Raw genomic sequence first — 72,089 nt, 5'->3', positions numbered from 1 at the left:
CCTCATAATAGTGACTTTTCCATTGGGATTTTTGGAAATATGTAATAGTCTGGACAACAAGGGGCTCTTTGTAACCAATCAGTGTGCCTAACATGCTCCAAATTCCACAATATCTTCATTTTTTCTTGGTTTATTTAGCTGAAATTAATATTGAAACAAGATAATAGTTCTTTGTACCCATGGACTCAACCAATTGCAAATTGAAAACATTTGTGAAAAATATTATCTGTACTTACTATGTACTTTTTTTCCTTGTTATTTTTTCCTGAACAGTACATTATAACAAATATTTGTAGACCATTTGTAGTGATTCAAAGCACACAGGAAAATGAATGTAGGTTTAACGCAACTACTAAGCTATTTTATGTATCATACTTGAGTATCTGCAAATTTTGGTATCTGTGGGGCTCTTGTCCCTTACAGCTACCGAGGGACAACTTCAAAATTGTATTTACATTGTGTTCTTATCTCTATCAGAGGAATCTAAGCCCGTGAGTTTCAGTTTCACACTAACGGAATCACTTATGTTCCTCTTCTATCAGTCCATTAGGTACGAGAGTGAGGAGCTGTGAGGGCCCAGCCAACACGTCCCCAAGGATGCTGGGCTCCAGGCTCTATCAGTGAGGGCTCTGCAGTGGAGAGTGTCAGTGCTATTGGGAATCTAGATGAATCTAGAACCTTATGCCCTATAGGAAAGTTTATTCATGTTCATAGAACTGGCTCCTGTTAGTTCTTATGGTAATAGGGGGGAAATGTGACTTTTTTTCTTTTGGTTTTTCGAGACAGGGTTTCTCTGTATAGTTTTGGTGCCTGTCCTGGATCTCGCTCAGTAGACCAGGCTGGCCTCGAACTCACAGAGATCCGCCTGGCTCTGCCTCCCGAGTACTGGGATTAAAGGCGTGTACCACCATTGCCCAGCAAATGTGGCTTTTTTTCCACCAAAAAAAAATAAACATTCATAATAAATACAATACTTTTTGTTTGTTCGTTTGTTTTTTGAGACAGGGTTTCTCTGTGTAGTCCTTGCTGTACTGGAACTCACTCTGTAGGCTGCGCTTCCCTCTCAAGTGCTGGGATTAAAGGTGTGCACCACCATGCCTGGCAAATACGATACTTTTAAAATTAGACTTTCTTGTGAAAAATCAACTTTTGAAAGCTGTAGTATTACATGACACTAATGTATACACCTTTAAGATGAACGCCCTGATTTGCACATTCAATGACTCCAGCTGATTTTCCCAGAATACATCACAGAATCAAATATTCTCACCAGGCTGAGAATAGGAACACACTGTTAGTTAAGAAGTGCTGGGTGAGAAGTAGACCTGCCAAGGCAAATGACTAAAAATGGGCTCGTATAGAACAAAAGCAGAGATTTCCCCACCCCCACAAGGTACGGCATCTTACAACAGCAGCAAGATGCTTCTGTGGTTTACAAGAAGCCTGGAGACTGAAAGCAGACATTCTCCCCTCAGCTCTTGTACAGGGCTGCTGTGGGGTCAGATAGGATAGAGAGAGCTCCCTTGCACATGGATTTTGGTGGAAAAGAAGCAAACCAGTCTTTTTTATTGTCATGCTTTTCCTGTTTCTAACAAAGCTAAATAAAAGCATTTTGCTAAAAGAAGAAATATTGCGTGGCTAGTCTCGTCTCTGGTGAAGATGGAAAACGAGAAACAGGACTTAGCCTCATTAGATGGAGCTTAGTGTGGATGCTTAGTGTGCTTTCGTGTCCCTTAGGAACTTAGAGATGATGATATGTGGTATACATTTGAGGGTGGGGTGATGTTGTGAGTAGAGAGATGTCATCAGGAATGAAAAATATTAATTATGTGATAACAAGCTGCTCAGTTATTAAGGAGTGCTAAAATTAGAGTAAGAATGACCGGAGGGGAAGAGGAATGGATAGTTCGAGGGGGTTCGTTGAGTGGCGCCAACCTGACAAAGGCGGTGCAGGGCTTTGGTGCAGTCTGGGTGACCAGCTTGGGCAGCAAATCTGGATCCCGGGGCCACCTTGCAGAATAGCACAGCTTTCTCCCCATGTACACCAACCCCAATATACACAACCCTCAGCCTCATGGCCAAGACTCAAAGTTCCAAACAGGTGAGATGTGGGTCTCTGTATCTTCAGCAAACGTGCCCATTGTCAGTGTCCTGTTCCCACTCCATCGGCTTTTCAGAATAGGTTGGAAGCTTTCTGGTCAGTGTCTGAGTACCAGACTCCTACCCATTGTGCTGAGGTTCAAAGTCAACTCTTCCAGCCTGTGGTGGGAGGCGTCTACCTGGTGAGGAAAGGGTGGATGGTCTTATTTTAGAGCAAGGCCATTTTTATTTTTACCCTGGACAAGTTGACCCATTAGAACATTCAAGTCTGATGACTCCCTAAAAGTATTTGAAGGGGGCACTGCTTATCAAACTCCCTGTGGATTGAAGTGTTAGGAACTTGCCTGCATGCTCAGTCTGATAGTCTATCAATGTTATATCACTTGTTTCCTCTGAAATAAGTTCCACTGGGGATGGCGGCTTCCATCTGTTATTTCCTGCTAGGTGGGGTTTTTGAAAGTTTCTGGTGTTGTTATAACAAAAAGCTTTGCTCACTCGTTTACTTTTCATTTGGTTGGTGATAAAAACATGGTAGAAATGATATTTGGTTGCTGTGTGGATGCTGGGCAGGGAAATGGAGAGCAGAGAGGAGATGTGGATGGGGCATGGGTTGAGGACCGGGACCCCTGATGTCTTCCACTGAGAAGCGTGTTACTGCCGGATACAGCAGGCTAGGTTCATGTTCTTTGATGTCTTTGTTCATCCTTTTTAAAAGTTGCATATAGGCAAGGAAACAGCTGTGTTTCTAGAGATTTCTACTTTACCTTTGTTAGTATTAGTGACCTTCATTTTGCAGGATTACACAAAGGTCATTAAAAACACAAGAAAAACTATTTTCCTAGGGGACGGTGGAGATGGCTTAGTGGGTAAAATGTTTGTACAAGCATGAAGATTTGAATTTGGATCCCCAGGACCCATGTAAAAGCCGAGTGCAATAGCAATGCAACCACAGTGTGAAGGGAGCAGAGGCAGGAGGATCCCTGGAACTCTCTGGTCTTCCAGTCTTGCCTCATGGTCAGCTGCAGGTCCGGTGAGAGGTCCTGTCTCAGAACACAAGGCATCTTTCTCTAGAAGATCCAGCTCTTTTCTGGCCTTTGTGGGCACCCACCCACACATGACATGTACGCACACAGACACAATGCAAATACAGACAGACAAAAGCACACGTAAATATAAACAAATCTTAAAAACACTAAGGCAGAGAACAATACAGAATGACACTCAGTGTTGACCTCTGACCTCCACATGCACCTTCAGGCTTAGCACACACATGTGCATCTCTTCCTCTTACATACAAATCTTTTTCTAAACTTCTGTTGCTTTTTACTGCTTTATTAAGTCATTTTCTTTTTCTGGAAGGTTCTGTTAAATTTAAAAAACAACTTAAACAAACAAAAAACTCACCTTATCGGGGAAGAACTGTTATCATCACCAGACATTACTAGTTATAATATGAACACTGGCTGATAAGGATATGAGAAAGATTCTTAAAACTTTTAAATTACACATAATTTGACTCTGTCAAAGTCACCTTTGCAGTGTACAGGTTTTCAGTTATTGACAAGCACACACAGTCATGCCGGCACCATGACAACCAAGACACAAAGTGTTCCCATCACACCAAAAACTTCATCCTTATTGCATCAGGCTAATATCAAATATTAGACATATCACTGTTGGTGAAACCTTCTCCAAGCCCCAGAAACCACTGATCTGTACTCTGTCCCACAGGTTTGCCTTTTCTAGACAGTGTTGTGCAATGAATTGCATAATACATGACTCTCCTCATTGTTTATATCACTTAGCACAGTAATTCAAGATCCACTCATGCTGGTTTGTGTATCGACAGTTAATTTTTTTTTTTTTTTTTTTTTTGAGCTGAGGATCAAACCCAGGGCCTTGTGCTTGCTAGGCAAGCGCTCTACCACTGAATCCCCAACCCAATCTTTTTTCTTGTAGAGTCATATGTCACTGATGGATAAAGCAGTCTACTTCTTCAGCCCCAAGTTCAGCAGCAGCAATGTACTCAGTGGTTTCCTCCCAACTCAACTGCAGAATGAAACCTGAATGCTGCAGTAACTGCCCTTGCATAAAGCCTACAGAAACAGTGAAGGCTGGATGAGGTCATGAGGGAGGGGCCCTAATAGGTGCCTGTAGGAAAGAAGGAAGACACTTTAGAATTTCTTTCCCTAAATACATGTCGTAAGGGTGCTTTGGAATAATCCTTTTGTATACTGTTAAGATATGTTGCTCACCAGGCAGTGGTGGTACATGCACTCAGGAGGCAGAGGCAGGCAGATCTCTGTGAGTTCAAGGCCAGCCTGGTCTACAGAGCAAGATCCAGGTCAGGCACCAAAACTACACAGAGAAACCCTGTCTTTAAAAACAAAACAAAACAAAACAAAACAAACAAACAAAAAAAGAGCTGGCTGGCCAATAGCTAGGCAGGGAGATGTTAGGCGGGACAGCCAGATGCAGAGGAAGCAGGAGATGAACATGCTGTGCTGTAAAAAGGTATCACTGTGTGGTAGAGTAAAGATAAGAAATGTGGATTAATTTAAGTTGAAAGAGCTAGTTAGTAACAAGCCTAAGCTACCAGCCACATTCATAATTAATAATAAGTCTCTGTGTGATTATTTGGGAGTGGGCCAAAAGAAAACAAATTTCTGTTGTTTAAATCCCCCACTTTGAGACATTTTGTTATAGCAACCTCAAGCAGCCCAGTGGTCAGAAGGAAAAAAAAAAAATCTAACCAGGACTCTACTCATGATTAGTTAATAAAAAAGAATGGCCTGTCCCTTAAACAGTGGCCATTGTGGATTCTCAGCTCCCAGTGAGCTATGTGAAAACATATCTATAGGCCTAGAACACCAGGATTCACCTCATTTTGGGAAAAACTGAAAAGAAAGAAAGAAAAATTAGAGCAAGATGAGACAGCTAAGTTATGACTATGACTAACAATGTCATTACAGACAAGGCAATGTTACTGAGTGGGCTTATTTTTTACATGGAGTTCTGTCTACATTTATTAGGATAAATGCCCACTTCCTTCCTTCCATTAAGGAAAATAATTCGGTTCTCCTAAGGGGGATTTTGAAGTTATTCTCCTTAGATATGTGATGTCTAAGAAAGGGACTATTAGCCGGGCGGTGGTGGCGCACGCCTTTGATCCCAGCACTCGGGAGGCAGAGGCAGGAGGATCTTTGTGAGTTCCAGGCCAGCCTGGTCTACCAAGCGAGATCCAAGAAAAAGCGCAAAGCTACACAAACAAACCCTGTCCCGAAAAACAAAACAAAACAAAACAAAACAAAACAAAACAAAAAGAAGGGGCTATCTCCTTTGGTACTTGCTATAAGGTGAGAACTTTCTGTTTTTATCAGTCAGGATAACTCTGATGTACATATTTCTAGGGTCTCGTTTCAAAACATAGTTGATGAGCTGCTGAGATGAGGCAGGGGGTGAATGGACCTGTCATTGCCAAGCCTGAAGACCTGAATATGGTCGCAGGACACCACATGGTGGAAAGAGAGAACTGACTCCTGCAAGTTGTTCTCTGACCTCCACATGTGTGCTATGGCACAAGCATGTCTACATACACACACACGTGAAATTGATTAATTAAAATGTAATTTAAAAAAATATTGTTCCCCAAAAACCAAAAACAGCAGAGCAGTGGTGGCCCATGCTTTTAATTTCAGCACTTGGGAGGCAGAATCAGGCGGATCTCTAAGTTCAAGGCCAGCCTGAGTGAGTTCCAGGACAGAGAAACTCTGTCTCAAAATACCAAAAACAAACAAACAAACAAGCAACAACAAAAATTGACCATTACTTAGAAATGGTCAATTTCTTTACCACATGGAGCAAAACGTCACATTCAAAATACATTATGGGGCTAGAGAGAAAGCTTATTCGGTAAAGTGTTTGCACACGCGAGCAGGAACACCTGAGTCAAATCCCGTGTTATAAAACAAACAACAGCCAAACAAACAAAGCATGGTAGTACGTGCTTGGAGTCCCAGCACTGGGAAGGTGGGGCAAGGTGGCTCCCGGGGCTCCCTGACTGTCCAGCATACACAAAGCCATACGCGCCAGGCAAGGAGGGACCTTGTCTTAAAAAGCCAGATGGAGACTTGGAGAGATGGCTCAGTGATTAACCACGCGTGTTGCTCTTCCAGAGGACCTGAGATTGGTTCCTAGCACCCAGGTCAGACAGTGACAACCACCCATAACTCCAGTTTCAGGGACTCTGCACCCTCTTTTGGCTTCTTGCAAGTACCTACACACACATGAAATGTAGTCACTCACACAGGCACAGGCATATGCATAAAAACAAAAAATCAAGATGGCAGCTCCTAGAGATGACATTTAAAGTTGTCCTCTACCCTCAACACACACATGCACACATGCTAAGGTAAAACACACTATGGCTTAGAGTCAGGTCCTGACTCTCACACAAAGATACACATGTACCAAGTATGGTGCATTTGTATGTACATCAAACATACAGAGTTGATTATTTATTCCGATGTGTTTATGCAGAACAGTTAATACTATTGAGAAAAATGCATCTTAATGTAGATGTTTGCCTTTCCTGGGTCCATAAGTGTCTGTGCATAAAACCCTCCAGTTAACCCCTAAATGTGAGGGCCACTAAGTGACGTGCACCCTTTCAGACCCTTTTGTGTTGAACATAAAGGGAAGTTCTCGTGGGTGTCACTGCAGAGTATCAGAAAAAGACAGCTGTTCCTGGCTGCTGGTCAACAATTTGCAATGAAGAAAATGAATGTTTCAGTAGTTTTGAATAGTTTGCTTAATAATTTGGAAAGCAGAATGTGTCTCTTTGATGCTCACTAAGCATTTTTGGCAACTAATTTGGGTACATTTATCTTCTGTGACATCGACTGATGGAGCTAACTCCCTTCCTGTAATGTGTTAAAAGTGAGTGGCTAAAATGTGCTCATTCTGTTCTTTACAATAAGGTATGTGTATCTCACCAATAGAGAAAGTCCACTGTGGGCACCCCACCTAAGAAGTTAAACTAACGTGTTCTCCAGTAGCGGTTCAGTCAGGGGTGTTTGCTGTTTTAACTTCTGAGATCTGTGGAAGGTCTCAGATTTCTTAGAGTTAGACTCTGGGAATTAAAACAGTTTTAATCAAGCCGTCAAATATATTCCAGTTGGAAAATGTTTCTGTTTTAAACAGAATGGGAAAGGAAACAGAAGTTAATTAAAAGGAATATGGGTGAGTACTTCCTGTGTTTCAGTTTCTGAACCCCGGGAAAACGGGAGCAGTAGAGAAATGTGTCTTGTTGAGACCATTTTGAAACTAGCCTTAAAACTGGAACAAAGTCTCACGATGGCGAAGAAGGAAGAGAAGTGGGACAGTTGGGGTTTTGTGTGGAAAATCTTAAGAATGTCTGATTAACGAGGCTGGAGAGATGGCTTAGCTGCTCTTCCAGAGGACCCCAGGTTCCATTCCCAGCACCCACATAACGGCTCACAACCCTCTGTAACTCCAGTCCCAGGGAATCGGACGTCCTCTTCTGACCTCCTTGGGCACCAGACACACACATTATACACAGACATATATGCAAGCAAAATACCCATACACACTGATAATGGTGATGGTAATTATGATAAATTTCTGATTAGAAAAATATGGTCTCCAAATTAAGGAAATAGCGGGGAGGCACCAAAGAAAGAAAGAACAAATCTGAGACCTGTGCTTACACTTTACATTTCTAATTTCATATGAGGCATGGCACAAAGGAAGAAAGGAAGAAAGTCAAAGATGGGGTTTTCCTTGGCGGAGTCAAGTCTGTACAGGCTCCGTCCACCCACTGGAGAAGAGGTAATTGGAGGAGGCAGACATCTTTCACTGTAGGGACACACTCCCTGCTCTGATTATACAACCCTTAGCATGGCAATGCCCCGTACCTGTCTCCACCAATTCACGCTTCTCAGTTCAACCTCTAACCCTGTCCACTTGACTTCATTCTGAGAAAGATGACCAAACCAAATATTGCTAAGGTGATTCTTCATATAAAATTCTATCTGCATTTGATCAAACTTTGTAGAATTTCTGATCAGGCAATGGAAGACTTGGAGTAACTGCATTACAGATGGATGGAAATATGATAACCATTGGCCATGAAAAGTGTCACAAATAAATGTTCTTGATTCCAAAATTGTTATGATATATTTTAGAGTAAGGATTAGAAGCCTCTCAATGATGGTGCATGCTTTTAGCCCCAGTACTCCGGAGGCAGAGGCAGGTAACCTCTGAGTTTGGGGCTAGTCTGGTCTACAGAGTGAGTTCCAGGACAGCCAGGGCTACATGGAGAAATCCTGTCTCAAAAAACAAACAAACAAAAAAAGAGTTAGAAAAGATTCAAAGAGTGTACAATTAATCAGTCGTTCTTGTCTTCAATTTTAACTACTTTCATCTGAGCAATGAAACAAACTCCTTAAGGCAATCTTCAAATTTTTTGTTTTCTTTCTGTCTTTTTGTTTTAATGTATGTGTGAAAATGTGTATTTGTGAGCATGAGTGTGTGCGTGTGTGTGTGTGTGTGTGTGTGTGTGTGTGTGTGTAAACATATGCATGGAGCCAGAGGTCAAATTTAGTTGTTCCTCAGGAGCTGTTCACCTTGTTTTTTTGAAGTACAGTCTCTCCTCTTGCTGATCTGGGGATGACAGGTTAGGCCAGGCTGGCCAGTGAGCCCAGGATCCTCCTGTGTCTACCTCCTTAGCCCTGAGATGACAGAATACACCACCACATGTGGCTTTTCTATGTAGGTTCTGGGGATTGAACTTAGGTCTTGCAAGGCAAGCACTTTACCAGCTAAGCCATCCCCCCATCACCATTTTTGATGAATGCCATGACTGTTCAATAGTGAAAGGTCAATAAAACATGTGTGTGTGTGTGTGTGTGTGTGTGTGTGTGTGTGTGTGTGTGTGTATGAGTTGGAATTTATTAAAACTTAAAAAGTTTGTGCACCAACAGACACTATCAGCTAGGAAATAACTCATAGAATGGGAGGAAATGTCTGAAAAGCTTTTATCTGACAAGGAATTGCTATCTATAATATGTAAGAAATCTCTATAACATGATAAGCAAAAATAAAAACAAAACACAAATGGTTAGAAATTAAGCAAAGTAAAAGCTGGCGCAGAGATATCCTCTTATAATCTCAGAATCGGGGAGCAGAGACAGGTTCACTGGCCAGCAAGCCTAGGCTACTTGGCGACTTCTAGGCCAGTAAGAGAACTTGTCTCAACAAAACAAAACAAAAGTAAGTGGTGCCTTAAGAATAACACTTAAGATTGTCTTCTGGCCTTGACACGCACCCCCCACCCATGCAACATCACATATGCAAATATGCACACACATGTGTATACACACACACACACAGACACACACACACACACAGACACACACACACACACACACACACACACACACACACACACACACACACACACACACACACACACACTTACGCAAAGTAACTGAATAGATATTTCTCCAAAGAAGGTATACAACTGACCAGTAAAAAAAAAAAAAAAAAAAGATTTAATATCATTAATCAGTAGGGAGATGCAAATCAACACCACAATGAAATATCACCTTGTACCATGTAAATTGATTATCATTCTTTTAAAAACTCTCCAGAAAATAACAAGTGTTGATGAGGATGTGGAGAAATTAGAAACTGTGGGCATTGCAGATGCTATGGAAAGAATATAGTGACTCTTCAAAGCATAAGAAATAGAATCTCTGGGCCAATGAGACTGCTCAGTGCCTAAAGGGATTTTCAGGACAAGCCTGGCAACCTGAGTTCGATCCCCGGGACCCACTAAGTTGGAAGGTGAGAACTGACGTCACAAAGTGGTCCCTTGATCCACACATGCACGCACGTTGAGGCCTGTACTCCCATTCACATTATGGACTAAAAATAATAATGAATAAATAAATAAAATTTTAAAATATATTAAAATATAATTACTAGATATGAATTCAGGTGTTCAAGCTCATCCTTACTTATGAGTAGGAGTCTAGCCTGGCTACATAAGCATCCTCACTGGGCAGTAGTGACACATGCCTTTAACCCCAGTACTCCAGAAGGCAGAGTCGGGGGGATCTCTGAGTTCCAGGCCATTCTTATCTACAGAGCAAGTTCCAGGACAGCCTAGGCTACACACAGAGAAACCTTATCTTGAAAAACCAAAAAAAGGAAAGAAAGAAAGAAAGAAAGAAAGAAGAGGGAGGGAGGGAGGGAGGGAGGGAGGGAGGGAGGGAGGGAGGAAGAAAAGAAGATCTGACATGACATCAGTGGAACTTGAAGACATACAAAGCGAAGTAACTAGTTCACAAAAGGACAAACGCAGCATGATTCCTTGCATACAGGTTTTCTGGAATAATCAGGTTCAGGATACAGTCGATTAATGATTGCTGAAGGTTGAGGGGAGGAGAAAGCGCAGGTCCCCCCCTCCAAGTTCCCAGGATATGTTCATTCTATGCCCATCTCAGTGGCTACATCATTGTCAGTTGAAAGGTATTTAAAATCCCCTAAAAGACATTCCTGGTGTCTGTGAGAGTGTTTCCACAGAGGTTTAAACTAATGAAGAACCATTATGACGTGAGTGGTACAACTCCATGGGCTGGGGTCCTTGACTTACTTAAAAGGGGAAACGAGACCATGCCGTGTTGAGCAACAACGCTCATCTCTGCTTCCTTACTGAGGAAGCGGTGTAACCAGCTGCCTTATGGCCCTCCTGTGGCCTTTTCTACAGTGTTGGAGATAAAATGCATCTCCTCAAATGATGAGCAAAAGTAGCAGCCCCTTTCTTAACTTGCCTTTGGCAGGCATTGTTACAGTATTGTGATTGTCCTAGATCAGAAAAGCAGATGACATGGTTAATCCATCATGTCAGGAGTTGATGCATAACAATACATTCACAAGCTACCTTAGTTTCATTGACTGTAATTTGCTAAGTAGTTCAGATTTTTTTTTTTTTTTTTGGTAGCTGGCATTGACAAACATAGATTCATTTATTCCCATCTTAATTACTAATATTAGCTCTTAGGTCAAACATTATGTATTGCGTAATAATTGTAAGCTCCATTGTGTGTACATATATAGTTTTACTAAACGTCTACAAAAAGATTAAAGAAGCTCCCTGAAGGGAGAGGAGAGAGCAGATACAGATGTAAAGAAGGTCAATGTGGACTCAGACAAAACATGTAGGAGCTGCTGGATGCCAGGTAAAGCTGCAGAGGTGAGGTCCAGCAGGACTGAGGAGGCTGTGGAGGTGGACTGCAGGACCATGGAGACTGCAGAGGTGAGGTCCAGCAGGACTGAGGAGGCTGTAGAGGTGGACTGCAGGACCATGGAGACTGTAGAGGTAAGGCGCATGGCCAGCCCAGAGGGATGAATTGATGGCAGTTGTCAACAGTCCATGTTAACAATAGGGATGGAGCTGACTTGAAGGCGCTGGGATATTTGGGAGTTCTCTGACTGTTGGTTGGTGTCTTGACATACACACCGAGCTCTCGGATTGTCACAGTGGAGGCATCCTCTTTTTTTGTGGGTCCAGGCAAGGGTGTTGTACCCTTTCTCAGTCTGGTGAATTGTGTAAGTTCCCAGGCCTGGCTCATATGGTTTTGGTACTCCAGTGTATTCATGTGGTCCTGATCTGTTTTAGTAAGTATAGGGTAGCACCTCTCCCTCTTAGAAGTAAGCTGTTCACCAGTCAGTGCCCCAGGAGTGGTGTTGCATAAGAGGTAGTGTCTATGAGCACAACAAGGTCAGAGTCACCCTTCCTTTGCATCTGTACTCAACATAGGACCATGTGCTGCTTGTAAATGTCAAAGCCCAGCCTGCAAACCACTGCCTTACACAATATGTAGTAACTTGAGCCAGAGTAAGCCTGATCTCAACACACAGCCATGAGAAAAGTATTTACTACATCAAGTATCATCCTTAAATCAGGGGAGGTGATCTGGGGAGAGATGGTAGTGATGATTGCACAATAGTGTATATGTCCTTAATGCCACAAACAGTGGGCTTAAAAACAGTTAAGATGCCGGGCGGTGGTGGCGCACGCCTTTAATCCCAGTACTCAGGAGGCAGAGCCAGGCAATCTCTATGAGTTTGAGGCCAGCCTGGTCTACAGAGGGAGATCCAGGAAAGGCATCAAAGCTACAGAGAAGCCCTGTCTTGAAAAAAAAAAAAAAACCAAACAAACAAAAAAGTTAAGATGGTACATTTTATGTTTTGCATTAAATACAAAGGAATCCAATGAAGACTCATTCTTTCTCATCATAAGGACCCTGATGGCTGCCCCCCTTTCTTTCTAGTCACTTCCCTTAGTTCTGCCTTGAATGAGATTAGTCACCCAAGTCTCGATCTGCAGCATTTTTCTCCCTACCACTTCAATTGTGAGTGTCTATGCTAATGGACTCATCATTTGAATTAGAAACATTTACTAATTGTGCCGTGTGCGCAGGGCCCTGTGTTCAGTGCTGTGGACATAACAGCATACTATGGGCCCAGTGACCTGAAACAACATCCTGACAAGATGGGGTCACAGGTCCTAGGGCACATGGAGGACAGTGAGTAACTTCCAGACAAGAATGATAGTTGATATATTCACGAAGAGTGGGAGAGCAAACACAGCCTTGGGAAAGATGGGTTGAAACAAGCTTTGGGTATTGTGTAGGATTTCATCGCAGGGAAATGGGTGGTAGTGAACTCCAGTGTTACCTGTAGAATCAGCTAACATTGCCATTGTGGACATTTTTGTACTATATACTATTTATTGTCAGGACCAGATGTCAGTTAATTCCGTGCCAGCCAATCAGATCTCCGAATGTGAAACCGAGGGTTGTAAGATAGGAGCTAGAAAGGATGATGAATTTCATGCAGGAAGAATGAGGACTCAGAGTGACAGGCTACACATCTGGACCAGATGCCTAGGAAGATGGTGTTTGTGAGGAGCTGAGAAGTCAGCAAGGATGCATGTAAACTGCAGTCTCTGCATGGATGCCAGAGGGTTGAGTGGGGCTGTTGTTATTGCAGATCATGAAGATGTGTATGGGAAGCTGCCTAGCAGAGCATGGAGTCACTTGTAGGCAAAGAAGATGGAACATTGGCTTTCATGAGGCTCCTCACTAGGGGAAAGCATCCCACAACTTGGCTTTTCACGTTTTTGATGTTTGCTTATGCTCAGTGATGTCCCTTTGAGGTGTGTAGGTGAATAATCTCTGATTTGAGATTCTTCTTTTTTTTTTTTTTCAGAGCTGAGGACTGAACCCAGGGCCTTGTGCTTGCTAGGCAAGCGCTCTACCACTGAGCTAAATCCCCAACCCTGATTTGAGATTCTTAAATCTGCACTAAGAGTTCAGCGGGTCCCTTTAAAGGCCTCCAAGAGAGTGAAAAAGCTCCCTTCCACAAAAGCTCAAAACCATTTCCCCTTTCCTGGGAGGAAGTACAGACAAAGCAAGGGCCAGTTTCAGCGAAGGCCTCTCTGCAGCTGACAGCCCGGGATGTTGCTAAGCTGGTGAACATGCTATTGTCCTTTGAGAAAGCCAGCTGCATAGCTAGATAGAGTGAGCTTGTCTCTTCAACCCCAAGACTGTAATTATGCTAAAATGGGATCTTGCAGCAGTGACTATAAAGAGAAGCCTTGGAATATCTCTCCCACACTAAACAACTTTATGGTTGAAAGGAAGCAATTACTGAGAACAAGATGAGGCTAAGTGAAAACAGCGTAACTTTCCAACTTTTCTGACTTGGAATCGACAGGATTGTGTTGACCTCAAAGAGTCTGTCCCTGCTTCCTGACAAAGCCATAGCAACTTCAGTGTTCTGCCTTTTGGATGGAGTGGAAATAATGTTTGCAGATTAACTCCTCCCAGGGCTGAGAAGATGGCTCAGTTGCTAAAGTGCTTGTCATGCAGGCGTGAGGACCAGCCGGGCATGGTGGTGCACGCTTTAATCCCAGCGCTCGGGAGGCAGAGGCAGACGGATCTCTGTGAGTTCGAGGCCAGCATGGTACAGAGAGGCCAGAGAGAGGTCAGGACAGCCAGGGTTACACAAAGAAACCCTGTCTTGAAAACCCCTAGATAGACAGATGGATAGATAGATAGATAGATAGATAGATAGACAGACAGATAGATAGACAGACAGGACACACATACACACACACTCCTCCTCCCTACTCAACTAATGCAACTTCCTTGAGTGGCTTAATAATATCATTAGGTTTATTAATGTTTTTATGGTTAGTTATCCCTGCCACCAAGACTTGGCAAGAATTAACTATCCAAAGAAGTTCTCTGGTACTTAATGAATCGGCTCTATTTTCTGTTTAAGATGTCATTTAAAAAATATTTTAGGGGAGTGTATGAAGTAAAAAAAAAAAAGTATGTGTACATGGCTCAACCAAGGACATCATGTCCACCAGGCTAAGCATCAGCTTGAGATGGAACCAAGGGCATCATGTCCACCAGGCTACATGCCAGTTCTACCTGCTGGGGTCGCCACCATCCGTCCGGACTTAGGGCTTTGTGAGGAGAGAACAGGTATGAAAATCACACAACCCAAGGATTCCTAACTCTTTTTGTTTCCTGTGACAGAAAGTGGCGGAAGCAGGAGACTGGAGACAGGAGGATGCCTGATATGGGAAACTGCCTCCGGTAGCCCACAACCTCCTCATTCTGACTTCAGGCCTGCAATTGAGATGTGCACCCTGAAGCCACCATGGCTGGGGTGTGTTGTGAGGTTAAGTGAAGGCAAGAGAGCATTTGAGAACAAGTGGTGGTCCCAGGTTGGCCCAAGCTAGATAACTTGGGTCTCTTAATCATTCTAGAACCCCAAAGATTAAATTTTACCTAACTTTGCTGATGGTTTGCTCATCATTTTTCACTGGTGGAACAAACGATCCAAAAGAAACCATTTGAATGGAGTAAGAAAATTATTTTGGCTCATGACTTCAGAATTTCAGTCTGTGTTCTGCTGACTTCATGTTCCTGGTCTGTGGTGTGGCAGAGAAAAGTCGCTCACCTCATGGAAGACAGAAAGCAGGGGCTGGGGGTGCAGAGGAATGGTCTGGAGACAAGATCCGCCCTTCCAAAGGCACAGTTTCACTGTCAGGCCCCACCTCCTCTGTTCTAGCCATCTGTGAAGTCATTAATGGATGAATCTATCAATGACATGAGCTTCTTCATGACCCACGTAGCTCTCAAAAGCCCATCAGCTGCCAACCAATTCATTAACACACAAATGGCCAGGGGACATTTCCAGATTTCAATCCCAATGAATGACCATTCCCAGAGCTGCTCATTATCATCCTGTGGGACTTATCCAAGGCTTAACCCATGTAAGAAACAAGATGGGAGCTGGGCAGTGGTGGCACATGCCTTTAATCCCAGCACTCGGGAGGAAGAGGTAAGCAGATCTCTGTGAGTTCAAGGCCAGCCTGATCTACAGAGGGAGTTCCAGGACAGCCAAGGCTACACAGAAAAACTCTGTCATGAAAAACAATAGCAAACAAAACAAAACAAAAAAATAGAAAGGAGGAAAGAAAAAAAGAAAGGAAAGGAAGAAAGAAAGAGGGAAGGAAGGGAGGGAGGGAGGGAGGAAGGAAGGAAGGAAGGAAGGAAGGAAGAAAAGGAGATGGGAAATACTAAGAAGAAAGAACAAAAACGTGTTACCATGAGTTAGAGAGCACTTGCTGCTCTTGCAGAGGACCGGAGTTCAGTTCCCGGCTCCCACACAGTGGTTCACATCTATCTACGAGACTCCAGTCGCAGGGATCTGATGTCTTCTTCTGACCTCTTGGGTACCAGGCCTGCCTGTGGCACACAGACATACACATAAAATAAAAATAACTGAACTGTTGAACGATCTGTCCCTGAGGAAAAAGGAACCCTAGAAATGTTAAGACAAAGGAAGGACAGCCATGTCAGACAGTCCTGTTAGGAAGGAAGCCAGGGCTGGTTATAAACACACCTGAGGCCGTAGGTTCTGACACGCAGCAACAGTCCTACAAACTGCTGAGTGAGCCAGAGGAGTTGTTGCTGCTGTTTTTAACTAAACAAAGGAATTTCCATCCCTGTTACCATGCAGTCATTACAAAGATGACATTGCTCTGCACTGAGAGGACATAGAAGGTCATCTAAGATATTGGTAAGGAAGCGATAATAAGATGCAAAATAGTATACAAAGTGTTAAAATGAACAAAATGATACATGTATATTTTGGTGTGTGTGATAAGGGGAAGAGCTGGAATGATGGCTACTTTTTCTATTTTCTGTATTTCTCTAATATTTTACATGATAACTATGTCTTGTATTCCAAGTTCATAAGAAGTATAATCAAGGGGTTGGGGATTTAGCTCAGTGGTAGAGCATTTTGCCTAGCAAGCACAAGGCCCTGGGTTCGGTCCTCAGCTCCAAAGTGGGTGTGGAGAGGGGAAGAAGTATAATGAAATCTGATTTAAAAAAAAAAAATCTCAGGGCTAAAAATATGTTAAGAACCTTTGTGACCTCATAAAAAATTTGGAAGCTTATTTCCTTCAAACTAAAATTAAAAATAGTTACAAAAATGAGATAAAAAGCTCTCAGGTGTAGACAGGAATAAATGTAGCTGTGTGCTAATGTTACTAAATCAAAATGGATTTTAAAAGGTAGACATGATGCTGGAAGCAATTTCCCATTTCCCCTGGCACGTGAATCAACATGGTTGGTTATCTTTCCATCTTTTTACTTGTCATTTGCTTGTTTATTCAAACGTTTTATTGATGTGTAATTGGTAGGATTGTATACACTCCAGGTCTACTCTGAGATGCTTTCGTGTGAGCTGTGAAATGGCCCCAGGAAGCTAATGAATGCATCTGTCATGTTACACGGTCTCCTGTTTTTGTAATGAAATACTCATCACTCCTCTTGGTCAATCTCAAATATACGACACACCATCATTAGTACAGTGCCATGTTGTTTGTGCACAGGTCTTCAGAACATAGTCTTCAAATGGCTACAAGTTTGTAGGCTTTGACCAATATGCTCCCCCTACCCCATTCCCACCCCTCACCCACCATACCACATACACACCAACCTCTAGTCTTTGATTTTTAAGGGAAAAAAAACCACAGTTGTTTTCACAAAAATTATACATGCTTGCTATAAAGAATATTCACATTAGAAACAGACAAATGTAAAGGCTAAAATCACCCTCGTGTGTGTGTGTGTGTGTGTGTGTGTGTGTGTGTGTGTGTGTGTGTGTGTGTGTTTTATACCAGGCAGACATAATTAGGCCTAATATTGAATGATTTTTAGATGAATAGTTTATGAGTAGCTACAGTGAGATAGATAAGGACAGATGGACATATGGCTGTCTGGCTGCACAGGAAGAGAGGGTTACTTTAAGAAGAATGATGTCATACTACAGATAATGATAGGTATGTAGCCTTTGACCATGCCTGGTCTCTATTCTTCCTTCCAGACTTTTGTATCATGATTTGTTGTCTCCCTTTAGGTTGACATGACCACTCATAATATGGTTAAAGGGAAGATTTTTACTGTGGATATGAGGGAGAGAACAGCCAGAGGTATTGGGAAGAGTCCAGAGCAGAGAAAGTAGTAGACTGAACATGGCCAACAGACTGGACCTGGCCATGAGAGAAGCAAGTTCAGAGCAAGAGGTGGGAGGAGGGGGGAGGGAGGGAGACAGAGAACAAAAGGGAGGCAAAAAGAGGGTGAGTAGCCAGAATAGCAGGGTTATAAGGAGAATGAGTAGCTGTGTGTGGGGGGAAGCCTATGAGCTGGAGAAGTTTAGGGTAGGGGAGGAGGTGAGAAGAGCTTGGATGCTAGCATGGACTCTGAAATATGACACTGAGGAAGCCTGGAGGCCAGCTTGTGCTTTGATAAACTCTTAGGCACCACAGATAGACATTTGTCCCTTTTGCCTTTTGGAATTTGGGGAAATAGAATTTCCTCTGGACCTGACATATTACATTATTTTCATTGGTTCTTAGGTTGGCTTCCCCATAGGCAGAACCTGAAACCAGGAAGGTAGAGGAAGGACTTTATCTGTGAGAGGATTCCAGGAAGCCCTGCAGGGGAGTAGAGAGTGAAGGGAGGCAAAGAGCGGGCCAAGGGGTACTACGGAGTGGGGTCCTTTGTGGGCAGTGAGTGCTCCGTGTGATCAGGAAGACACATCAGAGTCACCATGCCTGAGCATGAGGACTTGCACATGATTAGTCAGTTATCAGGTAACCCTGGCTCCAAGGAGGCACTAACTTACCAGTTCTTTCTGCCTGCCCAGACAGGGCAATGGGTGCTTAGAGTCAAAGGATGCTTCAGACATTTGTAGGTGGCTGTAGCTGGAAGCTTGAAGAGCAGATATGGGAACTAGGGGGGATGCCAGGGTGTGTGCCAAACTGCAACAGTGTTGTTATTGCCCTGAGGTTTTGGACCATTGCCCGGGGCGGCCCCAGAGGAGCCTTTCACTCTTTCCAGAGTGTCTGAACCATCATTCCCTTCTCTACTGCTTCCCTTCCTTCCCAGCACCTGGGTCCACACCCACTCCCAACACTCCTTGGTGTTATGGTTCGGATCTCAAATGTCTCCCAAAGGATTGCTTGCTAGTCTGTGGCACTTTGAGGAAGTAATGCAGTCCTTGGTAGGTAGAGCTGAAGGCAGCAGGCAGTTGGAAACACACCCTAGGAGGACATGTTGGGAGCCCGCTCCTCCTCTGTTTCCTGGTTGTCACCATGCCCTCCTGGTCACGATGTTCGTCTCCAACCCTGGACACAAGAGAGCTAAGGGATCATGCACTGATATCTGTGAAACCGCAAACCAAAACAAGCCTTGCTTCCTTTCATTTTTTATTAAAAATTTTTGTTGTTGTTGCTATAGAGACAGAGTCTTGCTCTGTATCCCTGGCTGGCCTAGAACTCACTATGTAGCCAAGGAATGGCCTCCAGTGCAAAGATCTTTCCATTCTGCCCTGTTAGCATTAGAGGCCTGAGGCATCACACCCAGCCTCTTTTTCCCTTCAAGTTCATTCTCTAAGTATTTTTTCACAGTGATAAAAAGCTGACAAATACTCCAGATTTGAGTTATTAGTGAGAAGAATCTTTGACAGGATCTTGTCAGTGCTTGTACAATTCCTAAGATGGTGCTGAATTTAAGATGAAAGCCTTCCCATGCTCCTCTGCTCTGTTCTGGAAGCCAATGCCTTCCCTTCCCTTCTAGGGCACCGGGCCCCTCTTCAGTTTTTAATGTTCATTTTGGTGATTTGAGCTATGTTACAAACTGTTTGCCATCCTACCTCCAAAAGACAGTAGCTAATTCCTTGTCCTCTTGGGCATTGACTGGATGTAGAAGTTCTCTAATGGGTAGAAAATGGTAGAAACGAAGAGCTATGCCCAGGACCCAAACTCCCTCTGTCTCTCTGGCTCCTGTGTCAGACTCTGAGGGAAGCCACGTGCATTCCTTTGAGGAAGTTCTCCAGCCCGGGAAGAGAGCTCAAGTGATTCTTCAAGCAGTTAGCTAGCAGCAGAGGCAAGGGTCAGAGAGAGAGCGTGAAAGAGACCCTGCAGCACCTGTCAAGTCTTTAGACAGAAACCCGAGTCAGAGCCCCCCCATCATCTAAGCTGCTCCCAGGATCTGCTCTCACTAAAGCTGTGAAAATAAGGTTTGTTATCTAAAACTGGGAGTTTGCAATAATTTGTTCAGCTGGAGTTGCATTAACCTTTTCCATTTTCTAGTTTTACTCATTTTGGTAATTTGAGGCTGGCTTTAAAAGTGTATCATTTTTGTAAGTGATGTAGTCTAATTCTCCATCTTAAACAAGGATTTGGGTAGCAGCTCATTGTCTTGAATGTTACACAAGTGTTACTTTTCCTCTTTCCTCCTTTTTTTTTTTTTTTCAAGACAGCTTTCCCTGTGTAGTTCTGGCTGTCCTGGATCTCACTCTGTAGCCCAGGCTGGCCTCGAACTCACAGAGATCCACCTGGCTCTGCCTCCTGAGTGCTGGGATTAAAGGTGTGCGCCACCACTGCCTGGCCCTTTCCTCCTTTATGTTGTCACACAGTCACTGGGGACCAATGACATCTTTTCTCATTTTATTTCTTGGACAGAGTTGAAAAGGAAAGGTTAGGAGTGGCTTCCTCCAAGGGCTTTCCTATTTTACAAGGTTTTCCTCCTCTGCTTCTCAAGTCCTCTCTGAATGGTTGAGACCAGCACCACCACTGCCTTCTGGCTTATGTGGATTAGAAGTCCTCTTTCCTTTACATCCGTATACATAGTCTCAATTTCCTCTGCTAGAAATCTCTTAAGTAATACTTTCTCTTATAGCCTTCACTGGGGCATTTCATTTATAGAAATATTACATGAAAAAATAAAACAGACTAAAGGACCATCAAATGACTAGGTAGATGGGCAGCTCATGATTGGAGACTCAGTCCAGAGAGTAGGGACAGGAAGGTGTTCCACTACAAGTAACTTGTGTGACTTGGTTTTTATATAAACTTGACCACTTCAATATAAAACACTTTGTTTTGAAATATAAGGAGAGAACCAGACTTGATGCCCCCCCCCCCCCCAAAAAAAATCCTGACTAGAAACATACTGCTTAAAATGCACGATACAAACTGGGCTATGATGGTGCACACCTTTAATCCCAGCAGAGGCAGGTAGATTTCTGAGTTGAAGGCCAGCCTGGTCTACAGAGCTAAATCTAGGATAGCCAAAGCTACACAGAGAAACCCTGTCTTGAAAACAAACAAACCAACAAAATGCAGAACACAAAATGTTCCATGCTGTAAGGTAAGGAATGTGGGGAAAGTATGGGCACACATGGGCAAGGGTGAGGGAGCCTGGAGAATGTGAGTAGTTATTTAACCTTTGACATCAGAGACATGCTGTGGGATATCTTTCTGTGTGCTGTGAATATGTGTGGCTCCCATTGGATAATAAATAAAGCTGCATTGACCTATGGCAGGGCAGGATGGAGCCAGGAAGGAAAATCCAAAAGAGATACTGAGAGAAGAAAGGTAGACACCAGTCCACCCAAGAAGCAACAAGATGCCAGCAGACCAGTAGCGCCACAGCCATGTGGCAACATATAGATTAATAGGAATGGGTTAATTTAAGATGAAAGAGCTAGCTAGTAAGAAGCCTGCCATCGGGCCAGGTGGTGGTGCACGCCTTTAATTCCAGCACTCAGGAGGCAGAGCCAGGTGGATCTCTGTGAGTTTGAGGCCAGCCTGGTCTACAGAGCGAGATCAGGACAGGCACCAAAACTACACAGAGAAACCCTGTCTTAAAAAAACAAAACAAAACAAAAAAAGAAGCCTGCCATAGGCCATACTGCTGTGGATATTGCTCTGTATGTTGTGAATGTGTTGCTCTGATTTGGTTGATAAATAAAACACTGATTGGCCAGTAGCCAGACAGGAAGTATAGTGTAGGCAGGACAAGGAGAATGCTAGGAACAGGAAGGCTGAGTCAGGAGTCTCCAGCCAGAAACAGAGGAAGCAAGATGTAAAAGTGCTGGTAAGCCACAAGCCACATGGCAACTTATAGATTAATAGAAACGGGTTAATTTAAGATATAAGAACTGGATAGCAAGAAGCCTGCCACAGCCATACAGTTTGTAAGTAATATAAGTCTCTGTGTGTTTACTTGGGTCTGAGTGGCTGCGAGCCCAGGCGAGACTGGAGAAAACTCCAGCTATACCATACAGTTTATAACTAATATAAGCCTCTGAGTGATTATTTTATAAGCAGCTGTGGGACTGCAGGTGGGAGAGGTTTGTCTGGACTACAGGGTAAGGCAGGGCCGGAGGAATCCGTCTACAGAGACACACCTTTGAAATTGTAAATCTAAAACCTTTCTAGGATGAACAAGGCTGCACACACCCAGGAGGATTTCCATAAACAAACCACACTGTAGAATTTTAAAAGGTAAATCAGGCTGGGCTTGTGGAGGTGAGAATGAAAGCCTTCTTTCCTTCTAACTGAAGCAACTCAGCTAAGACTTCTGTTTTGTTGGTGAGGTACTTTCCAGGGTGACTGTATGTTATCTTTCCTCCTCTCTTCTTCTTCTTCTTCTTCTTCTTCTTCTTCTTCTTCTTCTTCTTCTTCTTCTTCTTCCTCCTCCTCCTCCTTCTCCTCCTCCTCCTCTTCTTCTTCCTCTTCTTCTCCTCCTCCTCCTCTTCCTCCTTTTCCGCCCCCTCCCCCACCCCTCCCTTTCCCCCTCCCCCATCCCCTCCTCCTCCTCCTTCTTATTCTTCTTCAGATTTAGTTATTTTTATGTGCATTGGTGTTTTGCCTGCATGCATGTCTGTGCAAGGGTGCCAGATGTGCTAGAATTGGAGTTACAGACAGTTGTGAGCTGCCATGTGGAATCTGGGTCTTCTGGAAGAACAGCCAGGGTTCTTAGCTGCTGAGCCATCTCTCCAACCCTATCTTTTCCTTTTAATAAAACGTTTCCAAAGTGGTTTTTATGGTTCATTATTTTGCCTGGGAAAAAATAATGATTATAAAACATGTACAATTTGAAGGGTTCTCAGTTCCAATTTTAAAATCCTACCAACTAGGTGGTGTCTCAGGAGCAGCAGCTGCTGTCTGCTTTGGCTCCTGATAAGGGGCCACTTGCCTCAGCCACCTGTGTTTGTGACTCTCTGAGTGTGGAGATGAATTAAGGGGTGATAGCAAAGAGTTGTAGAACTGAGCTGCACTGCAAGGGAGGAAGGCCTGCATTAGGTCTGTCTATAAAACCATTTATGATCTCTTATGCCCCATTCATTAAGTAACATAATAAGCACCACAGGTCACATTACAGATGTACCTGTGGTTAACTTCAAAATATGCCATCTCCAGGAGGAACTGTACTTGGAGCAGGGCCAGCTGTATTGCCGTGGCAAACTGTTTCTATCTGCCCTGTGGCTGGCTAAACACCCATCACTTATGTCTGCCCTTGGCACCAGGCTTGCCAATGCCTTTTCCCTCCTTTGATGAGCAGAGAGAGGCATGGCAGTAACCTCAGGCCAATGCAGTAGGTCTCTACAGAGAGAACTCCAGTGCTGACCATCATGGCTGGTAGAAGTGACCTTGTAGAAGGTGAGGGGAGTGTGCTCAGGAGTTATGTTCACATTAAAGAACTGTGTAGAAGAATGGCCACGGTCTGCATTTGCATCAGGCAGTGAACAGACTTTCTATGTCATTGTCAATTCTTGGTCTGAACATATTTGTAGAAGGTAAACTCTTATATTTATTATGTTTATAAAAATGTCTTTGGCGGTGGAGCACGTCTTTAATCCCAGCACTTGGGAGGCAGAGCCAGACAGATCTCTTTGAGTTCCAGGCCAGCCTGGTCTACAGAGTGAGAACCAGGACAGGCTCCAAAGCTACACAGAGAAAACCTGTCTCGAAAACAAAACAAAACAAACAAACAAAAAGTGTTGTTTGGGGCTGGAGAAATGGCTTCAGTTAAGAGCATTGGCTGCTCTTCTGGAGAACCTGGATTTGATGCCCAGCACACACAAGTGTGGAGGTCAAAAGACACCTCCCACCATATGGGTTCTGGGGATTGAATTTGGGTTCATCATGCATGGCCACAAGACCTTTATCTGCTAAGCCATCTTGCCAACTCAATAGGTATAATGACACCATATAGGATGTCTTAGTTTTCGGAAGTACTAGGGATGGATCCTAGGTCTTCATGCATGCAAGGTGAGCAATCTATCACTGAGTGACAACTCCAGTCCTTATTTATTCCTTGACCATTTCATGCATATACAATGTATCTACCCTCAGCTCCCTCCTTCCACTCCCCAACCCTGATCTCTCCCAACATGTCCCTCCCATCTCCGTGTCCTCCTTCTCCTCCTCCTCCTCCTCCTCCTCCTCCTCCTCCTCCTCCTCTAACCAACGGAGTCCAGTTAGTTTCCACATGCTCATGGTGTGGAGACATCCACTAGAGCATAAGCAACCTATCAGCAGCTGCATCCCTGGAAAAAATAATAGCTCCTTCTCCCCCAACAGCCACCAACTGCCAGTAGCACTTCAGCTAGAGGTGGGGCCTCATCCCAGCTGCAGTGGTGACTGGCTTAATCTTGTATAGGTCTTATGCAAGTAACCATAACTTCTGTGAGTTCACAAATGAAATATCCAAGCAAGAGACCGAATTTCACAACACTGCTCCCTACCCTCTGGCTCTTAAATTCTTCACCCATGGGGAAGTTGACTGATACAGACATCCCACTTAGGGATAAACACTCAGAGTTACTTATTCTCAGCACTTTGATTAGACTTGTCTCTTTGAGTCTCTGCATTAACCCAGTGTCAATGGAAGCTTCTCTGAAAGTGTCAAGAGCAACACTAATATATTGCATGAGCATGACTGTTTAGTAGGCAATTTGATAACATGTCCTTCGAGCAAAAGAACAGTAGCACATTTGTCCCTAGGGCTTTATATAGGGGTTTGTCTGATTGTCATGGAGACTGCCAAGTTAACCTCCGATGTCTTGTTCAAGAACAAAGACTGACTATGAACAGTGTGGCACCCACCTCTGGCAATGACCTCCTGGCTGCTTTGTTGCAAGGTGGGGAGTGCCGCAAGAGAGGAAGGGAATAAGGGGGATGGCATCCTCTTCTCGGGAGGTCTCTCGGAGTAACCCACTTCCATAATGGCAGCCTTAAGCAATGGCACCCTCATGACCTACGCACCTGTTAGAAGTCTCATCTCCACACGGTTGCCATGACAGTTTAAACAAACTTCAACACTCACAAGGATGGACTTGTCTTTAAAATGCTCACGATTTCTGTAAGTGATTATAATGTCAAAACTCCTAGAACTTGCCTGAAGTATGAGTTCACATGCCTTTTCATCTTTTATTCATTTTTTTCATTTATTTCTTACAAGTATTTATATTTTTGTTTATGTGTTTCTCAGCTCTAAATCAAGGTTTTATGATTCTTATCTTCTTACCTCTGGATACACTGTTATCTCAAATTCCCACAGCTGTGTCTCTTCTGGAAAATTCTCTAGGGATATTCTGTAGGTCAGACCTTTGCTTCTACACAAACTTCCTCCATATACTCACTTAGGGTGGAATTAACATGTCAACCTCAAAAGATGAGGCACTCAAGGGTAGGACTTTGGTCAATGTCTTTTATTTTCTTTGTATTCTAAAATTTCCAAGTGTTCAATAATAAACATTTATTGCTTTTATTTATAACTCAGAAGATGAACTATTTATAATAGATGAGCACCACTGACCCTCATGAATGACCATGAATATATTATTTTTATTTTATTTTATTTTTTTGGTTTTTCGAAACAGGGTTTCTCTGTGTAGCTTTGGAGCCTGTCCTGGAACTCACATTGTAGACCAGGCTGGCCTCGAACTCACAGAGATCTGCCTGGCTCCATCTCACAAGTGCTGGGATTAAAGGCGGCCTATAGATCTATTATTTTCAGACAATAGACTGTGGGATTGTTTCTATATTTCAATGTGTGTGTATATTACAGTTGTGTGTTTTGTCTTTTTTATGACTTAAAATGACTGTAAGTTCACCATCTGTGATGAACTAAGAAAGATTTTGATTTATTAACGGCACATGTCTAGTTTGCCATTTTATTTTATGAAAGTCAGTGTGTCCCAGTCTGGCTGGAAACTGTTATGTAGCCAAGGATGACCTTGAACTTCTGATGCTCCTACTTCTGCTTCTCCAGTGGTTGGATTGCAGGTGTGCACAAACATACTTAGTTTGTGAGATGCTTGACAAACCCAGAGCTTTGTGTGTGCCTAAGCAAGCACTCTACCATCTGAGCTACCCCCCAACCACAAGTCTGTCATTTTACAAAATTATTCATGATACACTTTTTAGTCAAATATTGAATATTCAAATATAAAATATAAAAATTAGAATATTAAAAATTCTATGTTAGATTTATATAAATATAAATTTACATTTGAATTTAAAATAAGTTTCTCACAAAATTTATAAATGAACACAAAACATCTATTTTAATTTTTGTACCTCTGTATATAATAAACATCTATTTTAATTTTTTTGTTGTTGATTTTTAGACAGAGTCTCAGTATGTAGCCAGATATTAATTGTTTGGCTAGAATTCATTTTAACATTTACACAGAGACATAAAATTTCAAGTAGAAGCTGGGTAGTGGTGGCGCATGTCTTTAATCCTAGCACTCCGGAGACAGAGGCAGGTGGATCTCTGAATTCAAAGCCAACCTGGATTACAGAGCAAGTCCCAGGACAGCCAGGGCTACACAGAGAAATTCTGTCTTGAAAAAGGAAATTTCAAATAGCTGGGCGTGCCTTTAATCCCACACTTTAATCCCAGCACTTGGGAGGCAGAAGCAGACAGATTTCTATGAGTTCAAGGCCACTCTACATAGTGAGTTCCAGAACAGCCAGGGTTATGTAGAGACCCTGTCTCAAAAAAATGAATAAATATATAAATAAATAAGCAAATAAATAAATAAATAGATAAATAAATAAATAGATAAATAGATAAATAAATAAATAAAACCAACAACAAAAAAAAAATAGTTTTTCTGGGTGTGTCTCTACAGGAGGCTTTCCGTTCTGTGGTTAGAGCCTTAGAGTTGGTGATAGCAGGGTTTATATCCTTTCTACTCTGTTACCTCAAGCAAAAATTTAACCATTCTGAGAAACATTTTTTGTGACCTACACAATGGGGTAATAATGGCATCTACCTTATGAAGTATAATAATATGATCAACAAAATCCAGATTGGGGGAAACTCTTCAAGAATGTCTCAGTTTTGTTGAATAAATTGAAAGGAAAATAAAGATGTTTTTCCCTGGAGGAAGGAAAGACTGAATATACAATACGTTTAGTAGGATACTTGAGGTAAAAACTGTAGTTATCATTACTGTGCACCTTCTGAATCAAACTACAATTACTTAAATCAAACTTGAGTTCATGACCTCCCAGTAGGTGTGTTCCAGGTCTTTTTATCTCCAGGGTATGTTAGTTATATGGTTCCTGCCAGATCAGTGAGGGATTATAGAGAGGCTAATGACAGACCTCTATCTGTCCTGGCTTGGATGTGGATGTGACATCTTGAGCAAACAATTCCTCTGCTTTTCTGCCTCCTTTGGATGAATATCACCATAGCTGCTGTTGTGAAGACTGTGATACCATCAGACGGACAGTGCCTCAGCATCCAATAAGTGTTCAAGAAATACTGCTTCTTGGTGTTTCTATTATAACAGTAAACATTCCTCCTGCCCTAAATAAGCTTATGATTAAATAGAAGATGTAGAAACAAGTGACATGAACACAGAGAACCATAACTCAAGGCTCAAGTTTAAGAACGTGGTAAGATACATAAAGGTGCCTAGCTTCCTTCTGAGAGGAGGGACTGAATGGAGAAGCTGCAGAGGCAAACGAGTGTGGACCACAGGACGTTTTCAGGAGCCTCCCCTTTGACTGGAGTAGCTGCAGGATGTTTTCAGGAGCCTCCCCTCTGACTGGAGTAGCTGCAGGATGTTTTCAGGAGCCTCCCCTCTGACTGGAGTAGCTGCAGGATGTTTTCAGGAGCCTCCCCTCTGACTGGAGTAGCTGCAGTCTCTGGGCACTGTGTCCTCTCTCCTGAGAGCCTAGGGGAAGCTGCTGTGAATGCAAACTCAAGATCCCCTGGGTTGCCATCCTTCATGGCTGGCTGTTGGTTCTAACTCCATCAACACCACTCCCTGCTCAGTGCTTTCCAATGTATTGTCTTGCAGCAGCCACTGGAAGGCCGCTTTGTTAGAGGGAAGAATCCTGGCTGACAGATCCAGTTCACTTAGGCACAGAGAGACCCTTACCCAGGGAAAGGGGGCTGAGGAATGGCTTGGGGAAGAGGCTTCAGGCTGCATGCAAGTCCTCCGAGTCTCCATGTCCTCTTTACCCTTTTTCCTTATCCTCAGGCAGCCTCCTTGTGCCTTTCATGATGCGCAGAGCAGCAGGATGAAGAGTAGCCAGCGGGGTGGGAGGAGCCCTGGATTTGAGTCAAAAGTGTGAGTCATGGGTTCATCCCTTGGACAAGATACACTGAATTGTAATTTCCTTAACCATAAAACAGACTTAGTAATATCTACCTCAAGAGTCTAGTGCGAGGACTGAGTGAATTCATGTGTATGAAACCCGAGTTGTTACTGTCAGTGATAGGGCTCCTTTTGCTCTTGATTTTGGATCTGTCTTGAGTGTCTTGAACATTTCACTCAAGTAAGTGTGTTTGCTACTAGCCTGGACCAAGACAAACAAGCTTAGAAGCCTTGCCCAGTTGTTTCCTTGCACGGCTGTTTACACTGTGGTGTGCTTTAAACACATCCTGCATTTATTTCTTCCCATGGGGAAATCCCTGCTCTGCACAAGGGAGAATCTTTCACCTTTTCAGAATTCATCACCAATACTGCGGTCACCTTAAGGTCACTGCTAGGAAAAGTGGGTTTCTTCAAGACCTGCAGCACCATTTCCCAGCAAGGGTAGAAGATGACCTTGTGTAGATACAAGCTGTAATCATTTCAGAGTCTGACAAAAGGCTTTTCTCTGATCAGACCAACTATGCCTTTTGTTTGCTTGGCTCTTTAAAACAAAAAACATAAAAAACCCGCAAACTCTAGCAAGAAGGACACTACAAAAATAGAAACGCCAATCTCTAAGGTTTTTAAGAACCTTTTCAAATGATAAATTATTTATTTTAAGCATCCTTAATATGATTTATCTTATTTTAGATATAGGACATTAAAGAACCTGCCCAAGGTTAAAAGCATCCAGAGCAGGAAGTTGGTCTGGAACTCACAGCTTCTTTTTCATATACACAATACATATATTTGGATTTTTATTCATATGTGTAACGTTTTTGTTTATTTATTTATTGTGTGTGTATAAGCGTTTCACGTGTGGAGGTGAGAGGGTACCTTGCAAGGGTTGGTTCTCTCCTTCTCTGATGTGGATTCTTGGGATTAAACTTCTGCTATCAGACTGTGCTCTATGACAAATGCTTTTACCTGCTGAGCCAGCTCACCAGCCCCCACAGCCTCTGGGAATAACCGATTCCTGGTTTACTGCATTTACTGAATATAAACTAAACACGTGCTGTGGAAGACTTATTTATCATCTAGGAACTTATGATCTAATGGAGATTCAGTCTCTGTCTGCTCCCCCAAATGCACAGACACATTCCCCTTATACAAAGCAAACAGCAATGAGAAATATGAGATATGATAATATTACTAACGTAGATGAGGGGACAAATCAATCAGCATTCAGGCAGAGGGGAAATCTGAGAATATTTTATAGAGCAGAAGGGTTTTGAGCTGAGGCTGGAGGCAGGCTTGGTCATTGCTAGGAGTAATATGAATAGGAACCAAAGCTACCTCCTTAGCTAGAGTGTTCTGGTTAGAGTCAGTAAGCATACAGGACAGACAAACATCCCGCAGATCTGCAGTGTGCATAGACCACGGTTCAGACTGCCGAAGACTTTGAATTCTGAACTGAGGCTAGACTTGGTTTATCAGGCAGTGCCATCGGTGGCTTTTGGTAGAAAAGACACAAGATATGTGTTCTAATAGGATGGTTGCTATGGCAGCAGCTTAGAAGAAGAGACAATAGGCAGGAAGCCAGTAACTCGTTTATTCAACCCTTTAATAAATGGATGTGTGTAACAGGACCCAGACCTTAGGTCTTCAGATCTTATAGCACCAGTGACTCCATGATGGAAGTACCAATCAGGCCCTAAAACTCAGCATGTAGACTGTTGTGGAATATTACTTTAAGATATGTTACATTTGTATACACTGTGGAACATTTGTTTTAATGATGCAAAGATGTGTTGCATTCTTTTATGTTGCATTTGTTTAACTCTGTGAAGCTGTGTTACTTGCCTGTCTAAAACACCTGATGGTTTAATAAATAGATGAGTAGTCAATAGTGAGCGGGAGAAAGGATGGGCAGGGCTGGCAGGCAGAGAGAATAAATAGAAGGAGAAATCAAAAGAAGAGCAAGAAGAAGGAGAGGAGGAAGCTAGGGGCCAGTCACACAGCCAGCCACAGAGTAAGAGTAAAAGTAAGATATACAGAAGTAAGAAAAAGAAAAGGCCCAGAGGCAAAGGTAGACAAGATAATTTAGGTTAAAGACAGCTAGCTAGAAATAAGCCAAGCTAAGGCCGTGCATTCATAAGAAATACTAAGTCTCTGTGTGTATTACTTATTTAGGAGGTGGGTGGTGGGCCCCCTCAAAAGAGCAGAGTCAAGAAAGTAAAATAACTTTCTCTTCCTCCCTCCTTTGGTTGCACAAGACCCTGTCCTGAAGAACTTTTAGAAAGAGATTAGCCAGGACAGTAAGGCACAAGAGTGGGTTCGTTCTGGGAATGGCATGAGAGAAGTATGAACTAACATGACAGGTTCAAGGAACAAGGGGCTTCATGGGACCTGGGTCAAAGCTGTGGGTAGGGTGGAGACATTCACTTGTCATGTCTGAGGCCCCGGGTTTGATCATCAGCACCACAGAAATAAATAAATAAAACAATCCAAAGGGTGGGAGACACAGCTAGAAAGGTCAGTGGGCCAGAGCGTGAGATATTGAATGTGTTAGCTAAGAGATGAACTTTAACTGGGAAGTGATGAAGAGGTCCTGAGTAGACGAGGAACTAAGATAAGTCTAAATAGCATGAAAACCATTCTGGTGAGATGTAATCAGGTCTCAACCTTGATGGGTCCAGGCAGTGAGACTGAAATGGATCTTGTTCTTTGAATTGATGTAGCAGATACTCCAAGTAATAGAACTGATGTTAATAGATTTTATTCGCTTAGGAGACCTTAAATCACACAAAGTAGAATTCAGCAAAGAAAGTGCTGCCCTAAAAACCCCCCAAAGATAAGTGGTATTAACCAGGCCTGTTAGAGATAAGCAACATTTAAGATGCTAGGATGGAAGTGTTTGTTCGCCAGTGTGGACCAGCCATCAGACCCATCACCGAAGAGCATGCCTCTAACGGGCAGCTCAAGGGAGCAGAGCAGGGTCACAGACTATATTCAGTCCAAGTCTGCCATAAAGCCACCAGTTCCCCTCTTGAGAAAAGCACACTTCTGCCAGGTGGGCAAGGTGGCCCAGGTGACAGATATTTGAAAAGAACAACACTGGTGTTCTTAAGAAATAACTGGCAACACCTTTGCTTTGTAAATCTCCCATCTGCCCGAGCAGCCAGACTTGCAGTCTCCTCTCTCTGTTTAAGTTGTTGAAAGTGTAACCTGGGGCCAGAACCTGAAGGAGATTTAAGGATGGCAGAGTCTAAGGTATATAGAAGTTAGTCAAATCTTCTGTTTAGGGTCGGCTCTTCTTTGGACATTAGCTACAGCTGGCCACATGCTCCCCCCCCCCCCCCAGTAAAGAGCTTTTTCCTTTGTTAGTTCTCTCTCTCTCTCTCTCTCTCTCTCCCTCCCTCCCCTCCTCTCTTTCTCTCCCTCCCTCCCTCTCTGGGTTTTTGAGACAGGATTTCTCTGTGTAGCCCTGTCTGCCTTGGAACTCACTCTGTAGACCAAGCTGGCCTCAAACTCAGAGGTCCACCTGCCACCTGCCTTTACCTCCTGAGTGCTGGGATTAAAGGCGTGTGCTTCCACGGCCCAGCCCTTTATTAATCTCTCAAGTGTGTGGAGTGGTTTCTCACTGGGAAGGCAAATTATTTCCACAACAGAATGGACTCAGACTATTACAGAAAGTGATTACAATTCAAGATGAAACCAAAGGTTAATTTCTGGATGGATACCAACGGGTTTTCAAAAGAGAAGGAAGTGTGAAGGCTGGATTCCAGGAAGAGGTGTGGCTTGAGGGTAGAGACTGCCGGGCAGGTGCGAAAAAACAAGATACTTGACTTCTGTGGCTGTGGGGAGAAGGGGCTGCATCTGTGGTGGGCAGATGGATGGTATGTGGTAGGCCTATGGGACACTCTAAACGGAGCAAGATGAGGAGACGAATTAAGCAAGGTACATGCTGGAAACTTTGAACAAAGTTGACCTCTGTTCAAAAACCGTGGCTCAAGGCATTTCATTTAACTGCAAGAAGTTGGGGTGGTTTAGGAGATGGAGGTCTCTGATTATCCTGAAAATATGGTTGTGGAATGTGGATTCCTTCATTTTGTCCAAGTATATATGATTATATCTTCTCAGGCACGCGCATGAAATGATTTTTTTCCACTCAGGTACGATCATATAATATTTGCTATTATGGCTAACGTAACCTATAGTTCTTGAAGAAGTACTATTTCTAGAAAGCATCCTGATGGGGAACTGGGTAATTCTGCAGCTGGTACCTTTCTCAGTATCAGAAGAAAGGCCCCGTGTATCTCAACAAACTCTCCTAGGACTTGTCTCCACGTCCCTGGTGTGATGTTATACACAGGGGCCAACCACATTTAGGATCCCTATGATTGTGTTAAAGGTCTCACGTGAAATCAGCAGCAAAATAGAGAAAAGCCCAAAGGATGATGGAAAACGAGAGCAAAGATGGAGAGAAAAATCAGGGATGGGAGGGAGTTTAGAAATGAGTGACATTTACGGCCCTGGGACCTGTAGACTCAGGAAAGAGAAGCCTGTGGTGGTGGGAAAGAGGATGTGCCGTTCTCCTTAGCTGCCTCTTTGGGATAGAAGAGCTCAAATGCATGTACTTTTTAAAAGGCAGGGAGAGAGGGAGGGAGGGAGGGAGAGACAGAGAGAAGAGAGACAGAGACGGAGTCAGAGAGACTCACAGAGGAAGTACCAGAGATCCAAGGATTTGATCCTAAATACAGGCCAGAGCCTGTATTTAGTGGCTGCCTCAAGCCATCTCTGTGGTTTCATAGCTGGGTTATACTTAGGACGGCTGGGCAGGTAGTAGGTGTCTAAAGAAGATATGAAAGGCAATAGCAGTGGCATTCAAAACAAACAGCCCCTCCCTCCTGAAACACTCCCTTCTCCTAGGCTGTGCGACCACCAGCCTCCTGTACGCCCAGTGACTTCATTCACATGATTTTGCTGCCTCTGTTTCCTTATCAAAACTCCGGATGAGGGGGTTCCCTCCCAGGCCCTCTCCTCTGCTCTGGCTGCCTGATCTGAGCAGGTGAACTCATCCAGTCCGGGTTTAAACATCACATATACACGCAGATGGCCCCCAAACTACAGTTCTTGCCATTCCATTGCGTCCTGACTCAGACATTTCGAAAGGCGCACTTGACGTTTCTGCTGCCTAAGACGCAGACATCTCAGAGTTTACGAAGACAAAATTACACGCTTGGGCTTCCTGCCCCATCTTGTTCCCTCTCTTCTCAGCCTACCACCATCCCCTCGGTTCCTTAAACAAAATCACCCTTGCTCCCTTTCCTTTCCTCAGCCAATCAATAAGCAGTGTCAGCCATCCTACTTTTAAAATCTTTTCTAAGCAGCCCATTTATTTTCACCGCCTCTGTTAACCTCACGGTGGGAACCTCATTCTCGGCCAGCCGGGCCGGGCCACTGTTAGAACTACCCGCTGTGCCCATCTGCTGAGGATGGCACACTCACGCTCACCGCCGCCTGCAACTCTCTGTGGTCTGTCATCACCCTTCAGTTCCAACCCCATCTGCTTTGACGCTCCTCCTTGCTCAGATCTCTGGTCAACTCCTTTTCCCACGGGCATCTTAGAAATGACGCAGCTGAAAGCTGGGCAGGAATCCCGAAGGAGAGAGGGTGTGAGAAGACTGGGGTGGGTGGGTGGGGGTTGGGGCATGGGGTGGAGGGGGGGGCCACGATACAACCAAGTCAGCACTCTTTGGATCGCTGGTCCCGGCAACAGAACTCTACCCCTTGGAGATCTCCTGAGATACCCGCAGGGTGTCTCCCGGAGCTGTTAAATGATGCGAGGCTGGTGCATTTGTCTACCAGCTCTTACCCTCCAAATTAAGGGTTGTCTGGAGGGCATAAATACTCCCTTCAGGCTCGACTTGGTATTCCTACGCCTGAGGTGGGAGGCTGAACGCTGCAGGCATATTGAAAATTGCACCAGAGCTAAAAAACCAAGGAGGGCCGAGGAGATCGTTGACCAAGGAGACCAGAGGAGTCGTCTGCTCCATGAGTTTCTTGTCTTGGAGGTTTTGCACATCTTCCCTTGGGCTCAACTTCTCTTCCCCCTATTCTGCAAGTAGCTGGGTCCTTTAGACTGAAGTTTAAGTATGGTTCCCTCAGAGATGCCATCCCAACCTCCCACTCTAAATGACACTTCCCTTGCTACTGTCCACCACTGTCAAGTGTACCTACTGGGAACACACACGTTTAGCATTATACGTTGTTTCTGTGATCCACATTGCAGCTCTGTCTGCCCAGTTTGTGTCTGTACACCTAGTGCCTGGGATTGTACCTGACACCCTAGGTACATAAAGAATGAACTCAAAAAGCCCCCAAACCTGCTTCATGTCTCTCTTTTGGTAGGGAACACCAGAGAGAGGTATGTCTCTTCGATAGGCCTTCTCAGAGCTACAGAATTTGTGTCTCCTGGGGAATAATGGGAATAGTCGGGGAGGAAGATCCCACACAAAGAGAGGAAGTTCCCACAGCCCTTGGTCTCACTGTGGGTGAGAGCCTGCCTGGATGCTGGAGATACTGACGTGAGGTGAAATGCCTGTTCTCTTGGGTCTCAAAGGATCTTTTAAGTGGCAAAGTAGTCAGAAGACCATAAAGCCTGAGGTGATGCGGAAAGATTGGGCTAGATTGGGAAGTCTCCTGCCCTTTTAATCCAAGGCCTTTCCACCAGATGGGGTGCGGGTGAGAGATATTTGGAGGATCTGAAGGAGACACTTGAACTATTTAAACTAAGAGGCTTGGGAATTGTTTTGTTCAGGACTCTGTGGCACTGCCCAGTGCTCTGGAAGCCAGTTCCAGGTAGAGTTCAGCCGGGCAGACTCAGAGCCGGGGGCGGGGGCTGGCTCTGGGCCACCTGGGGGTAAATGAATAGTTGGGTAGGATTAAATTTGGCATACCCATAGTCAAAACTTTCAGCTGGTGACTACTACATTTTCTTTGGGGTAATTGCAAAAAAATAAAAAATAAAAATAAATAAATAAATAAATAAAATAACACTGAATAAAATGTAATGGAATTTATCTCTAAATTTACAGCTTACAAAATAGATTTTTACATGAAAGATATTCTGTGCTAGCTTCAGTACCAATACCTGCTAATGTTTAAGCTGAGGCCTGTTTTCTGCAACTTGCTCTATAGACCAGATTGGCCTTGAACTCAGAGATCTGCCTGCCTCTGCCTCCTGAGTGCTGGTATTAAAAGCATGCACCACCACCGCCCTGCAAAATTTTTAACAATAGTCACATCACCAGAAATGACTCGAGTTAGGAAGAAAATCTTAAAAGTGACTCAACTTTCAATTTATGCCTTTCTACATAAATTTATTACAAAGTTCATATGTTTATTTAAAAAAAAAAAAAAAAAAAAGCTGGCCAGGCAGTGGTGCCACATGCCTTTTGATCCCAGTACTCAGGAGACAGAGGCAGATGGACATCTGTGAGTTTGAGGCTAGCTTGGTCTACAGAGCGAGTTCTAAGACAGAAAAGGCTACACAAAGAAACCCTGTATCTGGGCTGGAGAGATGGCTCAGAGGTTAAGAGCACTGGCTGTTCTTCCAGAGGTCCTGAGTTCAATTCCCAGCAACCACATGGTGGCTCACAACCATCTGTAATGAGATCTGGCGCCCTCTTCTGTGAACATAATAAATAAATAAATCTAAAAACAAAACAAAACAAAAACAAACAAAAAGAAAAACCCTGTATCTAAAAACCAAAAGAGAAAGAGAGAGAGAGAGAGACATGGAGAGAGGGAGAGAGAGAGAGGGAAAGAGAGAGAGGGGGAGAGAGAGAGGGGGAGAGAGAGAGAGAGACATGGAGAGAGGGAGGGGAGAGAGGGGGAGAGAGCGGAAGAAAATGTGGCGGTTTGAAAGAAAATGGCCCAAAGGGAGTGGCACTATTAGGAGGCGTGGCTTGTTAAGTGAGCATGGCCTTGTTGGAGGAAGTGTGTCACTGAAGGTTGGTTTTGAGGTCTTATATACGCTCAAGCCACATCCAGTGTCTCAGACTACTTCCTGTTGCCTTTTAGTCAAGATGCAGGACTCTCAGCTACTTCTCCAGCACCATGTCTGCCTGCACGCTGCTGTGTCACCCATGATGATAGAGGACTAAACTTCTGAAAAGTGTAAGCCACCTCAATTAAATGTTTTCCTTTATAAGAGTTGCTGTGGAACTTCACAGCGATAGAAACCCTAAGACAGAAGTGAAAAAAGCCAATCAGGGCTGGTGAGGGGAGATGACTGAGGGTCAAGGTGTTTGCCTTTAAGCCTGATGACCTCAATTCAACCCCCCAGGACCCATGTGGTGGAAGGAGAGAACAGGCTTCAGTTGTTCTCTGATCTCCACGTTTGTGCCACGGCATGTGCATGCATGTGCACATACACCTGAGTAAACATGATTTTTATTTATTTATTTGTTTTTGGTTTTTCAAGACAGGGTTTCTCTGTGTAGCTCTGCACTTTTCCTGGAACTTGCTTTGTAGACCAGGCTGGCCTCAAACTCAGACATGAATTTTACAGAAGAAGCAAACTGATGGAAACCAAAACAGAAGAACCGTGCTCACCTCTGTCCATCTCACAAGACCCTTGAGTATGAGGCTTTTTCTGAAAGCACTCTGAAAAGCTGGATGATGTTGGGTCATCGTGATGAGTTATTGAAATGATGGTGTTTGGGCAGAAGATCCAGAAGCCCTAAATGTGCCTGGTTGCTGAGGTAAACAAGTGTGGCTTTACAGTTTTTACATACTGGTTGGTAGTAAACTTAGCAATACTGTCAGCAGGAACTGAGTATTCACAGTGCAGGACTGAGTCATTATTAGCAGTGTTACAACTGAAGCTGGAAATAGTTTTTTTTGTTTTTCAATTAAATAAAGGTAAGTTATCCTCTCATAAGGATTTAAGTATTAAATTTGTTTTATAGTATTTTTGTAGTAAGGAGGGTGGGTGAGAAATCTGGTATTAAAAGTTTAAAGCCAGGCATGTTGGTGGCCATTCTATTATCCTGGCCTTCAGGTGTGTGAGGCAGGAGGAACAGTAGTTCTGAGGTCAGCCTGAGCTACATTGAGAGACTCTGCTCAGACACAAACAAACAAACTCAAATTAAATGAAAAAAATAAACCAAAACTAAATTAAATGAATAATAAACAAAACTTTAAAATTCAGTATTTTTCTTCTAAAGCACACACCTGTTGGGAACCTCTCCAAATCAGAGCCCCGAGGCCTCATAAAGCAATGCACACAGGGATTTATCTGGATAGAGACCTTAAAAGTAAAAGACCAGTGTGGAATAAAAGAGCAGACTCAGGGTTGGGGATTTGGCTTAGTGGTAGAGCGCTTCCCTAGTAAGTGCAAGGCCCTGGGTTTGATCCTCAGCTCCAAAAAAAAAAAAAAAAAGAGCAGACTCATTTAAGAGATGAGGATTGCAGAAGTAATCTGGCCTTGGGCCTAGAAAGAGAAACTGAGTGGGAGATACTTCTAGGGGTTTTTGTTGTTGTTGTTTAATTTGCTTTAGGGCAAAAGGGGCAGGGGCTGTTAAGAGAAATCTTTCTGTTTCTACCATTTTCTCAAATGCCAAGGTGCTATATTATGAGGGATATTATGTCCCAGATCCTATCACTCAGCTCCCACCAATGAGGTCATTTTGAAACAGCCTTAAGGAAATACAGTGGTTCAATCATCAAAGAGGAAGTCCTGCAGCTTTGTAAAGTTTGACTCCATATTGTCCACGAAGAACCTCAAAACTCCTGGGCTCTAGGCTTTATGAGCTTTAAACATACAGCAATGTAGCATGCTTTCTCAGACTACCAGCCCCCAAATCACAACACAGAAACTTATTATTAGTTATAAATGCTCAGTCTTAGTTTAGGCTTGTTTCTGGCTAGTTGTTTTAACTTAAAGTAACTTGTTTCTCTTCATCTATGTTTTGCCTCCAGGCTTTCTTACCTTTCTTTCATTCCATATGTCCTAGTTCCCTGCTTCCTAGTGCCTGACTGTGTGGACCCTGGTGTCTCCCTCTTTTTCTCCCTTGTTCTCTTAGAACCCAGAGTCCTCCTCCAACTTCTTCTCTTTGCCTACCAGCCCTGCCTATCCCTCCTCTGCCTAGCTATTGGCCATTCTGCTTTTTATTAGACCTATCAGGTACCTTAGGCAGGCAAGGTGAAACAGCAACACACTTTTACATAGTTAAACAAATGTAGCATAAACAAATTCAACACGTCTTTACATAGCTAAACAATTATTCTATTTCATAGCACAGCAGGAGGCCCTTGCTCTTTTCTCTTTCCTTCCTGCATGGCCCAACCTGCCACAGTCCCTAAACAGGGCTACAATGCAAGATCCGGATGCGTTTTTCTCTTCTCCATAATTCTGCAAATCAGGCTATATTCAGCCTCCTTTCCTTTCTCCCAGTGCTTTGTTTTCTGGTTTCTAATTACCCCCCTTGGAGTCCTTGACAAATCGGTTTCTGTCTCTTCTGCTGCGGAGTCTCACTTATAAAACCGAACCGCATTGAACTGTGGACCCTGTCCCTCTGGCAGCGAGTGCCAAGCCCATCCAGCCTGAGAGTCTCCCTGTACCCTGCACAAAAGAGGTGAGTCTAGGAGGGCCCCTCCCCCACTTCTAAGCACTTTCCCCACCCCTCTGCCCACAGGGAGCTCTGCCTGTCATCCTAATTTATTTGCTTGTCTGGAGAGCGAAAAGCAGAAGTGTCCGCTGTGCAGCGACCCTTTCCTGCTTCTCCGAAGTCCCCCTCCAAGCAATAGCCGGTTGGTGCAGTGACCCGGTCCCCAAGCTGCTAAAGGCGCACGCACCCCCCCTCAGTTTTAACCGGTTTGCTTTTGTGCTGCTTGGGGAAGAAACCTCTTCATTCTCCACACTTAGAGAAAAATAGTGGGGTGCATGAAGTGAGGTCCCCAAAGCATTCCTTTTGGGTTTGCTTTGAGGTTTTGAAACAGGGTCTCACTGGGTAGCCCAGCTTGGCTTAGAACTCAAGGCAAACCTGCTTTGGCTAGCTTCCTTCCCCCCACCCCCAGTCACATGGGGGTTCAACCACGCGGATGTCACAAAAGCAGCTCCAAGGGAGAAGAGCAGTGGGAACAATGCCCTGTTTATGCATACTGGCTGCAACCACAGGGATTCGAGAGAATGTGTGAGGCTAAAAGCTGCCTTAAAGTTAGTTGATGATGGAGACGGAGATGTATGTGCAGTAGAATAACATCTTACATTTGATATCTGATTTTGACTGCATCTCCCTGCCCCCTTTATTACTGATTCCACCCTCCCCATCACTTTAGTTCAGAGTAGACAGTTCAGCCTGCCTAGCTGAGGGAAGGGACTGCCAGGGGCCGTGGCAGGCTACGTAGGGGTCAGTGGTCTGAGGTTGAGTTCCTTGGCCTATTTTGGGGATACAAGATGTGAATCAGTTGTAAACATGTAGTAGGGTGCATATTTTGGGCTTGTGGTCACTGAGACAGTAGCAGCTGCCTTATAGAGTGTTTTGCATGGACCAACAGAACAATTAAGCACTTTCCTTTAATTATTTTATCATTATAATAACTCTTTGAGGTGGTTGGGTTTATTATTGTGGTCATTTAACAGTTTTAGAGACTAAAGCTTGGAGTTATTAAACAATTCACATAAGATCCCACAATTAGTAAATACCAAAGTGCATTCTAATCACCCAGGTGGCTGATCCACTAACCACTCTTTAAAATTTTTTTAAAGATTTATTTATTTATTAAGAATACAGAAGAGGGCACCAGATCTCATTACAGATGATTGTGAGCCACCATGTGGTTGCTGGGAATTGAACTCAGGAACTCTGGAAGAGCAACCAGTGCTCTTAACTGCTGAGCCATCTCTCCAGCCCTTAAATTAATTTTTAAGGTTAGCATACAAACTAGTGGTTTTTATTATGACATCTTCAAATGCACATGTCGTTATGCTTGGTTCTGACTGGTCCTCCCTCTTGGGCCTCCTTCAACTGGTCCCTGCCTCCAAGGATTCTGTTCTTCTTCACAGCATCCTAACCCCAAATGCTCCGAAGTCTTAAGTGTTTGGAGCACTGCACAAAATACTTTTGTGAGCCTGAAGTTTCAGGACCAGGTTGCCTCTGCTCTATTTGGTTTTTGCGGGGACAGGGTTTCTCTGTGTAGCCCTGGCTGTCCTGGAACTCACTCTGTAGACCAGGCTGGCTTTGAACTCACAAAGATCCACCTGCCTCTGCTTCCCAAGTGCTGGGATTAAAGGCGTGTGCTACCAACGCCCAGCTGCCTCTGCTCTTCTACTTCTTCTTCTTCTTCTTCTTCTTCTTCTTCTTCTTCTTCTTTTTCTTTCTTGACACAGGAGACAATTCTACATGCTGGAACTTTTCACACACAACCAGTTAAAAACAGCACATGAAATTGCTTCTGGGTTGTGGGTTGAAGATCGGTGTGAAACAAATGAATTTGTGCAGAGGCTTGAGTAGGTCCTAATATAACTCCTTGTATATATGCAAATGTTCCAGTATCTTAAAAACATGAAATTTGATGGGGCATGGTAGTACACACCTTTGATGCCAGCACTTGGGAGGCAGAGGCAGGCTATGAGCTATGAGCTCAAGGCCAGCCTGATTTGGGCATAAAGGATACTCGACTTGACATTGCCTCTTTAGAATATGACTGATTGAGATCTCAGAGGTTCCCAATCTTTATTTTATGGGTTAGAGACACATGGGGTTTGCAGGCAAAGGAGGCTGTGTTTGGTGGGATGTAGGGTTGTGCCTCAAAATGATCCATTGTGTGGAAGAGTTGACCTGAAACCAAAGAGAAGACAAGAGGAAGGTAATGCACAGGAAAGGAAAATGAAAGGGAGAGAAAAAGAGGAAGAATACACTCTATTCCCAAATAAATGTCTCCTAGGAGACGTTAGGAGCCTGCCGTCTCTCCCCTGGGTATGGCATCTTATGTCATCAGCGGGCATGGGCGACCACATACCTGCCTTAAAAAGCCAGAGGTGGACCCCCACCCACTCTCTCAGTTTCCCCTCTGCTCCCTGCTCTCTGCTCTGCTCTCTCCCCCATCTTTCTCTTACCAGGCCTGGTCCCCTTCTCCTAATAAAGCTCTAAAAGGTGCCACTGGGTTCTGTGGTGACTATGACCTTTCCATGTGGTAACCAGCGCCTGACCTCAACCAGTACCGATTACTATCACTAGGTGCCAGCAGCCAGTAAACCTTCTGCTAGACATTAGGAAACTATAGTGTTAAAATGAAATATATCTTTGTTATTGGGATAAACTTTTAGCTTAGTGGGGAAGACTGAGTACCTTCAACACTTAACCACATCTGTAAATTTCCAATTATGTCTCCTACTTAATGCCATAAAGACAAAATTCACAGGACTTAAATCAAAGTAATAAGAAGGTCCAGTCTCCCTCTCTCGTGAGATGGGAGGGCAGAGATGTTTTAAAAGGTGGGGCTGATCCTGGTTGTCTGAAGTGAGTAAAAGTCACCTTGGTTTTTCAGCCGAGGAAGTTCAGAACCGTCAGGGACGTGATTTTCATACTTCAGCTCCCCTCTCCCTATCCATGGCCCACCCATGACTTGTTGTAATTGTGACCTCCTTCCCCTGGTCCAGTGCCCCACTCCTAAATCACTATCACTTCCTCTCAGGAACAGTTTTCACTGGGCGGTTGTCTGCTCAAGGGCTCGTTTGTCAATGGCTCGGCTTGGCAAAACATCTGGGAGCCAGCTGCTGAACCTCGACTTCCCTTCAGCTTCCTGTTCACCCCCAGAAGGCTTTTCTGAACCAAATGTCCACTGTGCTCCATACCACTCACCAGGCTCATGGTCTTTTAGCTAATAGAATATTTTGGCATTATTCTTTTTATTATAGTCAAAGTATATAGTTAGAGAAAACAGAGAACATAGAGAAAATAATTTTATTTGATTTTCACTTTATAGTAGAAAAGACTGGAAACACTCAAATTTCTGAGATAAAATGGCACAAGGCTGGTAATTATACAGCATTATGGGATATCTTATTTCATGGTTAATGCTGGTCTCACTTGCGGTAAGTCACACTGGTTTCCAAACTATTTTATTTTTTACGGTGCAAAAATCTGACCAGTTTCTAGTCCCTACAGCCATTAGGAGTTGTATTGAGTTGGAAATTGAGAGATTGGTGTTTTTTTATTCAGGAATTTGCTACAACTGTCGAATTTCCCCTGATGGGCTTCTTGTGTTTGGATTTAAGGACTCCGGAGTTCAGGGGTGTCTACTGTCACCAGAGAGGAAAACATACCAAAACATGAAAGCAAAAGGCACACAGCCAGGACCAAGACTGTGGTGATATTTTATTTGTGCTGAAATGTGGTAATATCTTACTTGTATGTTAATAAATAAAGTTTGGCTGGAGATCAAAGTGAATAATAGCAAGCCATTTTAAGGAAAACACAAAAGTCAGGCAGTGGTAGCACATGCCTTTAATCCAATCACATGGCAGGCAGAGTCTCTGTTCAAGGACACACTGGGGAACAGAGCCAAGTGTGGTGACACACGCCTTTAACCCAAGTATCAACCATTGAGACCTGGAGGTCTATACAGACAGGCAATGACAAGGAAATGAGGTAGCTGGGCTAAGAGCCAATGAGAGGGCAGAACAGCAAGGCAATAAAAGCCTGGGTAGATAGGAAGCAGCTCTCTTGGGAAGAAGCTATGACAGCGTGGTGAGTTAAGGTTAGCTGGTGGCTCTCACTATTTCTCTGATCTCTAAGGCTTTCACCCCTATATTTGGCTCTGTGTTTCTTATTTAATAAGACCATTTAGAAATTCATCTACACAAGACAAACAAATAAAAACAAAACAAAAAACCAACACCAGAATCCAGCGACAGGATTTACTGTTTCCTTTTAGGACACGCTGAAGATGGGTGGGATATTGCTGGTTGATCCCTGTTCCCCATCACCTCAAGGCATTGAGCCCAGTAGCTGCTGCACACGCAAAATGGCAGAGGATGCCACATTTTCAAAAGAATGAGTGTTGCCGGGCGGTGGTGGCGCACGCCTGTAATCCCAGCACTCAGGAGGCAGAGGTAGATGGATCTCTGAGAGTTCGAGACCAGGCTAGTCTACAGAGCGAGATCCAGGACAGGCTCCAAAGCTACAGAGAAACCCTGTCTTGAAAAACCAAAAAGAAAAAAGAAAAAAGAAAAAAGAAAAAAGAATGAGTGTCCCTTGTTCCTGAGAAGCGTTCCCTGCCTGAGGTGCACTGAGGATTCTTTCTAGAAGCGTCCGCCAAGCACTTGATAGGAATCTTGAGGCCTGCCCTGACCCCTTTCAACTTGAGCTTTCCTTTCTGGGTAACTGCTGTAGAGTGTTTGCCGTGTCTCCCAAGACAGAGTTATAGGACTTTCACTATTGAGAAAGGTCAAGTGGAGACTATTACAGGATAGAAGTCAAGGCAAGCAACATGCATTCTGTAATTCATTTAGGCAACTCTAGTCACCAGGCCTGGGCTGGGGCCCAAGCATATGGTGCTGAGCAAAGCCCCAGACCTGTCTATTGGGGAGGGGAGTGATCATAGTGGCCGTACAGGTATGTGATGATAACCGTAGCAAGTGCCAAGTGCAAGGTAGGGAGATGGGGGAGTAGAAATGAGTTCTTGGCAGTCTGTCTTGAAAGGCATTGCCTTTCTTGTCCCTTGCATTTGACTATCTTCTGCCCACGTCTTTGCTGTCTGCTCTGGAACGTAGACACTTAGTAGGGCAAGACTAGGAGTAAGTCATTCACAGACCAGTTCAGAACCTTTGTGCAGCTCTTGGTGGAGAGCTCCTGACTGGCTTCTGGTCTCCACTAGAATCAAAATCTGAGCTCTCAAGACATGCTGGTTGCCCTCTGCAAACTTTGCAACATCAAAATTCATCTCTAAGGTACTTTTGACTAGGAGGTGTAGTAGCAATTAAGGGTGACTGTACTTAATAACGTGTTGTAGCCACATGATCTCATTCCCTCCACAAAGGAGCTGTTCTTTCTTAGTTCCCATTTACAGGGGAGGGAGTAGATAAGGTTGGTGCTTCATCCTTCCAGTTCCTGCATCTGACAATTAATACATTTTTTTTCATGACTCAATTCTATGCTTCCTCTATGAACTTTATATAGGTGTGCCCAGTGAGAACCAGTACATAGAAATAATTATTGTGCAGTGAATGAATACATGAATACATGTGTTGTGACAAAGGAAATCTGTGTTCTGGTGGCAGAAAAGACTTCACGCCAATTTCCCAGTGGCTTGTCACCAAACAAGTCTCAGATGGGCAGGAATTCAAGGCAACAAAAATATCAAGGACCAACCCAGTTTTTCACATGCCTAGACTAAAAATCTATAAAAGGCATGTGAAAACATACCACCCTTATCTTAAGCCATTCCCCCAAAATTGCTCCTTCTACCTCTGACTTGTCAGCTCTGTGACCAGAAGCCCCAGAAGGAAGACCTCCCCACTTTCTACCTTATTTTCCTGATCTGCCTCATCTTGAGACGATTTCTCAGTTAAGTTTTTTTTTTACATATTGGAGCTAAGACCTTTAGGGTTAGAACCCTGACTTCATCAGGACAGAAGCAAGGTGGGGTTGGTATCAGAGACATAGCACCCAATGTCTTGACTTCACTTTCTTTGTTAGGGGTTTTATTGCTGTGATGAGACACCATGACCCAGGTAACTTATAAAAGAAAGTATTTAAATTTGGGGACTTAAGTTCCAGAGGGTTAGAGTCCAGGAGCATTATGGAAGCGAGCATGGCAGCAGGCAGGCGGGCATAATGCTAGAGCAGTAGCTGAGAGCTTACATCTGATCCATAAGCAAAAGGCAGAAAGAGAGAGCTAACTGAAAATGGTGTGGGCTTTTGAAACCTCAAAGCCTGCCCCCAATGATACACTTCTTCCAATAAGGCCACACCTCCTAATCCTCCCCAAACAGTTTCACCCACTGAGGACCCAGTGTTCAAGCATATGAACCTATAGGGACATTCTCATTCAAAATGCCACATGCTCCTTCTCTGTGCTCTGTGAACTGTGTTCACCTTTGCTCTGCCGTGTGTGTCCAATGCCTTACTTGTCAGAAGCAACCATTGTTGGCTCTCCACTGGCCAGGGAAGACTTCAGGCCAAGAGAATGTAGCAAATTCTTAGACCCTGGGGTCTTTTGACTACACTGCCTGTACTAAGAAGGTAGATACCACTGAATTTTAGACAGAATCTGATGTTCTCTGTCCTGGGCTTTTGCTTTGGACCCAAAACAGAACAAGGAAAACTGGAGAGTTGGACCTGTGGCTTCCTATTGTTAAAACACCCTTTCCTGGCCACTTTTCTGGGGCGTTGAGTTTCCTGATCTAACAGCTATTCCAGGAATCGTACTTGGTTAGCTGTACAGCTTGATTAACTATGATTGCTAAGGTGAGGGGTTTGGAGTTAGGGCTGAACTGGATGTACTTGACATTGCCTCGAAACATGGAGATTAGCACTTTAGGCTTCGTTACATTACCCTCCCACGCCCTAATATTTTATGTGAATGGAAGAGTTGTCTGGATAAGGTAAACCACATGGAGTTCACACAAAGTTTTTTCATTGTGAATGATGAGTAGTGAAGGGGAAAAGTTGGAGTTGTGGTATGAGATGTCTTTCTATATGCTGTGAATATGTGCTGCTCTGATTGGTTGATAAATAAAGCTGCATTGACCTATGGCAAGGCAGCTTAGAGGGAGGTCAGAAATCCAAGCAGAGATACAGGAGGAAGAAAGGCAGAGGCAGAGAGATGCTAGCCTACCATCAAAGGAGCAACAAGATGCCAGCAGACTGGAAAAGCCATGGAACACGTGGCAAAACATAGATTAATAGAAATGGGTTAATTTAAGATGTAAGAGCTAGCTAGCAAGAGGCCTGCCATAGGCCATACAATATTAAGCCGCTGAGTGATTATTTTATAAGAGGCTGTGGGATTGCGTGGCCAGGCGGGACCAGAGGAACTCGGGAGTGGAGAACCTTCCAGCTACAGAGTTGGTGTGGAAGGAGTCTTGAACTTACTGCTTTGAAGGGGGAAATAATAATAATAATAATATGAACAGTTCAACACTATCTCCGTGCTATTGCACAGGGGAAATGGATTCATTATGGAAACTATGGAAGAGCCACGGAATGCTTGTAAATGCAGCCGTGGGCATTCTGGGGGGTTCTGTTTTCCTAGTGCTGGAGATGGAACCCCAGGCTTCACGCTGACTAGGCAAGCACTCTCCCACAGGCGGTACACCCCTGGTCCCCGCACTGAGCTTCTGAATGGATGTGCAGCCAGGACGTGGTTCTGCCCAGTCATCTCTGTGGAACTTCAGGAGAGTCCCTCACTCTTTTAAAAACCACATTCTCTTTTGCCAAAGGACGGGCCGAGTTGGACAATCAGCGGGGTGTTCTCTCTCTGGCTTCACGAAATTCTGTAACTACTAAGGAAGCTAGTACAATCTGTTGTTTTCAGTGAAGTGAAACAGGTTTCTGGGCTGTCACCTGAAAGGAATTTCTTAAGCCACAAGCCCAGTCAGCCACAGCTTCAATGAGACAACCTGCAACTGAATTTAGATTGCATTTTAAAAAGCCAAATCCCCTGGAGTCGGTCTGAATGGATTTAATCCATTGACTATTTCAAAAGGACTTAAAAAAATAATACAAAAGGACCAATGATAATATTTAAAAGATAATTCTAGTAATATTACTGTCTCACAAGCAAAGAGAAAACTTGTGATTATTAGCTATTGTGGGGTTCGATTCTTTTCTATATCATTGTAAACTCTGGGGAGTCAGGAAAAAGACATCTCAGAACCCTGCTAAGGACTGTGGCAGCTACAGTGTCAGGAAGCACTACCACCCAGGGCTCAGAAGACGGCAAGAACAAACAACCTTATGATTTAGTACCAAAGAGATTTCTCCAGTGAGGTGGCTGCTGTGTCACCCCTTAGGTGGCGGGGGGGGGGTGGGGGGGGGTGGGGGGGGCGGGGGGGGGGGTGGGGTTGGAGGTAGGAACACACCTCAGGCCTCACTTGTGTTTGGGGATCAGAACTCTGGAGGCTGGACATTGTAAGAAGCACCTTTCTGAAGGAGAAGACTCAGTAAGCATAGGTGGAGAAAGGCACTCAAAAAAACCTTTGCAGAGAGTGACCCTGAGGACTGCAGAGCTGCCTCAGGGGACAGGTGCTTGCTCTCTGCAGTGAGGTTGGGATGGAGTCCCAGCTTTCAGCTGCCTGTAACCCTAGCTCCAAGGGACCTGAATATCTTCTTCTGGCCTCCAGAACACACACACACACACACACACACACACACACACACACACACACACACTAAAATCAAAGGGAGTGGTTCAAGACTCTTGCTGCTGAAGTCTGACTTCCTGAGTCCCACGCAGAGGAAGGAGGGAACCAGCCCCTGAAACTTGCCCTCTGACCTCATCTACACACATACACAAATAAATGAATCTAACAGTCATAAAAAGAAAATGACACAGGGCTGCGGTGGCGCACACCTTTAATCCCAGCACTCGGGAGGCAGAGCCAGGTGGATCTCTGTGAGTTCAAGGCCAGCCTGGTCTACAGAGTGAAGTCCAGGACAGGCACCAAAACTACACAGAGAAACCCTGCCTCGGAAAAAAAAAGAAAAGAAAACGACACAGACCCCTTCAGAAGGAAGAGTGTTTTGTGTTAATTTATCAGCCTCTAATTAGGAATAAGATTCAAATATGTTCTCTCTGTCAAGTGTAAGGATTCTCTCAGGTGACTTCTGTTCCCCAATACTGCTTTTGTCTGCCAAAGGCAGGAAAGCATGGGCCCTCAGTGTGGGTCAGTCCCAGGGTCCTAGAGCCATCTCTCAGGCCCAATGGGCCTCTCCATCCAGCTATACTTTGGTCATTCCCTTGGTATGATCATGGAGCACAGTTTCTGGGAAATAGTAAAATAAACTCAACACAAGGAACCATGGCCAGGTCCCTGGTATTCAGAGGAAATAATTTTGAACTAAATACAGGAATTACATGATGTGAAATGGGAGCTAACCATTTTCTATGGAAAATGTGACTTTTTTAGCACCCGATGACACACATGTGCAGTGCTTACCAAGCTAGTAGTTATCAGTCAAGGCCTTTGTTGTCGCTTTTGATTACAGACATTATAATTTCTTATATTATACTGACTGACATAGATCAATAGCTTCTTAATTACCATGTAAATATGATTTTTGTTTCATCATTTCTAGCACACCATTGATTTAAATGTGTAAAAATGTCTTTTGAATGCCCTATGTTGGGGTTCTTATACAGAACACAAGCACTTGCTTTTCCAGTATAAAACTAAGTTGGAACTCTGGACCCACTGGCTGAGCTCCGGGAAGAATACCTTCAGCTGGCCCTGGTCCATGACCAGAGCATTCTCAGTGGCTTTCTCCCCACAGAGAAGTGTTTGGAAAGTTCTAGCAAGTTTGGCTCTTTGCCAAGCAATGAGGGGTGCATTTTCTCCTTGTAAATTGAATGAAACACCCTTTGGCAGACCCACCCATGGATGGCCCCAGGAACAGCTGGGTGGAATTAAATGGCATTTATGCCTATATTGGTTATGGCCAGAAGCCAGGAAGTCTACAGAGAAGATGCTTACAGCCTGCAGCACACAAGAGGGGAATTGACTGGCTAGAACTGCACTCTCTCTGCGGACAGGATGCAAATGGTTAATTTTTCTATTAAAGAATGTGGTGGGGCTGTTCATTTCTCACTTCAGGCTCAGCTTTCCAGATACTTGAGTAACTTTCACATGTCTACACAAGAAAAGGGGATTTGACAAATATACCACAGATTCGGGTCCTCCAGGCAACTAATCCAGCCAAACATGCCCATCGGCATCTGTCCTCAGACCCATGAAGTCATTATCCAGCTTGTTCACGTGGTAACCATTTATTCACTTTATCGCCTATTTAGTTACTGATTTTTGAGGTAGCTGATCTCAAATCTCCTGCCTCAGCCTCCAGAGTAGCTGGGAGTATAGGCTTGCACTACCATGCCAGGCTTTACGCAACATTTGAGCACAGGTTTAGAATCAGGAAGGCTTGCAGTTAGGAAGTTATCATTTCTTTCCCACAGACAGATACAAAGATCATCTGGGAGACGAGATGCAATGAACAGCTGAGAATCTTCTGTAGGGGGAACCAGGTTTCTCAGATGACAAGCTGACACTGTTAAATGAAGGAAGCTCCTTATGTCCATAGAACTGAACACAGAATTCAGAACAAGACCCAGATGTCAGAAGAAATTAATTATGCAGTAAATTTTGTGGCTGAAATCAGTGAAGAAGGTACAGGTTATTCAAGACATTTTATGGGGTAATTTAGGAAACAATGAAGTGCAATTTTACACTTTAGGATGTACCTTCTGTCTAGATCATCTGAGAAATCTTTTAGGATGGATTCTGGCCATGAACTAGATAGCGGGATCATAGGTGTTTCAGCTAAATATTTGTCTCAAAACATTGTTTCACATGTAATCAAACACATTTGTAGAACAGAGTCTCCATAGAGTGTAGGTTCAGTGTGTTGAGGAGTCAATAGAGTGTAGACTTGGTGTGTTGTAGAGTCAGTAGAGTGTAGACTCAGTGTGTTGTAGAGTGTGTAGAGTGTAGACTTGGTGTGTTGTAGAGTGTGTAGAGTGTAGACTCAGTGTGTTGTAGAGTGTGTAGAGTGTAGACTCAGTGTGTTGAGGAGTCAATAGAGTGCAGACTCAGTGTGTTGTAGAGTGTGTAGAGTGTAGACTCAGTGTGTTGTAGAGTGTAGACTCAGTGTGTTGTAGAGTATGTATAGTGTAGAATCAGTGTATTGTAGAGTGTGTAGAGTGTAGACTCAGTGTGTTGTAGACTCTATAGAGTGTAGACTCAGTGTGTTGTAGAGTCTCTGTAGAGTATACAGGTGTGCTCTTGGAAGCAGAAGTGTTGACCACTTAACAGTATAAACTTTCTCCTTTCTCTCTGTGATTGTTGGAGTCTATCCTGCTGTCAGTAGGAAGGCTAGGAATCTAATAGTAGGAATCTATTATTTCTTGGGAGATTCGCACACCTCCTCTCTGACTGACCCCAGCACCTTTGTACCCTGTCTTCCACACTACTGAGTTCTTGCTTTGCTCATGTAAATGACTCTTCCTCATTTGGCAAAGGGTAACTCTCAATTTATCTAACTCTGCAGTGACCTAGTTCACCTCAAAGGGTGCTTGTGTGAGATTTATTTCTAGTCACTAAGACTTGAGAAAGAATTGTAGGAAAACACCTGAATTTTTTTTACTCTTTTTTAAAAAAGATTTATTTATTTATTATGTATACAGAAGAGAGTGCCAGATCTCATCACAGATGGTTGTGAGCCACCATGTGGGTGCTGGGAATTGAACTCAGGACCTCTGGAAGAGCAGTCGGTGCTCTTAACCTCTGAGCCATCTCTCCAGCCCAACCTTTGTTTACTCTTATAATATCAAAAGGAGGACAAACATCATTCCTTTTCCATGTTGTAAGGCATTTTCCAATGTGTATGGAACTCCAGAACCAAATGGCTGTCTTTTACTCATGAGAGGAGGGAGCCAGTGGTGAGGCCACCAAAGATGAAGCCAACTGCTGTGTGTGGCAGAGCAGGAAGGTGAAGGGAGCCATGGCTCATGTCACTGATGTGTTGAATGAACTCTTTGCAGCCATTTCTTCATCATTGAGTCAGGTGTGTTGTCGGTGTGACATAGCATCTTAGACTAAGAAAACATCCTTCAGGAAAGATCTTGACATTATCTTCAAGTGGATAGTCTGGTTTCTCAGAATAGCATTTGTCACATCTTGTGGGCTAACTCTCTCTGGTCAGCACTACTAAAGCAAGCATATCTCTGTGAGTTTGGAGCCAGCCTGATCTATATAATGAGTTCCAGATAGCCAGGGTGGCATAGTGAAACTCTGTCAAAACAAGAAAACCCAAAACAACCATGGTTGGATCGGGGAGGGAAGGTAAATACCATCAAAACTCATTATATGAATGGCTTGAAATCCTCAAAGAACTAATAAAAAATAGGGGATTTAGAACCAAGTTTAATAATGTGTGTATAAAATGCCATAATGAAATCCATTACTTCATATGCTAACTTAAATTCATGTTTTAAAAGAAAAGTAAAATGCATTCAGAAAAAAAAAGAGTATTTGTCAAATACTGCCTATTTGGTATCTCTTTATGTTTCCTACCTGAGGTGCATGCCCCACCCACTCACCTCAGACCTGCTTATCCTGGGGCACACAGCCCACCTGTGCAAATAGTCCAGATGTGCAGACAATCAGATGTGTAGGGTAGAGGAATCTGAGGATGAGACCAGAGTGTCTGCTGTTTCTTTGGGGGACATAAAACTCCCCAAATCTAAAGGTATCTACTTTCTCACAGATTCTCTGAGTTGTTTGTCCTGTTTTCCTTTCGGCCTTACTTAACATCTCCATAATAGACAAAAGAAGCCCTCCCCTCCCCACCCACCGTTCCCCCACCCCTGGAGGGGGGGCAGGGGGAACCCCAGCTGAATAAATCCTACAAGTCTGTGTGTGTGGAACTTTGGAACGATTTAGAAACACACGGCAAAAGAAATGCCAGTTGTTTATTCTAGATCAAGTCAGCAGATTGTCAACGCCCAAGGCCATGCATGTAAAAAGCTCTTTGGAAGTTAAATCTGTTTTGTTGTGGTGTTTTTCTGCAGTCAGGCTGGGACAGGAGAATTTGCAGATTAAGTACCCTCTTACAGCACTCTGGAGACTGCTGCCGCCCAGGGACTCGCCGGAAAAGGCTATTTGGTGGATTTTGAATAAGGGCAGCAAAAGCAAATGGACAGAGTCCTTCCTCAACCCATTCAGGTTGGCATGAAGTGGAGTTTACATTTCAGGCCTCAGATGACCTTTTGAAGATAGGATTCCAATAGATTAGTAAGCACTACAGCGGCAGTTGAAAAAATCGGGATCAGTGGGAAAATGTCAATTTCTCGTTTAGCAGCATCTGGGCAGGCAGGAGGCTTGCATGGCCGTTCTTTACTGGACAGCTTGTGTACACAAGGCAAGCCATGGCCAGGCCCAGGGTTCGTGTTCCTGGCCTGTAGTCTTTCCTCTGCTGTCAGACTACCAGCTCATTCGTATTTAAATCAGCTCATTAATGTTTCCTGGAAATTCACAGTCGCTCAGGCTTCACTGCTACCATCTTGTTCCTTTTGCCCTTATTTCATAGGCTGATGCATTGTGGGAAGGTGGCGCTCATGGCATATTAATCTTTTTTTTTTTTTCTTCTGGAGCTGAGGACCGAACCCAGGGCCTTGCACTTGCTAGGCAAGCGCTCTACCACTGAGCTAAATCCCCAACCCCGGCATATTAATCTTACTGGCATGTGGTGATGGAAAATTAAGGAAGTCCTGTTGGAGGATGGAGATAGAAGTGGAGAATGGATGTGGAAGGACATTTTACTCCATTTCCTTTGTACAAATATAATTATCTAATGATGGACCATGAAAGTCTGAATAAAATAAAAACAACTTGAAAGCCAGAGTCAAGGCAATTCAACCTGAATGAATGTTTCTTTCATGGACTCTTTGAAAGCTTTGAAAAGAGGAAACAGTTCACTGGGGGCAGGCCCAGTGGATGCTCCCACTGGGGAGATGGTTGTGTGGCTACAAAACCATTTCTGTTCAGCATGAGAGCTGTAATTCTAATCATCAAATAATGATGACAGAGAGGGACCGGCTCCATGGCGGTATTCTGTATGGCTCCTCTAATTCTGCCAGAGTTCAACTGCAGAGAACACGGTCTACAGTCTGTAAGGTGCTCAGCAATTAGGATGTCCGCAATAGATTTGTCTTTTGATTATGCTCTGTTTATTTACACACAAACATTCCTTAGAATACCATGCTAATATAAAAGTTAAACAGACATCTCACCAAGTAGGGGGACAGTTGTTTGGGCAGAAATGCCGTTGAGGAAACAGAGACAGACTGTTTGACACAGTCAGGAATGCCATAAAAACCCTAAACTGGAGGCCATAATATATACGCAGAGGACCTGATGCAGACCCTTGCAGGCCCTGTACATGCCTCAATCTCTGAGAGTTCATATGAGTTTTGATCATGTAGATTTAGAGGGCCTTTTTTTTCTTGGTGTCCTCTATCCCCTGTGGCTCTGATACTCTTTCTAACTCTTCTTCCATAGGGTTTCCTGAGCCCTTAGGGGAGGAATTTGGTAGCAGCATCCCACTTTAGGAAGAATGTTCTAAAGTCTCTCACACTCTGGCTCTGGGTCTGTATTTGTTCTCATCTGCTGCAGGAGGAATCTTTTCTGATGATGGCTGAATAAGGCACCAATGTAGGTGGAGGTTTCTGTCCCACCAGCAGCTCCTAAATAAGCCCACTGAAGCTTATATTCATTATAAATGGTTGGTCAGTAGCTCAGGCTTGTTACTAGCTAACTCTCACATTTAAATTAACCCATATTTCTTATCTATGCTCTGCCATGTGGCTTGGTACTGTTTCTCAGTACAGCTTGCTCATTTCACTTCTTCCTGAGTCTGCTGGGGACTCCTCTGACTCTGTCCTTCTTCATCCAAGCATCCTTAGTATGGCTGTCCCACCTATACTTCCTGCTTGGCTATAGGCTAGTCAGTTCTTTATTCACCAAGGAGAGCAATATATTTTCACAGTGTACAGAAGGACTATTCCACAGCACACTGATCTATGAGTTGAGTATAGCAGAACATCATTAGGAGTCATTTTACTGTTACTTTTTTTTTACGTTAGGTTCCTAGGCTATCTAATCTCTAGTTCTCAGCTATCCAAGCAGCATTGAGTATGGGTTCCATCTCATGGAGTGGACCTTAAGTTAAATCAGATATTGGTTGGTTACTCCCACAAGCTTTGTGCCACTATTACCCTAGCATATCTTGCAGGCAGGACACCATTGTAGATCAAAGGGTTTGTGGCTGGCTTGGAGTTTATGCTTCTCTTTTGAGAACATGCAGAGTACCTTCCTGTACCAAAGATGATACACCGCAGGGGTGACGGCTCTATGTAGGTGCCAGCTCAATTTCTCCGGGTTCGTTGAGTTGTGTGGGTGTTGTCTTCAGCAATGGGGCCTTGCTATCAGTGTGTAGAGAACAACCTATAGTTTTGGCAACAGTCTGAGTTGTTTGAGGATTCCCATGCGACCCCTTTGGCCAACAACTCAATTCGATGTAATCTAATTGTGTACTGGAAACTTCATTTGGTTACAAGAGATAGCCAGTTGGGGCTCTGTCTACCCCATTATTTAGTGATTTCATTTAGATCACCTTTATATATGTATATATCTTATATTGTATAGGTTTCCATACTACCCCTCAAATGGCCCTGGTGGTGGTTTGAATGCAATTGGCCCCCATAAGCTCATGGGAGTGGTACTGTTAGGAGGTGTGGCTTTGTTGGAGTAAGTAGGCATGGCCTTGTTGGAGGAAGTATGTCACTGTGGGGTGGGCTTTGAGGACTTATATATTCTCAAGCCATGCCCAATGTCTCAGACCACTTCCTGTTGCCTGAAGGTCAAAATGTAAGAACTCTCAGCTTCTTCTTCAGCACCATGTCTGCCTACATGCTGTCTTGCTTCTTGGTGTGATGATGATGGACTGAATCTCTGAACTGTAAGCCAGTCATTCCAATTAAATGTTTCCTTTATAAGAGTTGCCATGGTCATGGTGTCTCTTCACAGCAATAGAAACCCAGAGATAGCCCTTAATTTTAGCTGTCTCTCCCAGTGTTCTCTCCTTCATGCCCCTCTCACTTCCCCATTTGATTCTCCCATTCCAACTCACCTCATCTATCCATAACTTTCCTATTTTCCTTTCCTAACAAGACCTGTATCCCTAGTCCCTACCTTATACCCAACCTCTAAACTCTGTGGTTCTATGGATTGTAGCTTGGTTATCATTGATTTAATAGCTAACATCCACATAAATGAACAAATATATTTGTCTTTCTGGCTCTGGGATATCTCACTCAGGATGATATTTTCTAGTTCCATTCATTTACCTGAAAATTGTAGATATGCGGGAGAGCATAGCCAGCGGTAGGGATCTCTGGGAGGGTCCAGAGTGGACATGACCAGACTGAGCTGGGCCACGTGGGAGATGGGGAGGGGAACCAGGTGCAGCAGTCAGGAGGCCAAAGGTAACCAACCAAAGACGTCTGGATTATATAGGGAGGAAGGGCAGCCCAACACCTGGGCTGGACAGTTCAGGGTAGAGGGTGGGTTATGCCAGCCACACCTGTAATAGGTAGGGACTGAGCAATGTTGGGAGAACCTGGAGGCCAGGTCTGCTTTGATATGTCACATAGGCAAGTCAGCTGTTTGTCCTGGGTTTGAAATTGAACACTCTTCTTCCCCAGTGCTGGGACTGAAAGAGTGAGTGTACCACCATTGCCTGGGCTGTACTTGATTTGTAATTGGGTTGTTTGTTTTCTTGATATCTAGTTTCTTGGTTCTTTATTTGGGATATTAGCCCTCTATTGGATGTATAGTTGGTAAAGATCTTTTCCTAAGCTGCCACTTTGTCCAGATGAATGTCCTTGGTCATACAGAAGCTTCTTGGTTTATTGATTATTGATCTTGGTGTCTGTGCTGTTGGTGCTCTGCTCAGGAAGTCTTCTCTGTGCCCATGAGTTCAAGACACTTTCTCTACTGTCAGGTTCAGTGTATCTGGCTTTATGTTGAGGTCTTTGATCCATTTGGACTTGAGTTTTGTGCATGATCATAAGTATGGATCTATTTACATTCTTCTACATGAAGACATCCAGTTTGACCAGCACCATTTATTGAAGATGCTGTCTTTTTTCCAGGGTGTATTTCTGGCTTTTTTTTTTTAAATAAAAAATCAGGTATTGATTGGTATGTGAATTTATGTCTGGGTCTTCAATTTGATTCCATTGATCAATGTGTCTATTTTTGTATCAATACCATGCTGTTTTTATTACTGTAATTTTGTAATACAACTGGAAAGGTGGCTCTTGAACAAAACTTTCTTATTTTATTTTTCCTTCCTTCCTCCTTCCCTCCCTTTCACCCCTCCTCTCCCATCCCCATTCCCTCTCTCCTTCTTTCTCTCATCTTTTCCTTTTCTGTATGTAAGCCTCACCTCCCTTTCTCCCTTTCTTCCTTCCTCCCCACTCCCAGTGGTTAAGAACACTTGGGGTTCTTTATTTATTTTTTTAATTACACTCATGATATACATTAATTACACTCATGATATTAATTACATTTGTAGTATTCATTAATTACATTTGCAGTATTCATTCAATAACTATATTTATGATATTCATTAATTACATTAATTGTATTGATTTATTACATTCATGATCCTTCCTTCCTTCCTTCCTTCCTTCCTTCCTTCCTTCCTTTCTTTCTTTCTTTCTTTCTTTCTTTCTTGTTTTGTGTTTTTGAGACAGAATTTTTCTGTGTAGCCCTGGCTGTCCTGTCTCCCTCTGTAGACCAGGCTGGCCTCAAACTCAAGAGATCCACCTGCCTCTAAAGGCATGCACCACTGCCACCACCCCCTCCCTCACCCCAGAAAACCTACACTTCCAATTAAATTACTAAATTTTCTTAACCCTACAAGGTTATCTGAATCCCTAACTCTGCTTATAGCAGAGGTTCCCAGCCTTGGTGCTATGGATGTTTTGGTTTGGGTCATTATTTATTGTGGTGCCTATCCTATGCACTGTAGGATTTTTGTTTGAGAATTTCATATACACATATAATGTATTTTGACCAAATCTACCCCCATCCCCCCTCCTCCAATTCCTCTCCTAGCACCCCCAAACCACCCCCCACTTTTTCTTTCCAATTTCACACGCTCTCTCTTTTTAGTACTCACTGAGTCCACTGAGCGCTGCCTAGTTTACCAGCCTCCAGAGAAACTATCTCCTAAACACTGTTAGCCCTCCTCCCAACCGAAGTCGCTGCTGCCTCTCCAGCAGCGAGTCTAGACAGCACCTGTAAATAAGCTTGGCAATCTAAAAGCCGCGATATTACAAGAGGAAAGAAGGAGCCGCTTCTTTACATTGAGCCTGTACTGGCTGTAGACCTGAGGGATGGGAGAAAGCTTTGGGCTAGAAGGGAGGTCCACAGAGAGAAGTCACCGCTGCTTCCATTGCTTAGGGTTTGTGGCAGGGTGTGGGGGCACCCGGGAGAGCTGATGGGATTTGAGTTAAAGTTTTTGTTTAAAATGTATTTTAAAATGTGAACTGGTCTTCTGTTCTTTATCGTTCATTAATTAACCTATCCATCTTTCATCCTTCTCATCTTCTGGCTCATTGTGGTTAAATGTCTCAGAATTTTTTGAATGGTGTAAATATGCTCGAGATCTTTTCTGTTGCCTGACCATCAGTGACGCTGCTGTGGACAAGCTTTGCAGTTTGAATTCACGTCTTTATATCTCTACACCCATGTTTCTCTTCTGCAGATTGAATATGAAAACCAGGCCAGGTGGTGGTGGCATATGCCTTTAATACCAGCGCTTAGGAGGCAGAGGCAGGAGGATCTCAGAGTTTGAGACCAGTGTGGTCCACAAATGGAGTTCAAGGACAGTGAGGGCTATAGAGAAAAACCCTGTCTCAAAACAAAGAAAGGAAGGGAGACGTGGGGGACAGTGGAGGAAGGAAGGAAGGAAGGGAGGGAGGGAGGGAGGGAGGGAGGGAGGGAGGAAAACATATTTATCTTTCAAAAGATGGCCCCCATTGTCCTTGGACTAATTTGTCCTTGGGTTAGGCTCTGTGCTAAATCCTGGAGGCAAGAAGATACAGCTTCTGACCTGTGTAGCTTGCTCCTCATGAAATTCCCAGCAGATTCAGACATCAAAGCAAAGGCCCCCAAACCACTTTGACTGGTTGGGTACCAGCAAGCCAAAAACAGCACCCCTCAGCACCTCCAAACCGCTCCCTTTCGGACTTCCTTCTTGCTAATGGCCTCGCTCCCTCCCTCCTTCTGCCCCCAGAAATCGGTGCGGGGAGGAAGCAGCTGGTTCCTGTCTGGGGCTCTTGCGCTCATCATCCGGGACCCCCAGCCTGGCTAATGCTGCTGAAGTATCTGGATTCTGCAGCCCCGCTGTCAGCTCAGCCTCGGGGGCAAGTCAAAGAATTCACAGTCAGCACTTTCCCGTATGACAGACCAGGCCAAATCCTTTGAACAGTCCAGTCCCAGGAGCTGTGGAACACCAAGACAAAGGGGAAGAGAGTTTTCCAGGAGGGCTGGTGGTGAGGCGGAAGGTGGGCTTAAGTTTACCGCTTTTGTTGTGGGAGAGGGAAGTGCGCCCCCCCCCCCCCCCCGCCCAAGCTGCCCCTTTTCAGAATCTCAGTGAAAAGCTCTTTTGTCCTTCTTTGCTCCTTGTGCTGAAGGGCCAGGTGCAGACTCTGTTCCCGAGGGAATCTTGCTGCCATCAAGGTCGACTAGGGGCTGAGTCTCACTGCCTGTTGTGGTAACAACCCCCAAACCTTGAAGCACATCAAAGGGAAGGGTGCAGGCAGGTGAAGAGACAGAGCTCTGGAGGTCAGGACTAAGGGTGGGTTTGGGGGAGCTGAGGTTCTGGCCAAACAGGACCTCAGCTATGAGGATGGTTGGACTCCCTTGTCTCCATGCCAGCAATCCTTTCCCATCTGAGACCTGTGCACCAAAGACAACCAGTGTTTCCAAATCCTTCCGATTTTACCCTTCCAGGTGTAAACCTTCTAGTCTCTATTACAAGTCACACAGTGTCATTCTAGGTAACGAAACGAGGGGTCAAGGTGTGTTTGAACCATCTGTAGGTTCGAATCCCAGCGCCCAGCATGGAACCATGCCTACTGGGCTGCCTCTCCTGATGTAAGTTATGCACACTACTTGTCTGTGGACTGGCTTCTGTTACACATGTGTAATGAAACAGTGGAAGTATTTCTCTGGTAGAGAAATACAACCTCAGTTCAGGCCTAAGATTTGTATTGAGCGCCTTTACCTGTGTGCTCCCCTTGGCTCTCAGAACAAACATCTCCGCAGAGATCTCCACCTTCTCCCACAAGCTTCTTTTGTTTTTGTTTTTGTTTTTTGAGACAGGGTTTCTCTGTGTAGCTTTGGAGCCTTTCCTGGGACTCACTCTATAGCCTAGGCTGGCTTTGAACACACAGAGATCTGCCTGCTTCTGCCTCCCGAGTGCTGGGATTAAAGGTGTGTGCCACCACTGCCCAGCACAACCTTCTTTTTCATGCCTACCTTTCTTGGTGAACAGCAATGTCTTGCATATAACTGAGTCACTAGGAGTTAGACAGATTCTCTGGTAGGTAGATAGATAGGGAATGGGCCGTTACCAGGTAATAAAGATGAGGAACTTCCAAGATGGCCGACGACTTCTTCCACTCATGACCCATGACAAAAGCCTGGCATCTGTTTAGTTTTGTTTTGTTTTCCAAAACAGAATTTTTCTGGCTGCCCTGAAATTCTCTCTGTAGGACCAGGCTGGCCTCAAACTCAGAAATCTGCCTGCCTCCAGAGTGTTGGGATTAAGCCTGGCTTCTTAAAGCAAAGGCCTTGTGGGCCTTGCCAGCATTCCTCAGGAACTTGGGAAGCCAGTAGTTCCCCTATCCCCAAAGGAGAGATGTTGGCAGAAGAGATGAATGGCTATTAGCATACCAAAGTGCATGCTGGTCTCCAGGCTCTTGTTAGACATTTCAGAGCCCATGCTAGCATCCAAGCTCTTCTTCTCCCCCTACCCTGAGCTTCCCTAGCTCACAGGCTTCCCTCCCCACAGTTACTCATTCTCCTTATAACTCTGCTATGTCGGCTGTTCTCTCTCTCTCTCTCTCTCTCTCTCTCTCTCTCTCTCTCTCTCTCCCCTTTATTCCAGACTGCTGGCCATGTCCAGTCTGCTCCTTTATCTCTCTGCTCTGGACTCCTCCAGACTGTTCTCTTTCTCATATCTACAATAAAAACCTTCCCCTTAACTACACCATGGAGCACTCATGTTGTTAGTTTATCCACGCCCCTCCTCTCTCTTCTCCTAAGATGTGACAGGTCAGCCACATCTGTACACTCCCAAAGCCATCACATGCCCCTTTGCCCCCCTGCCTGCCCTTTATTTGAAGGCTCTTATTGTTCAGAGGTTTCTACTGGAGGTTTCTGGCTTCAAACAGTATAGATAAACCCCAAATCACTTTCTGTAGCACCTCATCCCAAGATCCTGCCCCTCCCTCTCCAAGGAAAACATTGTCCAGGGCTAGGAGTGCAGAGGTTTTGTTGATGTTTATACACATTTTTGGATATTAAAATGGACGTGTAAAATGCATAATTTCTTGATATGATTGTATAAAGCAGTGCATTTCTTAATGTTACCAACACCTTGAAGTGACCCAGAGCTGGATAGGTGCTCCAGGCTGAGCCAATAAAAGTCATGGTTTAGACATCTCTTGTCACTGCTGCCCTCATGGCTGGTGAGTCCAGAACTTGGCAAGACTCACTTGCAGCTATCCTTCTTCAGTGCGTAATAGAACATTTCACAGTCCGGTTCTTGATCACCTCTGGATCATAGAGAGCATTACTCGTGCTTCCCTGGACTGTTTTAGATTTTCACAATGCCTCTTACGTCCCTTCTATCATATGTTATCATGAACATGGCCTTGTAATTATCTATTTACTGATGCGTCTCTGGACTTGACTCTTTACAGACAATTACTAATTGTCTGTCTGCCTGGCATTTGGTAGTCACTCATAAATGTTTTTTGCATAACTAACTAAATAAAAAATCGGCCTTACCACTCCCCAGAAGTTGTAAATCCTGAAACGCACTCCCTACCCTGCGTATGGTCTTTTGCTATAAAAACACGTTTATGGCTCCTTCTCAGGGTCACAGTGCAGATCCTGACCTGTCTGTGGCCTTAACTAGTTAAAAGTTCTGGTACCCTGGGGTGATGGAATGAAGTTGCTTCTGGTTAACAGACAAAAAAAGAAAAAGAAAAATCAGTCTTACATTCATTCACCTCCTCTAATGGTTGAAGAGACTCTAGTAAAGTTTTTGTACTATCTTGTGATAGATTATTGTGCAGCAAATATTTGCATCCCCATCAAAATCCCACACAAGAAGTGTGTTATTTCAACACTGACTCTGCCCTGGGCCAGGGTACTTTCTTGGATAAATGGTATAGAGGAGTGTACAAATTGTGAGTGGAGGCTGTGTGCTTGAGGGGCAGGCTTTGCTTGCTGTCTTAAATATCTGTCCTTCTCAAATGGAAAGACACTGGTCCAAGGAGGGTGAGAAAGAGAACAAAGCACAGTCACCATCTTGGGGATCCATCCAGCCCATGGAAGCTGAGTTTTTGCGTATCTGCAGAGATGCGGTTTATTGTCTGCCACTGAAATGTAGAGGTGGGCTTGTGTCACGATATTCTTGTGGCTAGTGACCAATGGAGATACACCCACATCAGAACCACCTGAGGCGTGTGTTATGAATGAGGCATCTGAGCCAGCCGGGGCCTTTCGGCCCTGGGTTACAGACATTTGTCACCATGCTGCTTACAGGGACAGAGAGAGAACAATGGGTTAGCCTCCAGGAAGCAGCTATATTTGTTGACTAAAATCTGCTTCCAGAGATTTGGAGCTGCAATGAAGCTGGGGAACAAGATTTTCTCACAGAACCATTTCATTACAGAAGTGGAAATTCAGAAATGTAAAGACCTCTTGAAGAGATTTATAAATGTGGCATTGCTGAAAAAGTCATCCTTCCATGCATGTGGCCACCTCATGGTTACTTGTTTAAATTGGAATAAATTAAAATAAACCAGCCCATACAACATCAAGGGCAACACAGTATTAACTTATTAAACACGTATTTAGTATGTAATTGCTAAGTACTAGAAATTCTGGAAAGCATTGGAAAAAAATCCAACGTGCCTAAAATAGTCTCCTTCCCCAAAAGAACCTCCAGCCTGCTTAGCTGTGCTCCTTCAGTGTGGATATTGGTATTTGGGAATTTCAAAGAAAAAAAGGTAGCTGGGTGTGGCAGCATCCACCTTTAATCCCAGCCCTTGGGAGGCAGAGGCAGGCAGATTTCTGAATTTGAGGCCAGCCTGGTCTACAGAGAGAGTTCCAGGACAGCCAGGGCTACACAGAGAAACCCTGTCTCAAAAAAAAAAGTTGATTTGGGGTTTTTGTTTTGTTTGAAATAAGGTCTTACTCTGCAGCCAGGTTGGTCTCAAACTGACAGTGATCCTTGAGCCTCAACCTCCTGAGTGCTGGCATTATGTGTGTGAACCACTTCTCTTTGGGACCTACCTAACTTCCTGGTTCATGGAGAGGAGTCTTTGAGGTAGACAACTAAACACAATCATTCTGTCCTCAGTCCTGCATTACTTCAGTACCTTTGTCCCACCATCTTCCTGAGAGTGCCAAGCCTTGCCAGGAAACGTGCCAGCTCAGCCGCTGTGCAAGAGGCCAGGCTCCTGACTTGGGTCTAGGCCTTGCTATAATGGGGCCCTGGTATAATTATTACCCTTTCAGATCATGAAATCCATGTCTTAGGAAAGCATTTTTTCAGTAGCAGACAGAAATCAAAGGACTGAAATCTTTAGAGAGCATTGCCCTGGGATTAATACGTAGCAGAAGAAAGCACTGATCTCTGGTATTTGTGCCTCTAAGTTCACTGGCTAATGGAGGGAATGGGTTGAGGAGATAACCCTTGACCACTTACTGAGGCACTGATATACTTATGTTTCCCTCAGTGATATAGTATTGCATGATTTTAATAAGTTGCCCTGTGACCTTTTTTTCACATTATTTATCCAAACTTTGCCCTGTGGCTTAACGTCTAAAAGAGATGAGTAGACCCATAGAATGAAAACTTGTTATCTTTATGCATAGTTCCCTATGGCATCGTATGCTGCAAACGCAAGCATTTGTAGAACAAGATTCTCATTGTTTGATGTTATTTTCTCCCTGGGGTGCCTTAATATGATGTTTAACAACTGTTAAACAGGCGCACAGAAGCAGGGAAGCTATGGATTGGCTTCTTTGTCTTTTTTTTTTTTTTCCAGAGCTGAGGACCGAACCCATGGCCTTGCGCTTGCTAGGCAAGTGCTCTAACCACTGAGCTAAATCCCCAACCCTGGATTGGCTTCTTTGTAGTATTGCCACTTGATTAACTACGCTGGCCTTTCAGAGTGTTTTCATGACAAAGGGGCCTTCTAATAGAACACTGAGAAATACCAGCAGTGACCACATGACATACATGGCTTAAGGAAGCTCGCATCCTTGCTCCTGAATGGTGCCCTAGAACTGTAATCACCATAGGCTGTTGCCCTCTGAGTCAGGTATGATTATTGTTGTCTGTGATGGTTAATTTTATGTGTAAACATGTCTGGACTAATGGCAACATATTATTGCTTGGAGTTTCTATGGAGGTGTTCCAGGAGCTGAGAGTGGCCAGTGGTCTCTCCCGGGTAACTGGGCATCCAGTCCCCCAATGGGTTGACTAGGAGAAAATGGTGGAGGAAGGGCAGATTCATTCTCTTTGCCCAAGTGGAAATATCTGGTCTTGCACATTAGTATTGCTGCTTCCCAGGCATTCAGACTAAGATTTAAATGATCAGGTCCCTGGTTCTCAGATCTTCAGGCTCAGGCTGAATTATACCCCCAGCTTTCCTGATCCTCTGCCTTGCATACAGCACATCGTGGGATGTCTAATGCCACATAATTGCATGAGTCAATTCCTATAAGACATGTCTTTGTGTGTGCATCTCTGTTTAGCCTGTAGGTTCTGTTTCTCTGGAAAACAAAATATAATTCAGATCAAGAGTGGTTCTAAAGGAACAGAATTTAAAGGATATGTTTTCTGAATCTTTCTGGGACTGTTTTTAGAATCTGACTACTATTAAAGATGCTGATGACTGCATTTCCAGCAGTAAAGGCAACTAAGATAGTTCATGTATATAAAGATATATAAAATGTCTCCATTGGACACGTATAGTCAATGACTTATAAGAAGTAGGAAATGGATGCATGTGAATATGATCAAAGTACATTTTACATATATGTATGAAAGTGTCATAATGTGAATTAAAGATTCATTTCATCTGTTTATATGTGTTTATGTCTGTACATATGGGTGTGTGGCTGTGTGTAGGTACCAGATTCCATGGAGCTAGAATTAGAAGAGCCTGTGTGATACCTGCTTATTATTGTGGGTGCTGGGGTCTAAACTCTGATCTCCTGATTATGTAACCAGCACTCTTTTTTTTCCTATTTTATTTTATTTTATTTTATTTTATTTTTTTACTTATTTTTGAGACAGAGTCTCACTATGTAGCTCTGATTGCCCTGGAACTTTCTGTGTAGACCAGGCTGGCCTTGAAGTCACAGAGATCTGTCTATGTCTGCCTCCCAGGTGCTGGGATTAGTGTGTGCCATTCTATCCGGCTTCAACAAGCACTCTTAACTGCTGAGCCACCTCTCCAGTGTCTGTCATAATGTCTTTTTTAAAAGAAGCAAGGTGCTATGAGACTCTAAGAAACTCATAAACAATTTTGTAGAACAAAGGAGTCTAATGGCACTCATAATCACTGAAAGAAAAAAACAAGGAAGAAAAAGAGGGACTCAGGGATTCAAATCTTAAGTCAAGCACTGCATGAATAGCACAAGGACATCTAGATGTGCTAGAGAGATCTCCCTGAAAGACATCCTTATCTCTGTAGCCACAAGGCTGACATTGCTAAAAATCAAATGCAGAACCTCATCCTGAAATACAACACAAGCCAATTCCCAGCTTTGCAGACTGTCTAGCTTTAAAACAAGGGCATTGAGTGAGACAGAAGACCTGTTAAGTTGACATGTGTTGTGGAATATTATTTTAAGGTGTATTACATTCGTTTATGCTGTGGAATATTTGTTTTAATGATGCAAAGATGTATTGCACTCTTTTATGTTGCATTTGTTTAACTCTGTGAAGCTGTGTTACTGTGCCTGTCTTGATTGGTCTAATAAAGGTCTGAACAGTCAATAGCGAGGCAGGAGAAGGATAGGTGGGGCTGGCAGGCAGAGAATATATAGAAGGAGAAGGAAGGTGTGAGCAGGGGCCAGCCACACAGCCACACAGCCAGCCACGGAGTAAGAAGTAAAGAAAGGTATATAGAATAGAGAAATGTAAAAGCCCAGAGGCAAAAAGTAGATGAGATAATTTAAGAAAAGCTGGCTAGAAACAAGCCAAGCTAAGGCCTGGCATTCATAAGTAAGAATAAGCCTTTGTATACTTATTTGGGAGCTGGGTGGTGGGTCCCCAAAAAGTGAAGAGTAAAAACAAAATGAAACAAAAACAAACAAAAACCAACTACAGACATGGGGACATGGATGAAAACTAGTGAACCTGGGGTTAATGAGTCCTTAAATCCTGATGAGTCTTCTCTGCTAGAGGAAGACTCTCCAAGCTCCTGACAATGGCCTCCCCACATACAGTGGTATGAGCCTTTCCATCTCCATCTGAGGACATTAGCCCTTCATTCCTGAAGAAGTTGTAACAGCATCTTCTGAGGCGGTTGCCATGGTAAGCAGTACGGATTCTCCTTGGGACCCCTTTCTGCTTCTGACATCTATGTTAAGCTCAAGTCCCAGCACATACCTAAGGTAAGGTATAGAATTTGAACTCATTAGGGAGAATGCTATACTCCAAATGGACCACTTGACTTTTCTCATTTATATAAATAAGTATTTTGGGAACATGTATGGGAATGGATATTGAAGGTGTGGGATAATAGCTGAAGTAATATAAAATTGGACCAGTCTGAATTTTTTTTTTTTTTTTTGAGCTGAAGATCGAACCCAGGGCCTTGCGCTTGCTAGGCAAATGTTCTACCACTGAGCTGAATTTTTTATACATTAAAAATTTTTTTTTTTGTTTTTTTCCAGACAGGGTTTCTCTGTAGCTTTGGAGCCTGTCCACCAGGCTGGCCTCGAACTCACAGAGATTCACCTGCCTCTGCCTCCCGAGTGCTGGGATTACAGGCGTGTGCCACCACTGCCCGGCGCTAAAATAGATTTTTATTTACAAACTACTTGCCCCTCTTTGCAGAAACCATACAGCAGCCCCTGTAGCCACTTGCTGTCAGTCATGGTCAACCCCTCTGTGTCCTTTGACATTGTAGCCAATACTGGACCTTTGGGCCATATCTATTTTTGTAGACAAGGTTCCAAAGTCAGCAGAGAACTTTTGAGCTTGGAGCTCCACAGAGAAAATATTTGGGTATAAGGGTTCCTTCTTTCATGGAGTTAATTCCAAGATTCGTATGCTAGGGTGGTGACATCACATGCCATAATGGCACTGGTGGTAAGTGAGGAAATAAGAAGGTGAGAACTTAATCCTGAAGTGTACAGGTCCTGCTCTCTTGCCCATGGGAAATACTGAAACAAACACACATGGTTCCCAGTTTCTCAGCTGCACCATGAAGTCTGGGTAGTTGGATGCCAGCGTGTGGTCGTTGGGAAGGTAAAAGATGGAATGAACATTGTGGAAGCCATGGAGTGCTTTGGTCCAGGGATGGCAAGACCAGCCAAAAGACCACATGGCTGACTTGGACAGTTCTGATACTTTCGACTGGTTCGTGTGCATCTTAACCACCAGCCCGCTCCTTCTGCAGCTCAGGAGATCTCTCTCTCCTTCAGCTTACAGTATCCTGGAATTATTGTGCTCTCACTGGAGTTCCTGGGGTTCATGTTTTCCTCTTCAAATCTAGATGGATTTCAGAGTAAAGTATAGGACCATGAATAAAAATGAAATAAGAAGCCAGGCATGGTAGCGCATGTCTTTAACCCCAGCACTCAGGAGGCAGAGGAAGATGGATTTCTGTGAGTTTGAGGCCAGACTAGTCTATCAAGTAAGGTCCAGGACAGCCAGGGCTATATAGAGAAAAAACAAAAACACAAAAACAAAACACAAACAAACAAATAAAAGAACTACTCCCTCACACTGGGGGCATCTAGAAGTTACCTGTAACCAATAGTGTGGGAAAGATTGTGCAGGGAGCACCTGCACCCTTGAATGATTCCGTCGTTTCTCTAGCTTCCAGATCTTGTGGTGGAAACTGAAACTTTTCAATTAAAAAACCTAACAGTGATGGAGTGGCCATACTAACTGATTAAGGTAGAAATGACTGTAATATACAGTGAAATCAAAACAGCAATCAGAGCCTGGTGGTGGTGGTGCATGCCTGTAATCCCAGCACTCGGGAGGCAGAGCCAGGCAGATCTCTGTGAGTTCGAGGCCAGCCTGGGCTACAAAGCAAGTTCCAGGAAAGGCGCAAAGCTACACAGAGAAACCCTGTCTCAAAAAACCAAAAAATAAAATAAAATAAACAGTAATCAGAATAATCCAAGTTTTATAGATCATGGCTGGCTGTTTGTGGAGTTCCTAGAAGCAAACCAGATAGGAATCCTCATAAATTCTTATTTGATCTGAATAAGTAGAGAAATTCGAAGTCATCTGGAGATGATGAAGCATGCCTATAATCTTAGCACTTCCGATGTGGAGGTATGAGTTCAAGGCCAACCTGGTTTCATAGACAAACCAAAAATCTCTTTCTCAATCTCTCTCTCTCTCTCTCTCTCTCTCTCTCTCTCTCACACACACACACACACACACACACACACACACACACACACATCAAAGAGAGAGAGAGAGAAATGTTAGGTCAAGTAAATGCAGTTTCCACTAGAATCATGAAAATTAGAGCCACAAACTCTTAATTCTCAAACATGAGCCTCCTTACAGATACAAAACACCCTGAATTAAAGGGAGGTCAAGTCCCTTGGAGGGAGTACGCCATCGTACTGAAACACATACATTATTAATATTTTCCCAGACTTCCCTGAGGGACTGACAGTCTTTCACCAGGGTAACTGAACAGAGTATATCTTCAAGGACTGCTAGGCCCTGGGAACCCTGAGTGCTTCCCGGGCATCCCCAATGTCACTGTCCTCCAGTTACAACAGAGGCTTATGCAGGTCAGGTGGTGGTTGAAATTTTTGTCTTAAATGTCTTTCTTAGTGGGTCTAGTGGGTCCCTGAATCCGTTCTGCAGTTCTTTTCCAGGTTCCAGAATGCTTAATTAGAACAGAAATAGTTAAGCAGCTGGCAGACTCGCCACACTGGTTCCCTGAGCAGTAGAATGAGGGCTTTTATGGTGGAAAAAGCTGAATGGAAGCCATTAGAAAGGCCTTCTTCTAGGGAGATAGTCATCAGAAGCGATGCTGAGTCCCCAGAGAGAGGGGGAATCAAAACCAAAGCAAACCAAAGCACAGCTCCAAAACTGAGGACTTGAGAGGCAGAGGTGATGATCCCCACCACACTCTCCTTCAAGTCTCCTTGGCCTCTGGAGAAGGTGGGCGGGCTTGGAGAATGTTCGTGGATTTCTGTATGCTTACCCAAGTGGTGAGTCTAGTTGCAACTGCTATTCCAGGTGTGGGTTCATCACCTGAGGAAATTAACACATCTCCTGACATGGGGTATGCAGCTACAGGTCTGAAGAAAACGCCTTCCCCCCTTCTCCGTGACAAGAGGCGCCAGAAGCCATTTGCTCTCTTCTGACACAGCCAGCAGCACACCTCCACTGCCCGGTCTCAGGAGTGTAGTGGCTCTTCGGCTCCATGGGGTGACTTAGACCACAGGCATTTTGATAGGCTGTCTCTTGGTCAAGATCACACGGGCCCCTCCTCCACTGATGACATTGGGTTGATTGGACCTTATGATCAAGACATTCTCAACTACTCCAGAGTTGCTGGTAAAACATTTGTGGGTCCAAGGCTGGGAAAGAAATTTAACTAAAATTTTAGGAGTCTTCCATCTCAGGAAAGTTTTTAAGGGTGCAGTGATATGTTGAGGTATCCTAGAGGGAAGGGTAACATTTTTTAAATTTTTTTTGGGTTTTTTGAGACAGGGTTTCCCTGTGTAGCTTTGGTGCCTGCCCTAGATCTCACTCTGTAGACCAGGCTGGCCTTAAACTCATAGAGATCCACCTGTCTCTGCCTCCAGAGTGCTGGGATTAAAGGCATGCACCACTACCGCCCGGCTGAAGGTTAAATTGTTGACCTGGCATCTCCTGTACCCAAGAAATGCCTACTGAGCCTTTTGGCATTTTAGAGGTAATTGAATCCTCATTTGGGTCCATTTATCAAGTGAGCCAAAAGCGGCTGGTTTTGTATGGCCCCAAACAAGAGAAGCCGCCACACCTAGGCTAGGTTGCTGAGCCAAGGGCTCTGACATGGGGACTTTTATCAGATGTTGACTCACCGGTACTTGAAGAGTTGTGGGGGATGAAGAATAATCATTGAGAGCCTCCAGATTTTGAAGCAAGCTCATGCTCATCGTATCCATCATGTGCATATGAATATGTTACCTGAGAAGAGACTGTATGCTGTGGTTATCGCTCTGAATGCTGTGAATGTGTTGCTCTGATTGGTTGATAAATAAAATGCTGATTGGCCAGTAGCCAGACAGGAAGTATAGGCAGGATAAGCAGGAAAGGAGAATTGTGGGAAAGCTGGAAGACTGAGTCAGGAGACACCAGCGCGCTGTCCAGGGAGCAGCAAGTAATGGCACACAGGTAAAGCCACAGAACACGTGGCAACATATAGATTAACAGAAATGGGCTGAGTTTAAATGTAAGAGCTAGTCAGTGGTAGGCCTGAGCTAATGGCCGAGCAGCTTATAAGCTTCTGAGTGATTATTTTATAAGTGACTGCAAGGGTTCATGGGGCTGGGCAGGACCGGAGAAAAGTTCAGCTACAATTGTATGCTGACAGCGGGTCACCAAACTGCCATGCAGCTTGAGCTGACCATTCTGAACCAGTTTTATTTCACTCACCAAGATAAAATTGGGCACACATCATCAAATGGAAGCACACATGCACACATGCACACGCACGCACATGCACACGCGCACACACACACCTGTAACCTTCACCTAGGGCCTCATGGGGGAACTTCAGAGGGACTGACAGAGCAAATGCAGACTCAGGCCTTGCTTATACATGATTGTGTACCATCAGGAAGCTGACAGCTGCAGCTTCTTGCTAGGACTATAGGAAGTTCAAGACCATGGTGTCAACCACGGCTTAGTTTCTAATGAATTCTTTCTGTATTAGAACACGAAGGGTGTTGTGTGGTAAGATTTTTGCCTCTCTGATTGGTGGTGTAAACCTGGGAGAGCAGGGCCTAAAAATGAGGCCAGCTAAAGTCTCATGCAATGACTAACTTTATTCAGAGCATCAGACAATTTATACTCTGAGGGTTATGAGGAGTCACCGAGTAAAGTATACAATCACCAGGACAAGACACACAAGGCAAAAAGCTGTTTTTCCATAGAGTCATCTGAATAACAACAGGTGAAGTCTACTCCCTCCTATCCACTACCCCTGGGAGGAGCAGGAAAACCCACTCCAAGAACAACCCATCTTAGGAAGAGAGAGCGCTCACAAGACTCTTGTCTGGTTTGCCTGGAGTTTTCTCACAAACATTCAGAATTCCCCTTGCACTGTGTTCCGGCAGTGAGACAGAGTATGTGAGCCAGAGAGAGCCCACTGTAACAAAACCACTGCCATAGTAACTCATGTAATTAATCTGTTAGCCCTCAGCCTTCATGACCCAGCCACATTGCAAAGGTTCCACTTCCCGATGCCCCTGCACATGAACATGTTCAAGTGACAGTACCGCCTGTGACTCCTGTTTGCACCCCTGGGGTCCTCTGGTACTCTGGGGGCAGAGGTTATGAGAGGCGGCAAAAACACAATATAAACCTTAGATTGTCATAGGCCATAGACCAGTGCAGAGTTCTCTCACAGTAGTGACTGAGACAGAGCACACTGGGAGTGTTTGTATGGAGGCGCAGAAAAGGCAATCTTCTGAAAAGGGTGTGTGGAAACTTACCCGGGTATAAGATTTAATTCGGAGTTAGAAAGAGAATAAAGAAAACAAACATAGGGATAGACATTGTTTTGAAACCTTAAGGCTCACTCCCAGTGAGCCTTATTGGACAAACCTCCAATAAGGCCACATGTTGAATATTGGGTGTGGGTGTTCACACGGGTCCATGGAAAGAAGTACAGAGGCACCTCGAGGATGAATTTTTAGCCTTTCCCAGCTGCAGAGGGGATTCAGCTCTACTGACTGGTCCACGCTGTCAATGAATAAAGGGCCCTTTAGCAAGTCAATTCTGTATACCAAAGCTGCGTATCTAAGCCCCCCAGAGAGCTCCACTCTCATTATAACTACCTCAGTGTGGTAGAATAATACTTCTGCAATGCTAATGTATTTTAATAGATATGATGCATTAATAAACTTAATAATCTTAATTAATTTATGTATGTATATTAAAGATTCGTCATTTTGTCCCTCCTCTGTTCCTCTCCATCTTTCCTGCTTCCTTGACTACATGCTAAGGGCTTGGAGTGAGGGAGCAGAGGGGTTTCCTGCTGTGTCTCTCAGGGGACACCCAGAAACAGCTCCTTCCTAGGTGATGGGGATGGGTACTGGAGAAAAAGAAAACTTAAAGGAACAAAGAATTTTCTTTTCCCTGTTAGCGGGTTCCATAAAGTGCTGAAAATCAGAGATACCTCGCCCGATGCTCTAATGCAGTGGTTCTCAACCTGTGGGTCTCAACCCCTTTGGGGGGTTGAATGATTTTCACAGGGGTCGCCTAAAACCATTAGAAAACACAGATATTTACATTATGGTTCAAAACAGTAGCAAACTTACAGTTATGAATTATCAACGAAAGTAATTTTATGGGGGCTGGAGAGATGGCTCAATGGTT

Source organism: Onychomys torridus, chromosome 13 (genome assembly GCF_903995425.1).
Source record: "Onychomys torridus chromosome 13, mOncTor1.1, whole genome shotgun sequence".
NCBI classification, from domain to species: Eukaryota; Metazoa; Chordata; class Mammalia; order Rodentia; family Cricetidae; genus Onychomys; species Onychomys torridus.
The sequence above is the reverse complement of the archived record's forward strand: the minus strand, read 5'-3'. Positions refer to the sequence as shown.